This window comes from Bufo bufo, chromosome 7, assembly GCF_905171765.1.
Source record: "Bufo bufo chromosome 7, aBufBuf1.1, whole genome shotgun sequence".
Lineage (NCBI taxonomy): Eukaryota > Metazoa > Chordata > Amphibia > Anura > Bufonidae > Bufo > Bufo bufo.
Genome location: NC_053395.1, coordinates 13,653,870 through 13,715,308, shown reverse-complemented (window position 1 = coordinate 13,715,308; position 61,439 = coordinate 13,653,870). Strand labels below are relative to the sequence as shown.

The 61,439-nt window shown below is 43.2% G+C and overlaps 3 protein-coding genes across 4 annotated transcripts; 1 reads left to right on the top strand and 2 right to left on the bottom strand.

Annotated features, from left to right (window-relative positions):
- Positions 1–1,829: 1,829 nt before the first annotated feature.
- On the top strand, positions 1,830–6,709 carry LOC121008536 (nuclear factor of activated T cells 2 interacting protein). 2 transcript variants are annotated; one of them, XM_040441152.1, is made up of 9 exons: positions 1,830–1,885; positions 2,289–2,402; positions 3,742–3,829; positions 3,951–4,056; positions 4,132–4,215; positions 4,295–4,457; positions 5,091–5,235; positions 5,969–6,084; positions 6,187–6,709. In XM_040441152.1, the coding sequence occupies exons 1-9, from the start codon at positions 1,862–1,864 to the stop codon at positions 6,340–6,342; spliced, it is 996 nt and encodes a 331-aa protein (XP_040297086.1). In that variant the 5' UTR covers positions 1,830–1,861; the 3' UTR covers positions 6,343–6,709. The 2 variants fall into 2 exon arrangements, with proteins under 2 accessions (XP_040297086.1, XP_040297087.1); XM_040441153.1 differs by having other exon boundaries at positions 1,842–1,885; positions 2,292–2,402.
- Positions 6,710–9,967: 3,258 nt separating this feature from the next.
- LOC121008986 (arylamine N-acetyltransferase, pineal gland isozyme NAT-10-like) lies at positions 9,968–10,773 on the bottom strand. The gene has a single exon (XM_040441844.1). The coding sequence runs from the start codon at positions 10,757–10,759 to the stop codon at positions 9,968–9,970; it is 792 nt and encodes a 263-aa protein (XP_040297778.1). The 5' UTR covers positions 10,760–10,773.
- Positions 10,774–33,557: 22,784 nt separating this feature from the next.
- Positions 33,558–34,640, bottom strand: LOC121008095 (arylamine N-acetyltransferase, pineal gland isozyme NAT-10-like). The gene has a single exon (XM_040440438.1). The coding sequence runs from the start codon at positions 34,627–34,629 to the stop codon at positions 33,841–33,843; it is 789 nt and encodes a 262-aa protein (XP_040296372.1). The 5' UTR covers positions 34,630–34,640; the 3' UTR covers positions 33,558–33,840.
- Between the last annotated feature and the right edge of the window lie 26,799 nt (positions 34,641–61,439).

Sequence of the window (61,439 nt, the reverse complement as noted above, 5' to 3'; positions counted from 1 at the left end):
GTACATTACTTATCCTGTACTGATCCTGAGTACATCCTGTATTATACCCCAGAGCTGCACTCACTATTCTGCTGGTGCAGTCACTATGTACATACATTACTTATCCTGTACTGACCCTGAGTTACATCCTGTATTATACCCCAGAGCTGCACTCACTATTCTGCTGGTGCAGTCACTATGTACATACATTACTTATCCTGTACTGATCCCGAGTTACATCCTGTATTATACCCCAGAGCTGCACTCACTATTCTGCTGGTGCAGTCACTATGTACATACATTACTTATCCTGTACTGATCCCGAGTTACATCCTGTATTATACTCCAGAGCTGCACTCACTATTCTGCTGGTGCAGTCACTGTGTACATACATTACTGATCCTGAGTTACATCCTGTATTATACTCCAGAGCTGCGCTCACTATTCTGCTGGTGGAGTCACTGTGTACACACATTACATTACTTATCCTGTACTGATCCTGAGTACATCCTGTATTATACCCCAGAGCTGCACTCGCTATTCTGCTGGTGCAGTCACTGTGTACATACATTACTTATCCTGTACTGACCCTGAGTTACATCCTGTATTATACTCCAGAGCTGCACTCACTATTCTGCTGGTGGAGTCACTGTGTACACACATTACATTACTTATCCTGTACTGATCCTGAGTTACATCCTGTATTATACTCCAGAGCTGCACTCACTATTCTGCTGGTGCAGTCACTGTGTACACACATTACATTACTTATCCTGTACTGATCCTGAGTACATCCTGTATTATACCCCAGAGCTGCACTCGCTATTCTGCTGGTGCAGTCACTGTGTACATACATTACTTATCCTGTACTGATCCTGAGTTACATCCTGTATTATACTCCAGAGCTGCACTCACTATTCTGCTGGTGCAGTCACTGTGTACAGACATTACTTATCCTGTACTGATCCTGAGTTACGTCCTGTATTATGCTCCAGAGCTGCACTCACTATTCTGTTGGTGCAGTCACTGTGTACATACATTACTTATCCTGTACTGATCCTGAGTTACATCCTGTATTATACTCCAGAGCTGCACTCACTATTCTGCTGGTGCAGTCACTGTGTACATACATTACTTATCCTGTACTGATCCTGAGTTACATCCTGTATTATACTCAAGAGCTGCACTCACTATTCTGCTGGTGCAGTCACTGTGTACATGCATTACTTATCCTGTACTGATCCTGAGTTACATCCTGTATTATACTCCAGAGCTGCACTCACTATTCTGCTGGTGCAGTCACTGTGTACATTACATTACTTATCCTGTACTGATCCTGAGTTACATCCTGTATTATACTCCAGAGCTGCACTCACTATTCTGCTGGTGCAGTCACTGTGTACATACATTACTTATCCTGTACTGATCCTGAGTTACATCCTGTATTATACTCCAGAGCTGCACTCACTATTCTGCTGGTGCAGTACAGGACAGGCAGTGAATATAATGGGGAGACCTGTCTGTGGCAGGACAGTATGTGCTGTTCCCGGTGTGTAGATATTGGGGTGTTGTCGGGGGACTTCCTCAGTTGTGCAGACCTCACACCCGTATTCTGTCCACATTCTATGGGATTTCCCGTTTCTATCGCTCGGTAATGGTGTCTGCTCGTCCCCTCATTAACCCTTCTTCTCCGGTCCCGCTGACTACCTGGTTTCACTCCATGCTGCTTCCTGTGCTCCAGGACTACATATCCCGGCATGCTTAGCCGCATATAGGGGCGTGTCTAGCGGCTCGCAGCCAATAGTCTACCGGTAGTAATCGATTCTCCTTGAGTGACAGTCTCTTCATCCAATCAGCAGAGCGCTAGCTGAAGTAAGCAGACATGGCGGATGTTGGTGCGGACGGGGTGAGTATACGAAGCTGGTGTGTGGAGAGAAAGGCGGGTAATGACCCCTCATGGAGAAGGGCGAGCACCACTGTCCCCGAGCAGTGCCTCTGGGCGCTCTGTAATGTGGCCCTAAGCTCCAGGGGCCACTGCTGTGACTACTTCATGTTCTGTCTCTGTGATGGCTTCTGGCCTGTCCTGATAATATAGAAATGCCTTGTGTACACAGAGGAGCGGTGCTCGTTACAGTGCGTCAGTGACGGATTGTCAGCCTCGGTGTGGGTCTCCATTCACCGTACCTCTGCTTGCTGTCAGTGTATTACTGGAATCTAATTCCTAACCCCCACTGTGGAGACGTCCCTGGGAACGGGGCGGCGATGCGGCAGACGTGGCGGTGTCAGAGTAACCGGTCCTCTTCATTCAGCAGAGCGATGGCAGCAGCGACAGCGACGTGGCGGTGGTCGTGCCGCAGAAGGCGAAACGCCGCCGGATTCTCCAGGGCACCGCCCCCATCACCGCCTCGGTCTATTCCAATAAGGTAGGTCCGACCCCCGCAGAACGGCCGGAGCTAATTATCAATTACTATGATGTCACCAGGCGCCGTGCTAACGGACTACTGGCCGGGAGGAGCCAAAAGTGGAGCATGTGACCCCGGCCCCTCCCCCCAGGTAACTGCCCAACAGTGCCGCCAAGTTACGTCCACCCGAGGCAGCTAGGAAAATGTGAGTGGTCGCTGGCTGTCACCGGTGGGTGTGACCCGGCTGCACCGCGAGGACCTACCTGAGGGGCGCAGCCCGGTGCGGACCTGGCGGCTCCAGTCACTTATCTCTGTATTTGAAAAGCCGTAATTCTGAATATTTTTGTCGACGCAGCCGTATCGGGGCTTGTTTCAATGAGTTTTATATTTTTTATTTTTTTATGGCATCATTTTGGGGGACTTCTATATTGTAGAACTTAAAAAAAAAACACATTTTGTGGAGGAGAGGATGTCACCGCTCAATTCTGCCGTTTGTCAGGGTTTCATTTTGCCGTGGCGGTAGATGTCACATGGCAGCGCTATTCTCCGTGTCAGTGTGACTGTGGAGCTGCCACGTGGAGCCACAGTTTTATTAACACCCTTTTGGGATACATTGAACCCTTTTTTTATTTTTGAGGAGGCGACAGACGGTCCTGAGATTGGGGGTTTCTCCGTACGCGTAAAATAATGGGATACTTCAACGGATTGGGTCGTCGGACGCAGTGATTCCTATTGTGTTTTTTATATGTATTTTTTGTAAAGCGGAGAATGGCGTTCTTATATATATTTTTTTTTTTTATATATATTTCTAAACTTGATTCCAATTTTTTTTATTCCCTAAAGGACTTGTGACCTTGGCAGCCTGTACGGTGCGCTGTAATATTCTGGGATCACAATCTAGTATTTTACACGCGGGATGTAATGGTGTCCAGGACATGGTAGGGCTGGGGCCCTTCAGAGGGCCCCTGGTTTCCCCTCACCCTGTGACTGCATTTGTGAGGTGCCGATCGGGGGGCAGAGCTTTTGACTGCAGCATCTGAGGGGTTCTTGGCGGTGAGGGCAGGATGGCTGCGGTATAATACACCCGTCGCCCACAAGTCATGGCGCGTGCCCGGCTTGTGAGTCAATGCCATGACTTATGAGCAGTGAACATTTACCACCCACAGGGTTAAAGGGGCCCTTCATGATCGCAGCTTCCCAACTGTGGCGCCGAACTCGTTGGTCCAGTCGTTCAATGTAAGAATGTGATTGACCCCCCCTTTACGGACAGGCTCCGCCCCTAAAGCGGCGATTTTGCTGCCATTTTTCTGTTTGGATGCGATATACGTGTGGTTCACACTTTGTCCCGTCTGCCGCTCAGGTGAACAGTTCTCTGAAGCTGATGCCACATAATCTCAGTGCCCTGGCCCAGATGGAGAAGGAGCTGCAGAAGAAGCAGGGCTGCGAGGGTGAGTCCGGGGACCCCCCAAGGATAGCGCAGGCAGTAAAGAGACCAGCCTGGGGGGGGACATCTGCTCGTCACTTTGCTGTTCCCGCCTGCTATCTCTCATGATGTCTCTGCCTCCTCAGACCTGGAGAGTGAAGTCCCCGTAGAGCCGCCTCCGCCTGTACCGCAAGCGATCCTGTCTTATGACCTGTCTGACTCTGATGTCGAGAGGACTGTCCCATGTGAAAGGTAAAGCTCTAGCGCCTCAACCTCAATACCCCCCACCTCTGGGCCTGACGCTGAGCGAGATCCGTTTTGTTATAGAATACGCGACTCTTCTCCGTCTCCACCCCCCTCCCCAAAGACTCCAGTGAGGAAAAAGAGGAGAGGCATGAACCGGAAGATAAGGTATGGTCCTCTGTAGGACGGGGGTATGACTGGGCCTCTCTGCGGGACTCTGCCGGTAACCTATAGCTTCTCTTACCAGGGAGATGGAAGCCCGCCTGCAGGATCTGGGCACCGTCCTGTCTCCATTACGTAACTCCGCCAACGATGACAACGACGTGATTGTACTGGGGAGTAGTCCGCCGCCGGAGCTGACCATAAAGGTGCGCCGCAGGGGGAAAATCTTCAGGATTAACATACGACCGGTGAGTAGAGGAGACCGACTTGAGGTCCCTTTTTACAGGGAGCGATTTATCCGGGATACGTGTTTGTAGAAATGCTCCTTCCTGATAATCTGCCTTCATGAAAGATGGCGGCTCATTCATCGGGTGATCGCCGTTCTGCCGGACCGGAAAATCATGGCTCCTGCGCAGGCGATCCTGGTGTATAAAGAACCATCTGCTGCGCTGAGACGATGATTTTCTATGGGGAGAGGTAATCGCTGTATATGTCGCCTGTCCCCGGACCGCGGAGGGGATTGCTCTGTAAACGTAGCTTCATCTCCGCCAATGATCCGACAGTGATCGGAAGCGTCTGATTAGTTCCTGATAAACATATAAAAGGATCCTTAGTGCCTACTGGGGGTAGGGGGTCCCCTTACTAGTAAATGGATGCCTGCCATGAGTAAATGCCAGTTTTGGATTTAGGGTAGTAAATTTCTATGCAACAACCCTCAACATCCACCGTGCCGGTGTCAGTCTTCACTGTGGTAATAGCATTGTGGATGCCAAGCATGCAGACATGGAACTGTATGGGAGGCTGGGTCCCCCATTGGACATTGTATAGAAGGTCCCTTTACCTATATATATATATATATATATAATTATTTTTTGTTTCAGACGGACACCCTGCAGAGATTGGTGGAGTCTGTGGCCTCACGGCTGGAGGTCGCCTCTTCACAGGTCTTGCTGCTCCATGGGGATGAGGAACTGGATATTAAGGAGACGCCGCAATCGCTGAACCTGACTGTGGCTGACATCATAGGTGAGCTCACACCATCGGCTGCAGGACGCTATAAAAGGCTGAGATGGAATTAACCGTGTAACGACTGAGCCGTGTTCACACTTTCCCTGCATGTTGAAATTCAAATATTTTTCCCCCTCTGATGTAGCTGTATGACAAGTTTTTCCTTTAGGGTCCATTCACACGTCCGCAATTTCGTTCCGCATTTTGCGGAACGGAATTGTGGACCCGTTCATTTCTATGGGGCAGCACGATGTGCTGCCCGGACACGGAATTGCGGACCCGCACTTCCGGGTCCGCAATTCCGTTCCCGAAAAAAAATAGAACATGTCCTATTCTTGTCCGCAATTGCGGACAAGAATAGGCATATTCTATTAGTGCCGGCAATGTGCGGTCCGCAAAATGCGGAACGCACATTGCTGCTGTCCATGTTTTGCGGATCTGCAAAACACGTTGCGGACGTGTTAATGGACCCTTACTGGCAGTGTTTTTGGGAACTTGTAATGCATCAGTAACTTTTTATTGTTTTTGGTGGGGGCATGGCAATCACATAGCTGGAGTCACATGGGAATCCTCTAACCCACCTTCCACAGTAGCCAATAACCTTGGCACTTGAGGGGTTAAACAGCTAGGCGCAGAGCTAGCTGTGATCTAGGATGTTGGCTGTATGTTCCACCTGATGTGCAGTCTAACACGCTGACTTCCTGATGCCACCACTAGAGGGAGCTCATTGTCCGACCTTCCCTCCTTCCAGATTGCGTGGTCCACTCCGCCTCCAGGGAGGAGGGATCTGATCAAGCCAATGGGAAGATCTGTCTGAAAGTCCAGGGGAAGGACAAGCAGTCCCACCTCAGCGTCGCCATCGGGATGGTAAGGGAATCTTTGATGGGTTGCAACAAAAAACCCATATGGTGCAGCTATCCAACTGCTGGAGTACAACTCCTATTATCTGCATCCCTTCTTTCTCTTCAGAATGAGCCACTCCAGTCCCTAATGGATCAGTACAAAGATGCCATGGGCCTCTCCAAAAAGGTCTGCTTCATGTTTGAAGGGCAGAAGCTAAAGGGCAGGAGCACCCCTGCGGACCTCGGCCTGGAAAGCGATGACATCATAGAAGCGTGGGCGTGAACAAGCCGGCCATATTTCTGCAATACTTGCACATAAAATGGGAACTGTGGCCATATAGGTGACAAGTCACCAGTATATTCAAGATGGCTGCTGTGGGGCCTGGACAGAGGCATCTTCTAACCTGAGAAGTCGCTGTATGTCGGCGCTGTCACCGGTCTCTGGTTCAGCCGCGGCTGGTAATGTGAACTGTGTCCCAGAGACTCCAGGGACCCCCAATTAATTTAACTTTGTTTTTAGAATCTATTCATTGGGGCTTCGTTTAGAAGGGGAGAGAATTATTTTTGCTACTTCGGCTTGTATGTACTTCAAGGTTTTCATAAAATTTTTGGTAATTAATAAAAGGCCACGTGTGGAGCCTGTCAATGTTGGTGCGGGGCTGCGAGTATCTGTCACGTCCTCATGCACCTGCTACAGACCTCAGGACTTCTAGGAGGAGCGGCTGTGGGTTGTGGCCCTTTAAGTTTCTGCAGCCACTGATTGGGGGGGCCCCTTACCGCACAAAGTAAACTCCCCTATTGGTCGCTGCAGACATTGATTAAAGAGGACCTTTCACCGGACCTGGCGTTGCCATAGACGGACCTGGCGTTGCCATAGACGGACCTGGCGTTGCCATAGACGGACCTGGCGTTGCCATAGACGGACCTGGCGTTGCCATAGACGGACCTGGCGTTGCCATAGACGGACCTGGCGTTGCCATAGACGGACCTGGCGTTGCCATAGACGGACCTGGCGTTGCCATAGACGGACCTGGCGTTGCCATAGACGGACCTGGCGTTGCCATAGACGGACCTGGCGTTGCCATAGACGGACCTGGCGTTGCCATAGACGGACCTGGCGTGATATCACTTATTTATTATTATTTTCCGATGGGCTGCTGCTCCCCCCTGTTTTTGTTTCCCACCCTGTATGTAAATCTCCTCAATATGCCCTACGCTGCCAGGTATTTATATGGTAATGTCAGGACTGGTGAAGGGTCATTTCTAAGGATCTAGATCAGGGATGGCCAACCTGAGGCTCTCCAGCTGTTGCAAAACTACAACTCCCAGACTGCCAGCAGCTATCAGCTTACAGCAGGGCATTGTGGGAGTTGTAGTTTTACAACAGCTGGAGAGCCGCAGGTTGGCCATGCCTGATCTAGTTCATATGGGTCTATCAAATGGAGATAGGAGGGTGCGCACAGTGAGGTGCTGCTTTAGCTGTCCTCATTACATGTATGGGGTAGTGTATATAGGTAGACCATGTGGAAATTAAGTCTCTGGCCCCCAGTCTTCCCTGGATGTCAGAGGGAGGGGGTGGCTAAAGCGTATCTACTATGTGAGGAGTTGGACTATACCAAAGGTTCAGTTTGGGAAGCGTCCTCTATGTAACACTCTTCCAAGACTGAACTCTGCTCCTCTGACCAAAGCTCATGCACATGACCGTATGTATTTTGCGGTGCGCAAAAAAACACGGATGACATCTGTGTGCCTTCTGTATTTTGCAGAACGGAACAGCTGGCCCCTAATAGAACAGGGCTGTCCTTGTCTGTAATGTGGACAATAATAGGGACATGTTCTATTTTTTTGTGGAGTGGACATACTCCATGTGCGTTCCGTTTCTGTAAATTCAGTTTTTTTTTTTTTTTTTTGCGGACCCATTGAAATGAAATGTTCCGCATATGGCCCCCCAAAAAAACAATGAAACTGTTTGTGTGCATGAGCCCTAATGGTGATTTATGATGCTGTGAGTTCCTGCCTCACCATGCGTCTACTGTACACACTGAATTACGTCAGGCACCATCATAAATCACCATGAGGCCTCATGCACTCAGCCGTTGCCCGGCTGTGGTTGTATTGCGGCCCACAATATGCGGGCATTGGCCGTGTGCTCCCTGCATCATGGATGCGGACCTGTTCACTTGAATGGGTCCACAATCCGGAGCTGCGGTGTGGAACGTAGGCATGGAAGCACTATGGAGGGCTTTCGTGGTGTTTCTATCCGTGCCTCCGCACCACAAAAAAAAATAGAACATGGTCTATTTTTGTTTGTTGTGGTGCGGACGGATCACTGACCCATTGAAGTTGAATGGGTCTTGAGCCGGTCGCCACACGGATGTTGCCCGTACATTGGGGACTGCAAATTGCAGTCCCCAATGCACAGAACAGCCGTCTGCATGAGGCCTCAAACTGCGGCCCTCCAGCTGTTGTAAAACTACAACTCCCACAATGCCCTGCTGTAGGCTGTTCAGGCATGCTGGGAGCTGTAGTTTTGCAACAGCTGGAGGGCTGCCGTTTGAGGATCCCTGCCTTATGCTGTGAATTCTGGGCAGAGGAGCAGTGTTCCATCTGGAAAAGGTTGGTGTCTCGTGGAACAACTTTCCCGGCCTGAAGACTTGGGAAATTGGCCAAATGGCTCTTTGCTACTTTGTGTAAACACTTGTGGGGTCATTTATGAAACTGGTGTAAAGTAGAACTGGCTTAGGTGCCCACAGCAACCAATTAGGTTCCACCTTATATTTTCCAAAGGAGCTGTCAAAAATGACAGTGGGAATCCGATTGGTTTCTATGGGCACCTATGCCAGTTCTACTGTACAGCAGTTTGATAAGTGACCCCATTAGTTTTTCCTGGAGAAGACGTGGGCTCTAATTTTAAACAATTAGAGTGCAATACAGTAAAGGTGCATTTTAGCATCTGTGTTATGCGGTTTCATGGACTGCATTTGGGCTACTTCCACATCTGCAGTAAAAGTACCTGGCAGAGAAGCAGCCTTCTGGGCTTTACCATAGCTGGATAGGACCATGCATGGCTGGATCCCATTGACTAGGCTAAGGTTAGGCTGGTTTCCAGCAGGAGTGCATGCACCATTTTTGCTCTGGCTGATACTTCACCCTCGTGCTATAAACCAGCTTAGTCCCAGTATAGTCGATAACCTCTGGCGGTGAACGGCAGTATTTGGCTATACTAGATACAGTGAATTCTGACAGCCTCGTCCTTGGCCGGGTGCCTTTTACACCGCTCTAACTGAGCCCTTAATCAAAGAAATGTGGCATTATTTACGTCAGAAAAGACTGACAGGAGCCATAGTGCTTTCAAATTTTGCTGAGCTGTGAAAAATATACTTTATTCTTATGCACATTTGGAAGGCATTCCTCAGCCTGCTGCAAGATACTTTTACTATTCGTGAATGAGGACCTGTCACCCTAATAGTCCAGGAGTATCGCCTAGTAGGGTTGATTAAAGAAATTACATCATGGCTGCACATTCTGTTTTTTTACTTATGCAAATTAGCATTTTTGGAGCACCTAGGGGCTGGCCAGGCCCTCTGAGCACCAGTCTGTAAACTCCCGTTCCACTGCTGCCACTCTCTTGTGCCCCCCCCCCCTCTCCTCCCAATGTGCAGTGGATGTCCGACCTCTTCACAGATACTGACTGTGCATCAACCACCGACGTGAGAGTTCACCCCAAAGTCCCTACACCAACGTCCTAGGTTAGGATCATTGCCCACAGTAAACCTACTGGACAGTCGTGATGTTGCTTCATAAATGATGGGACGTCCAATAGTTTATAGCAACAAACAGCTGCCAGCTAATATATAAATATAGGGAATCCAGTTTCATAACGATAGATTTAGGTTACTGTTAAATGGTTAGTCATCTTTCGGTATCAGTTTCCCACTCAGGACAATCTCAAATTTATCTCTGAGCACACCTGGAATCTCTTCTTCAGTGAGTTCTTGGGTGGTCTTCACACTTCTGCCTCCTTTGATGTACTTTGTGCTGATCAGCCGGTGTCCCATGTAAGTCAGCCGTCCATGGGGGAGCTGTAGGGTGCACAGGGATTTTCGAACAAAGAAAGCATCAGGTGAGGTCTGCTGATATTCATACATTTCTCGGAAATCCTCAAATGTCCTCTCCACGAGGGTGAACTTGAAGAGACTCCTCCAGCCATCATCTTCCTTTCTCTCCATGTACCACGCCTCTCCCTCCACCCGTAACCGATACACACCGCTGTCCTGCTCCTCTTCCCATCCGACCTCCAGCGGAAATGGCTCAACGATCCCTTCACCATAACCAACATCACAAAGCCATCTCCTTCCTTCTACTTCTACCATCAATATCATATGGTCGAAGGGAAGGCCATAAGTCCCATATGTTTGGTTCCTCACCCTGGCTGACAGCACCTGTGTTTTGTAGCCCAGTTGTTGCAGCACCCATAAGAAAAGTCCATTATTCTCATAACAGAAACCGCCTCGTCTCCTAACAACTATTTTATTATATATCCACGAAATGTCAAAGATAATTCTTTCCCCGCTATGTATGCTGAGACCTTCCACAGGCACAGAGTATACATGGTGGCGGTGTAATTCACGTAATGCAGAGAGGGAAGGAGGTGCAGTATCTGTCAAATTCACCCTCTGGAGATAGGCCTTCATGTCCATTGTCTGCCAGGTAACCTGCAAGACAATATATTCCAAGATTTATTACAATTTCCAGCACAGTAAATGCTACCTTCAGTCAAACATTCCTACATGAAAGAATGGACAAGAATATAACTACTACGGTATAATACTGCTCCTATGTACAAGAATATAACTACTATAATACTGCTCCTATGTACAAGAATATAACTACTATAATCCTGCTCCTATGTACAAGAATATAACTACTATAATACTGCTCCTATGTACAAGAATATAACTGCTATAATACTGCTCCTATGTACAAGAATATAACTACTATAATACTGCCTCCTATGTACAAGAATATAACTACTATAATACTGCCTCCTATGTACAAGAATATAACTACTATAATACTGCCTCCTATGTACAAGAATATAACTACTATAATACTGCTCCTATGTACAAGAGTATAACTACTATAATACTGCCCCCTATGTACAAGAATATATCTACTATAATACTGCTCATATGTACAAGAATATAACTACTATAATACTGCTCCTATGTACAAGAATATAACTACTATAATACTGCTCCTATGTACAAGTGTATAACTACTATAAATACTGCCCCTATGTACAAGAATATAACTACTATAATACTGCCTCCTATGTACAAGAATATAACTACTATAATACTGCTCCTATGTACAAGAATATAACTACTATAATACTGCTCCTATGCACATGAATATACCTACTATAATACTGCCTCCTATGTACAAGAATATATCTACTATAATACTGTTCCTATGTACAAGAATATAAGTACTATAATACTGCCTCCTATGTACAAGAATATATCTACTATAATACTGCTCCTATATACAAGAATATAACTACTATAATACTGTTCCTATGTACAAGAATATAACTACTATAATACTGCTCCTATGTACAAGAATATAACTGCTATAATACTGCTCCTATGTACAAGTGTATAACTACTATAAATACTGCCCCTATGTACAAGAATATAACTACTATAATACTGCCTCCTATGTACAAGAATATAACTACTATAATACTGCTCCTATGTACAAGAATATAACTACTATAATACTGCTCCTATGTACAAGAATATAACTACTATAATACTGCCTCCTATGTACAAGAATATAACTACTATAATACTGCTCCTATGTACAAGAATATAACTACTATAATACTGCCCCCTATGTACAAGAATATATCTACTATAATACTGCCTCCTATGTACAAGAATATAACTACTATAATACTGCTCCTATGTACAAGAATATAACTACTATAATACTGCTCCTATGTACAAGAATATAACTACTATAATACTGCTCCTATGTACAAGAATATAACTACTATAATACTGCCTCCTATGTACAAGAATATAACTACTATAATACTGCCTCCTATGTACAAGAATATAACTACTATAATACTAGGGTCCCATGAAGCTTTGCTTTTTGAAGATAGGAACATTGTCATTCTCCCACAAACTGCAACGGTAAATGGCATTCTATGGAATAAGCGATCATACAATTGCATGTTAAAGTCCCTTTTGGAGGACTAGAAGTAAGTGGAAAAAAAACTTATTTAAAAAAAATAAATATATATATATATATATATATATATATATACTACCCAAAGTAGTATCAATGAAAAAAATACAGCTTCCCTGCAAAAGAGCCCTTTCACATCTTTGTAGATATTAAAACCAAGTAATGGGGCCAGAATATGGTAATGCAAAGAAAAAAAAAATTTTGTATTTTTTATTTATGTAACAAAACACAAGAAAAACTATTAAAACGTAGTATTACTCTGACCCGCGCACTGAAATTAACAAGTCACTTTTACTGCACAAGGAACAACATAAACACGAAACCCACAAAATGTTTTTTTTTTCCAGTTCCTCTCCCACTACATTGTATGCAATATTAACCACTTCAGCTCCCCTAGCTTAAACACCCTGAATGACCAGGCCACTTTTTACACTTCTGACCTACACTACTTTCACCGTTTATTGCTCGGTCATGCAACTTACCACCCAAATGAATTTCACCTCCTTTTCTTCTCACTAATAGAGCTTTCATTTGGTGGTATTTCATTGCTGCTGACATTTTTACTTTTTTTGTTACTAATCGAAATTTAACGAAATTTTTGCAAAAAAATGACATTTTTCACTTTCAGTTGTAAAATTTTGCAAAAAAACGACATCCATATATAAATTTTTCTCTAAATTTATTGTTCTACATGTCTTTGATAAAAAAAAAATGTTTGGGTAAAAAAAAAAAATGGTTTGGGTCAAAGTTATAGCGTTTACAAACTATGGTACAAAAATGTGAATTTCCGCTTTTTGAAGCAGCTCTGACTTTCTGAGCACCTGTCATGTTTCCTGAGGTTCTACAATGGCCAGACAGTACAAACACCCCACAAATGACCCCATTTCGGAAAGTAGACACCCAAAGGTATTCGCTGATGGGCATAGTGAGTTCAAAGTCTCATATTCCACTAACTTGTGACAAAAAATAAAAACTTCCATGAACTCACTATGCCCATCACGAAATACCTTGGGGTGTCTTCTTTCCAAAATGGGGTCGCTTGTGGGGTAGTTATACTGCCCTGGCATTTTAGGGGCCCTAATGCGTGCGAAGTAGTTTGAAATCAAAATCTGTAAAAAATGGCCGGTGAAATCCGAAAGGTGCTCTTTGGAATGTGGGCCCCTTTGCCCACCTAGGCTGCAAAAAAGTGTCACACATGTGGAATTGCCGTACTCAGGAGAAGTTGGGCAATGTGTTTTGGGGTGTCATTTTACATATACCCATGCTGGGTGAGAGATATATCTCGGCAAAAGACAACTTTTCCCATTTTTTTATACAAAGTTGGCATTTGACCGAGATATTTATCTCACCCAGCATGGGTATATGTAAAATGACACCCCAAAACACATTCCCCAACTTCTCCTGAGTACGGCGATACCAGATGTGTGACACTTTTTTGCAGCCTAGATGCGCAAAGGGGCCCACATTCCTTTTATGAGGGCATTTTTAGACATTTGGATCCCAGACTTCTTCTCACGCTTTAGGGCCCCTAAAAGGCCAGGGCAGTATAAATACCCCACATGTGACACCATTTTGGAAAGAAGACACCCCAAGGTATTCAATGAGGGGCATGGTGAGTTCATCGAAAAAAAAAATTTGGCACAAGTCAGTGGAAATTGATTTTTTTTTTTGTTTTTTCTCACAAAGTCTGCCTTTCCGCTAACTTGGGAAAAAAATTTCAATCTTTCATGGACTCAATATGCCCCTCACGGAATACCTGGGGGTGTCTTCTTTCCGAAATGGGTTCACATGTGGGGTATTTATACTGCCCTGGCACTTTAGGGGCCCTAAAGCGTGAGAAGAAGTCTGGAATATAAATGTCTAAAAAAAATTACGCATTTGGATTCCGTGAGGGGTATGGTGAGTTCATGTGAGATTTTATTTTTTGACACAAGTTAGTGGAATATGAGACTTTGTAAGAAAAAAAAACAAAACAATTTCCGCTAACTTGTGCCAAAAAAATGTCTGAATGGAGCCTGACAGGGGGGTGATCAGGGAGTCTATATGGGTTGATCACCCCTGTCATTGATCACCCCCCTGTAAGGCTCCATTCAGACGTCCGTATGTGTTTTGCGGATCCGATCCATGTATCCGTAAAAAACATACGGACGTCTGAATGGAGCCTGACGGGGGTGATCAATGACAGGGGGGTGATCAGGGAGTCTATATGGGGTGATCAGGGGTTAATAAGTGACAGGGGGGGGGTGTAGTGTAGTGGTGTTTTGTGCTACTTATTACTGAGCTGCCTGTGTCCTCTGGTGGTCGATCCAAGCAAAAGGGACCACCAGAGGACCAGGTAGCAGGTATATTAGACGCTGTTATCAAAACAGTGTCTAATATACCTGTTAGGGGTTAAAAAAATTGCATCTCCAGCATGCCAGCGAACGATCGCCGCTGGCAGGTTGGAGATCCACTCGCTTACCTTCCGATCCTGTGAACGTGCGCGTTCACAGGAAGTCTCGCGAGAGGACGCGTATATGCGTCCAGGAGGAATGAATCAACCGCCTCCAGGACGCGTCCCTGCGTTCGGCGGTCCGGAGGCGGATAAAGAGGTTGGCCCACGAAAAATATTCTACATTTTCCAAACCAGCACCTGGATCTGAACACTTTTATAATTGCATGTATTTACAAACTTGGTATAGCCAGAGAGCTATTCAGTAAGGCTACTTTCACACTACCGTTCAGTACGGATCCGTCTGCATTATATTGTAGAAAAAATTCTAAGTGTGAAAGTAGCTTCAGACGGATCCGTCCAGACTTTACATTAAAAGTCAATGGGGGACGGATCCGTTTGAAAATTGAGCCATATTGTGTCAACTTCAAACGGATCCGTCCCCATTGACTTACATTGTAAGTCTGGACGGATCCGTTTGCCTCCGCACGACCAGGCGGACACCCGAACGCTGCAAGCAGCGTTCAGGTGTCCGCTTGCTGAGCGGAGCGGAGGCTGAACGCTGCCAGACTGATGCATTCTGAGCGGATCCGCGTCCACTCAGAATGCATTAGGTAGCTGGACGGATGCGTTCGGGGCCGCTTGTGAGACCCTTCAAACGGAGCTCACAAGCGAACACCCGAACGCTAGTGTGAAAGTAGCCTAAAATGGATCTGTACAGGGCCACCTACTGTTTTTTCTTCTTTTTCTGAAATTTAAAAAACATGGCCACATTCATGGCAGCTTTTTTAGAGGATTGCCACTTTAATGTAAAATCAACATGGGCGCACCCTCCACCCCTAACTGGGGCTGAAGCCTTCAGCTCCAACAAAAAGCGGCAGCACCAGAGATCCCTATGGCACTTCCAGGAGTGCAGCAGCAATGAGGCCAGGTGAGGCAATCGCCTCAGGTAGCGGCAAGAGGGGGGCAGCCGAAGGGCCATGGGCTGAAGGGAAGGGGGGGGGGGGGGGGGGGGGTGCAGTTTCTGTTTTCACCTCAGGCAGCAAAAAGGCTCGATGCACCCCTGGGCACTTCCAGCCCAGATCACCGGAGCAATCACCACCACTGTATCAGAAGCGCCAGTAAAGAAATCTATCGCCCCAAGAGCGCCCCCTGCTGCATTGGTTTTATCTCTAGGTATCGACTTCGGATGAAACATCCGTAGTCGATTTGCATAAAACTTCGCTCTAATACTGTACGGAGCAGGAGCTCCATACAGTATTAGAATGTATTGGCTCCGATGAGTGGTACCTTTGTACCAAACCTAAGTTCGGGAAATGTTTTTTTACAGTAAAAATTAATTTATGAAGTTATTGCGCGAAGTCTTGCGGAGCAATAACTTCGGCTCATCGGAGCCAATACATTCTAATACTGTACAGAGCTCCTTCTCCGTACAGTATTAGGGTCCATTCACACGGCCGTAGAATGTGTCCGGACCCATTAATTCTCTATGGGGCAGGAATGGATGCGGACAGCAGACAGTGTGCTGTCCGCATCTGCATTTCCGGAGCGCGGTCCCAAACTTACGGGACAAGAATAGGCAGTTCTATAGGGGTGCCGGCCGGGTGTGTTGCGGATCCGCAATACACTACGGACGTGTGAATGGACCCTAAAAGTGAAGTTTTACGCGTATCGACTTCGGATGTTTCATCCGAAGTCGATTCGCTCATCCCTACTTTCAACCCTCTACAAGCAGCAAATCAAAGCAGCAGTGAACATTACACAACCAGGCACGCAGCTCTGAAGATAAGAAAACTTACCTCCATAGACAGTCTCCATTCGTCGACTGAGGGTGATGGTAGTGGAAACCTTTTATAGTCTTGTGATCATTGTGTACACCTGGGGCAATAGGTGGAGCGTTGGGAGCGAGCCAGAAACTAGATAGGGGCAGACCAGTGTAAAAACTGTCACTGTGCGGTTTACTGTGACAGTTGTGGCCGTGTAGGCTGGCTGCCTGCCCTCTCGCGTACTGGCTGCCTGGGAGTGCATGCTGGCTGCGGTGTAGTGTGTGAACTGTGGCCTGTGTTTGTGGATTCCTGTGTCTGCATCTCTGTGGCTCATGTCTCTGGTGCCGTGCAGGCTGGCTGCATGCGCTTTGTGTACTGGCTGTGGGTGTTCCTATGTATGCTGGTTCTGCGATGCGTGCTGGCTGCGGCCTTGTGTGTGAACATGGCCTTAGTATGGATGCATTTCTGTTGTGTCACGGGTTGTTTGTGCTCTGGCTGCAGTGGACTTCGTGTATGCTGGTTGCCAGGGGCAACGTCCAGTACTGCAGCCTGTGTGTTCACTTCCCTGTTCATGCAGGCTCCCCTCCCTGTTTGGTTCTGATGGGGTTAACGTCCCCTGGTCTGTTCCTGGGTGTGGCTTATCAGGTGCCCTCATTATGCAGCTTTATCTGTGAGCTGTGGGGCTTGGGGTCAGTCTCTTGAGCCTTGCTGGGTATAGCCCCTTGCTGCTGACCCAAGGGTTTTGCGATCTACCCTTGTTTGTGGTGTCACCTGGTAATGCATTGTTGTTGTTACCTGTTCTGTGATGTTGTTATGTCCTAGCCTGTTCTGTATGATTTTTATGTTATCCTTGTCTGTCCCATGTCTAGCCTAGCAGTGCTCTAACTGCGTCTGATAGCCTGGCAGTGCTTAACTGCTTCCGATCCTTCCTGTCCTATGTCCTGCCTGGCAGTGCCTACTGCTGTAGTTCCTTTCTGCTTCTGTTCCTATCCCGTGTTTGTCCTGCCTTTGTGAGAGGGGGTCCCTGGGTTCTGCGGAGGGAGGATCTCTAGTCTGTGTGCAGCTTTGCCTGAGACCGCCATGCTTCCCTTCAGCTTGGGGTCCAGGCATCTGCTTCTGTGCTGGTTCCCGTTTGTCTTGTCGTCTGTTCCATGTCCTGTGGTTGCTTGGGTTCCAGTTCTGTTGTCTGTTCCGCTGGTGCTTGCACCTGGGTGGTTCTCTGCAGGTCCCCAAGTGTACTGGCACCTTCCTGGAGGTGCGACCAGTGAGCTCTCGGCCCAGTGCATCCCCACCACCAGGGGCTCTATGAATAATGGGGCTCACTGGCTTTAGTGTACATTTTGATCAAAAGGCATAAGCCCACTCACCTCGTCAAGGTTGCCTCTTTAAGTGGGACCTACTCTAAACTTGGCACGGCCCACTGCACGGCGCCACAGCACCGCACCAACAGGCGGCGTGACCCAGCAGCCAAGCAGCACCCCTGCTGCCTGGCAATGCCATCCCGGCACTGGGCCCCACCAGCACAGCACCACAGCAACAATGGCCGCCACGCAGCATGTGAACAGGTGTAAAAGCCCACCTGAAACACAGGCCACCACGCTATAGTGCGCCATCTGAACAGAGCTTTCAGGAACTCCAACTGAGAGCTAGCAGGTCCATTACAACTTGCTTCTCAGCGCAATATTCAGTGTACTGCCCCCTGTACTGCATGCTAATACAAGAGTCATTAGTGTACATTTTGATCAAAAGGCATAAATTTTAAGGTCGCCCAGCAGTGCTGCACCAAGTTTAGAGTAGGTCCCACTCAAAGAGATAACCTTGACGCGGTGAGTGGGCTTATGCCTTTTGATCAAAATGTACACTAATGCCTCTTGTATTAGCAGGCAGTATAGGGGGCGGTACACTGAATATTGCGCTGAGAAGCGAGGTTCAAAGCACAGCGTGTGGATGTGCGATCCAGTTCTGTTTCTCCCCATTTGACACAGTGCTATTGCCTAACATGCTTACGGTCATGTGGTGTTTTGCCTGTGTCCTGTTTGCATCACATCCCAGAGGTCTGCCTTGGGCCTCCGGCATGTGACAAAAACATTGCAATAAGATGATACACATAACCAAACAATCTATAGGTTTTTCAATAATGATCATGAGGCTACATGAAAGCTATATTTATAGGTCTTGCCCTTGGCACACTTTGCCCTATATTCAGATGGCTGGTTCACATTAAACAGGGATTCCAGGCCACAGATATTGATGGTCTAGCCTCAGGATACTGTAGGTCAACTTTAGGGATAAGCGAACTTGTGTTTCAAATTCGGCGTACAAGGTTCGGGTTATCTGAGAACTCCGTTATGGATTCCGCTAAAACTGAACATAAGTTATGGTCCATGGTAGGTAGCGGAATCCATAACGGAATTCTTAAATACCCCCAACATTGTACGCTGAACTTGAAACACAAGTTCGCTCATCCCTAGTCATCAGTATAAGATCAGCGGAGGTCCAACTCCCGGCGTCCCCGAAGATCAGCTCTCTGAAGAGACCATGGCTCTGCGGTAAGAACCACGGCCTCTTCCTAGGTCATGGGACATCATCTTCATGGTCCCATGGCCTAAGTGCAGTTCATTCCTATTCAAGTGAATGGGCCTGGGCTGCAACACCGAGCAAAGCAAATGGACTGCGATGTGCTGATCGGAGGGGTGCTTGGAGTCGGACCCCCGCTGATCTGATATTGATGACCATTCCTGGGAAAACCCCTTCAAACTTATTCTTTTACTTTTTGTCCCACATGAAGCAGTAGTCATTTGATCATTTACGTACCAATCCGTTAGTGCCTGCGATTGGAACACCATGGCCCATGGTAAGGTAACAAGCACCCCACAATATCATCATGGGGCACCAATGAACAATCTTTAGAAGACAGAGATATGGGGTTAAGGCTAAAGCCATGTGACCGCATTATGGGCATGCCCCCATGATGGGCCCGAACCCCCTGACTATTGCAGGCCTAACAATCTAAACCAGGAGCACCGTAGATCCGCATGACACTCCCAGGCCACCAGACCACGTAACCCACCTTAAGAGGTGGCAATGAAGGGGAAAGTAGGCCTATAAGTTTTATTAAAATGTGCAATAAGAACCTCATGTTCACTTTTATAAAAAAATTACGTTGAGCAGCAGTGGACGTCTCCTAAGCGATCTATTGCTGCTTAGCGTAACTGGAGGAATTTGTAAAGCTGATGGCGCCAGTTTTGTGGCCTAATAAAGTTGCAGATTTTGCCGTACTCCACGATTGCGTTAAAACTTGCAGCTTTTGAGCTACTGTATTTGTCACTTTTCAAAATCGACAAGTGGAAAAATCTTTTAGTAAAGATGGGCAAGTTTTGTCACCATTTAGATCAGGAGTACAATACTTTTTGTAAAGGTCCACGTAGCTAGGTCTAATGTAGGATGAAGGACCGAAGGTCTAAAAAATGTAAAGATGGACGACACCGGTGGCGCTTAGCATGGCAGCAATGTTTTTTTAACCTTATGCCACACCTCTAATTCCCTTTTTGCCAAACACACAGTAATAGTGTCTCCTTAGTGCTAGTAAGAATGTTTTCTTAGGACTCCCACCCACAGAGTATGGTTCCCCCTCACAGCAGGGTGATTCCTTGGTGCCCTCACACAGTGTGAGGCTCCTTTAAAGCCCCTGACACAGTGTGATGCCTCCTTAGTTCCCCCTCGCAGTATGATGCCACTAAGTGCCCCCTCACAGTAGGATGGTCCCTTAAATGCTCCTTCACAGAGTGATGCCCCCTTAAGTGTCCCCACACAGTATGAAGTTTCCTTAAGTGGCCTGCCACACAGAGTAATGCCCTACATGCCATACAGTATCATGCCTCCTCACATGGCTCTTTGCTACGACTAAGGGTGTGCTTTCAACCGAAACACATCAGATGGTGCATCATATGTGTGATGTTATACATAAAATGATGCCCCCCTAAAGTGTTCCCCTGAGTGATGTCCCTCTCATAGAGTAATGTCCTCTTAGGTGGCCAACCACACACACACACACACACACACACACACACACACAGACAGTGATTCCCCCCTTAGGGTTATGCTCCTTTAGATGGCCCAAGACATGCAGTGATTATCCCCTCATAGTTATGCCACCTTAGATAGCTCCCCACACAGTGATGCCACCCGACAAGGTTATGCACCCTAAGATGGACCTCCACATAGTTATGGACCATAGATATCCTCCCCCTCACAGAGTTATTCCCTTGTAAGTGCCTCCAGTTTGAATACTTACCTACCTCACGTTCCCCTGATGAACAAAGCAGAGCATGTCTGTGGTGCTGAATGATGTCCCTACTATGGACAGCAGGGGAGCGGATGACTCCCTGCTTCACCATTGTATTGTCCTGAAGACACAGACAGTTGAAAGAAGAACATGTAGGAGTCCTGACGGCTGACAACAGCGATCCACCAGTTGAGTTGACCTGATTTAGATGGTGAAATTTCATCGGATTGTTCAGGCGCCTTTTCTAATGAAGATTTGTCATTTCGTAGTGTTAGATGATCTGGAGATCTTAACACGAAGAAGAGCAACAACTTAGGAAAGGTAGACGTGAAGCTACACAAGAGAAGAATAGAACTTCCATAATAATTCTGGATTAATGGGCAACGTTTCGCTCTGTCCTGAACCTTCCTCAGGCCAAGTCTACAACTGAATGAAAATAACAAGGTTAAGGAGATAGAGAAATGGACATGGTAATAGAAACTGAGCATAAGATCCAGCGTGTAAAATGAGTGCAGTACATAAATAGACACGGGAGCACCAACCAAGCATGTGATCCAAATTACACCGCATCCATATGTAAGATGATTACAATAGGCAAATAGACATAGAAACCAATGGAACATGTAATCTCGAATACATCAGTAATAATAATGATTACAGATGGCAAATAGACATATGAAGACCAACCAAACATGTTCCAGGAGTTCACCTCTCCTCACTATGCAGGTCTGTTTCTATAATGGGGTCATTTATGGTGTTTTTTTTTATCATGTAATCCCCTCAGAACTGAATTTGTAAAAAAAAAAAAAAACTGTATTGAAAATTTTCTTGAAGATTTCAATTTTTCCCCCCAAAATTCTAAGCCTTCTAACATCCCAAAAAAAATTAAAAGGACATTTACAAAATGATGCCGACATATGGGGAATGTTAATTAATAACTATTTTGTGAGGACTCCCTATTGGTCTTAAAAGCAGAGAAATTCAAATTGACAGAATTGCAAATTTTTCCACATTTTCTGTAAATTCCTGATTTTCTTTTTATATATAACAGTAAAACATATCAACTCAAATTCACCACTAACATGAAGTACGATGTGTCACGAGAAAACAATCTTAGAATCGCTGACCATGAGCCGGTCGGTCCCGTGTTGCGGACCGCAAATTGCAGTTCACAATGCACGGGCACGGACCGTAGGGCTGGCGCACGCAGACGGATTCACTTGAATGTGGTCCGCAATCCGCATCCCACGGTCCGTTCTGCAAAAAAGCAGTGCATGCACTGCTTTTTTGTGGCGCAGAGGCACGGACAGAAACTGCAGAGTGTGTTTCCGTACCTCCGTTCCGCACCGGACCTTCCGGATTGCAGACCCATTGAAGTGAATAGATCCGCATCCATTATGCGGTACAAAAAACAGCCGTTACTGTTCATGTGCATGAGACCTTAATCATTACAAGATACAGTGACATTAAAAATTTGGTCCAAACTGGCTTTTGCTGGAAAGGGTTAAATTCAAATTACCCCCTTTCTCAATTTTACATATAAAAATTAACAAGCAAAAAAAAACTTAATTGGTATTACTGCATCTGAAAATGTCCAAAGTGTTAAAATATAAAAATGTTATCTGTGCGGTGAATGATTTGCCATTTGTTGGTCAACTTGTTCCCCCCCAAAAAATATTATGGTGTTACCTGACGAAGGGGTAAGTACAACCCTGAAACGTGTTGTTTTTACACTAAATAAAGTATTCTGCATCCCATCCTGGAACTCCTCATCCTTGCAGCGCAGCATACAGCCGTGTCTTCATCTCCTACATCGAGGTTTCCCCACTGACAGCTCCAGCGCGCACCTCGGCCAGAGTGGCAGCGCGCAGCAGCAGGATCTACATTAAGTTTTCAAAGCTGAATTGGCCGTTGTGCGCCCAGCATAGCGGCAGGAGGTGAGCAGCGCCTTGTCTTTAGGGCACCACCTCCACTGTGCGGTCCTACCCATGTGCTTGTGCCCTCCGTACAGATCTTCAGCTCGCGCCACAAACAGCAAGCCCTCACACAGCTCTGCAGATGAAAACATGAAAAAATTATGGGCGTCAAAAGACATTTTTTGTTTTTTCAAAGATTTTTATTTTAAAAAGTAGTAAAACAAAATTAAAACTATAAATTTGGTATTGCGGTAATTGAACTGACCTCCAGAATAAGGACGTCATGTTACTTTTAGCGCATAGCAGGAAAGGAGGACCGGCACTCGCTGTTGGTCTATAGAATTGCTCTGTTTATTGCCACAAATCAGTGACTCGTTTCGGCACACGATGTGCCTGTCTCCAACTGTGAACATACACAAACTTTATCCCATTTAACCACCTCAGCCCCCATGGCTTAAACACCCTGAAAGACCAGGCCACTTTTTACACTTCTGACCTACACTACTTTCACCGTTTATTGCTCGGTCATGCAACTTACCACCCAAATGAATTTTACCTCCTTTTCTTCTCACTAATAGAGCTTTCATTTGGTGGTATTTCATTGCTGCTGACATTTTTACTTTTTTTGTTATTAATCGAAATTTAACGTTTTTTTTGCAAAAAAATGACATTTTTCACTTTCAGTTGTAAAATTTTGCAAAAAAAAACGAGATCCATATATAAATTTTGCTCTAAACTTATTGTTCTACATGTCTTTGATAAAAAAAAAAATGTTTGGGTAAAAAAAAAAATGGTTTGGGTAAAAGTTATAGCGTTTACAAACTATGGTACAAAAATGTGAATTTCCGCTTTTTGAAGCAGCTCTGACTTTCTGAGCACCTGTCATGTTTCCTGAGGTTCTACAATGCCCAGACAGTACAAACACCCCACAAATGACCCCATTTCGGAAAGTAGACACCCTAAGATATTCGCTGATGGGCATAGTGAGTTCATAGAACTTTTTATTTTTTGTCACAAGTTAGCGGAAAATGATGATTTTTTTTTTTTTTCCTTACAAAGTCTCATATTCCACTAACTTGTGACAAAAAATAAAAACTTCCATGAACTCACTATGCCCATCACGAAATACCTTGGAATGTCTTCTTTCCAAAATGGGGTCACTTGTGGGGTAGTTATACTGCCCTGGCATTCTAGGTGCCCAAATGTGTGGTAAGGAGTTTGAAATCAAATTCTGTAAAAACCCGAAAGGTGCTCTTTGGAATGTGGGCCCCTTTGCCCACCTAGGCTGCAAAAAAGTGTCACACATCTGGTATCTCCGTATTCAGGAGAAGTTGGGGAATGTGTTTTGGGGTGTCATTTTACATATACCCATGCTGGGTGAGAGAAATATCTTGGCAAAAGACAACTTTGTATAAAAAAATGGTAAAAGTTGTCTTTTGCCAAGATATTTCTCTCACCCAGCATGGGTATATGTAAAATGACACCCTAAAACACATTCCCCAACTTCTCCTGAATACGGAGATACCAGATGTGTGACACTTTTTTGCAGCCTAGGTGGGCAAAGGGGCCCATATTCCAAAGAGCACCTTTCGGATTTCACTGGTCATTTTTTACAGAATTTGATTTCAAACTCCTTACCACACATTTGGGCCCCTAGAATGCCAGGGCAGTATAACTACCCCACAAGTGACCCCATTTTGGAAAGAAGACACCCCAAGGTATTCGCTGATGGGCATAGTGAGTTCATGGAAGTTTTTATTTTTTGTCACAAGTTAGTGGAATATGAGACTTTGTAAGAAAAAAAAAAAAAAAAATCATCATTTTCCACTAACTTGTGACAAAAAATAAAAAATTCTAGGAACTCGCCATGACCCTCACGGAATACCTTGGGGTGTCTTCTTTCCAAAATGGGGTCACATGTGGGGTAGTTATACTGCCCTGGCATTCTAGGGGCCCTGAAGCGTGAGAAGAAGTCTGGAATATAAATGTCTAAAAAAATTTACGCATTTGGATTCCGTGAGGGGTATAGTGAGTTCATGTGAGATTTTATTTTTTGACACAAGTTAGTGGAATATGAGACTTTGTAAGAAAAAAAAATAAAAAATCTGCTAACTTGGGCCAAAAAAATGTCTGAATGGAGCCTTACAGGGGGTGATCAATGACAGGGGGGTGATCAGGGAGTCTATATGGGGTGATCACCCCCCCCTGTCATTGATCACCCCCCTGTCATTGATCACCCCCCTATAAGGCTCCATTCAGATGTCCGTATGTGTTTTGCGGATCCGATCCATGTATCAGTGGATCCGTAAAAATCATACGGACATCTGAATGCAGCCTTACAGGGGGGTGATCAATGACAGGGGGGTGATCAGGGAGTCTATATGGGGTGATCACCTCCGTCATTGATCACTCCTCTGTAAGGCTCCATTCAGACGTCCGTATGTGTTTTGCGGATCCGATCCATCTATCAGTGGATCCGTAAAATTCATACGGACCTCTGAATGGAGCCTTACAGGGGGTGATCAATGACAGGGGGGTGATCAATGACAGGGGGGTGATCAGGGAGTCTATATGGGGTGATCTGGGGTGATCAGGGGTGAATAAGGGGTTAATAAGTGACGGGGGGGGGTGTAGTGTAGTGTAGTGGTGCTTGGTGCAACATATTACTGAGCTACCTGTGTCCTCTGGTGGTCGATCCAAACAAAGGGGACCACCAGAGGACCAGGTAGCAGGTATATTAGACGCTGTTATCATAGCAGATTCTAATATACCTGTTAGGGGTTAAAAAAAACACATCTCCAGCCTGCCAGTGAACGATCGCCGCTGGCAGGCTGGAGATCCACTCTCTTACCTTCCGTTCCTGTGAGCGCGCGCGCGCCTGTGTGCGCGCGTTCACAGGAAATCTCGCATCTCGCGAGATGACGCACGGATGCGTCCAGGAGGAATGAATCAACCACCTTCCGGACGCATCTGTGCGTTAGGCGGTCGGGAGGTGGTTAAATAGCCCGCCAAATGGACCCGGTGATGACGTCATGTTACCATGACAACAAAATAAACAAAGAAAAAAGAGCACACATGATCACTCAAGTGTCTGTCACATGATTATAAAGTCTATTGAAAATAATCCAACTCTATGATTCAGTTTTTAATTCCGCTGTAGAAAAATATAAATTATTATAATAACATGATTATAAACAATTAAAAAAAAAAATTTTTTAATGCATAATCACGATTAAGTCCTCTGGGCTCCAGTGTCTGGAGTCGATGAATCCAATAAGCCTCCCTCTTGAGCAAAAGCTGATTTCTATCTCCACCTCGGCGTGGCTGTGAATCACTATCTCTGATCTGGAAGCGTAATCGCGCAATTGTAGGTTTCTGCAGATGAAAGTGATATGGAACGGGCAACATCAAATTTCCTTTTCTTATGGCGGACTTGTATTTGGAGAACCTGTCCTTCATTCTAGTGGATGTCTCCCCCACACGGAAGTATATGATGAATTGACCTATTGCATGTAAATGTACCGCGTATAGGTATCCTTTCTCCCTGTATGTGGGTGAGTGAGATGTGTCCCTCTTATAGCACTGGAGCAGTGTATGCAACTTAGACAAGGAAAAGTTCCTCGTCTTGGAGCCGAAAGCGTGCTTTGTCTGGAGAGCCCACTATTACTCCCAATATCATCTCTAATGATCTTATCCCTAATATTATTTGCTCTTTTGTAACAGATCATGGGTGCTTTTTGAAATTCCTCCACTTGTAGATAAGAGCGGGCTGCAACGTTCCAATGCTTCTAAATGACAGCCCTGATCTTGTTTATTCAAGGATGGTATTTCACAATAAAGGCAATACCTGTTTTTTAGGGGTCTTCTCCACCTGTTTCTCATCGATCTTCTTTTTCTGTTCTTCCAATAAATGTTTTGGATAACCTCTAGCCAAAAATGTTTTAGTCATTTCTCCTAATCTGACCTCACAGCTCTCTTTATCACTGACTATTCGCTTTACCCTCTGATATTGGGAGTAAGGGAGGGATTTATTTTCTGAAATAGGATGGTTGCTCGCAAATGTGAGTAGACTGTTCCTGTCTGTATCCTTCACATATAGATCCGTCTGGACATGATGACCATCTGTCCCTTTTATTACCCATGTGTCCAAAAAGGAAATACTTTGTAAGTCATAGAGAACAGTGAACTGGAGTTCTGACCAGATGGAATTAATGTAAGAGGTAAATTCCAGAAGGGTTCGGACGTACGCTAAAGATATCATCTATAAAACGTTGCAAAAAAATGCAATGTCGTTGATACAATTCATTAGAGTATATGAATTCACACTCGAAGTGGGCCATATAGCAATTTGCGTACGGTGGTGCGACGTGCGAACCCATCGCGGTTCCACATCGCTGTTGGTAAAATGTATAGGAGTGAAAGAAAAAGATCTCTTTCCATGTTGTTATATGTACTCTGTGCTAATAGCTGTTCGACTGCATAGATCCCTTTGTCATGCGTGATAGATATATAAAGGCTGCAAACAAGTGACAAGAATGCAGTCTGCATCAATATGTAATGATTTAATCTCGCCAAGAAAATGGGGAGGTATCTTACAAATAGGAAGGTGCAGTGAGCGGTGTCAGTACCTTCTCAAGGAGAATCGCTGGTGGAGAGAGAATGGAATTAGTCGATGCCACAAACGGATGATCCACGCCGAGGTGGAGATAGAAAGATGAAAATTACTCTTACCAGTAATTCGATTTTCCCTTAGCCTCCACAACAGCACTTCCTGAAGGCTACAAACCTCTTCAGGGACAGGAAAACAACGGAGACCAGCGTATAAAAGCCCCCTCCCGTTTACCTTCGCCAGTAAGGTAAACGGGAGCAACAGCTTCAAATGTGTCACTGGGCATGCGCCGAGCCCAGTGACAAATTTAAAGCTATTGCCCTCAGGAGCTTTTACATCGCGCAGGCAGTCCGTGGTACTGCGCCTGCATAAGATTTCACATAGCGGAGGGGGGCAGCGCCAAAGATTTTGGGTGTGGGCAGTTACTTATGCTGGAAGAGGCGTGCTTGGGCTTTAAAAGAAGGCGGGCTGGGCACTGTACGGGGGAGTTCCTGGGCTCCAGAGAAGGATAATAACGCCCCTCTGGGCACCTTGGACACTCATTTGCATAACATAAAAAGTGGATTTTATCGCTAATAAAACCATGAAACAAAAAAATGAAGACTACAGCAAGAAATAAGGTATTTTATTGTACATGGCAGTAGTAACACCTTAATATGCTCAAACCAGGTGACAGATTCCCTTTAACGCTGACACTTGTATCTTTAAGGTGTTTATTCTAAGACCTCGGTCAAGTCTTGATTGGAGAAAATCTAGAACTAGTCCCAGGTCTGGGGGCCTGAACGGATCCCAGGAAGTCTTAGAGAAGGCCAGGAAGGCTTTCCAGGATCTTAGATATATTTTTGAAGTAACTGGTTTCCTGCTGTGCATTAAGTATTTATTACCTTTTCGGAGAATCCCTTCTTTCTCAAGATGTTACGCTCAGTTTCCAGGTTGTCAGGTGGAGCTGAGGGATGCTGGGATGGGTGACCGGACCCTGGAGTAGCAGATTCGGAAGAAGGGGAAGGATCCAATAATTCTCCCCTGCCAGGGACTTGAGAACCAGGAACCACACCCTTCTGGCCCAATACGGAGCTATTAGTATAGTATTATCTAGGACTTATCTAGGGTGGGAAGGCGTACAGGAGACCCTTCGGCCACCTGTGTGCTAAAGCATCCACTTGCAGAGGTCTGTCTTTGTAAGAGAGGGAATAAAACCTGATGACTTTCTTGTTTTTTCGTGAAGTAAACAAGTCGATTTCCAGCATCCCCCATCTTGCCGAAATCTAGTCGAATACTGTCTGGTTCAAGCTCCATTCTCCTGGAGCTTTCTCTGATCAGGAAGTCCGCTAGATGATTTTCTTTCCCCTTTATATGGACCGCCTTCAGAGATCTTAGGTTTGCTTCGGCCCAAACAAATATCTTTTCTGCCACTGCCGAGAGGAGACGACTTCTTGTTCCCCCCTGTTTGTTCATGTAAGCAACCGTGGTCAAGTTGTCGGAAAGTATTTTCACATGACTCTGGACCAGGAATGGAGTGAAAAATGTTAGTGCTTGCCAGACTGCCTGAAGCTCTCGCATGTTGGAAGAGGGCCGGATAGGGCTTTTCTGCCATAGACCTTGACCTGTCTTGCCGTTCAGGGGAGTTCCCCAGCCCTGGCCGCTTGCATCTGTTGTGACCACTAGTTGTTCCGACTGCCGCCATTCCACGCCTCTGGAAAGGTTCTCTTTTTTGAGCCACCAGAAAAGAGAGTGCTTTACATGGAAAAGATTCTCCAATTTCTTGTTTAAAGGATATTTGTTTTCGGTCCCAGGACTGTAGCATTCTTGTGGGAGCCTGGTCCCATTTCACTGATGATATTGTGGAAGTCATGATACCCAGAATCATCATGATCTCTCTTATAGAGGTCTTGCATAAACGTTGAAACCTTGCTACTCTTTGGATTAGGATTTCCTGTTTTCTTTCCGGAAGAAAGGAGGACATTAGATGAGAATCTAGAAGTACACCTAGGAATATTTTCCGATAATCGGGAATCAGGTCTGACTTTTTCATATTGATGATCCATCCTAAATTTGACAATGTCTGGACTACAGTCTGTATCTGCAAGAGAACAGATTCTGCCGTCAGGGCTGCGACCAACAAGTCGTCCAGGTATTTAATCAGGACTATCTCTGACAGATGGAAGAAGCTTGAAATTTCTGCCATAACCTTTGTAAATACCCTTGGAGCAGAGGATAGGCCGAAGGGAAGTACCTGGAATTGGAAATGACTGATCCTCCCCCAAAATCCAGACTGCCATTCTTAAATATTTCTGGTAATGTCGATGGATTGGAACATGGTAATAAGCATCAGAGAGATCTATTGTTGCCATTACCCAATCTTTGGATATTAGGTTGATTGTGGACCTGACTGTTTCCATCTTGAACTTCTTGTATCTTACGATTTTTTTTACATTTTTTAGATTTATTATCAATCGGAATGGCTCGTCTGGTTTCTTTACTAAAAAGATTGGAGAATAAGAGCCCCTTTTTTCTTCCTCTGCAGGAACTTGGACTATTGCCTTTTTCTGAAGTAGAAGTGCTATCTGTGATTCTAGAGCTTCTTGTTTCTCCTTTTTTAATCTTGAATTTTCCAGGTACCTGTCTGGAGGAACTTTGATAGCTCCAGCCTGTATACTGATGTTATTACAGACAGCACCCAAGGTGATGCATGAATTTGTACCCAGGCCTGGTTGAATTTTTTTAATCTTCCCTCGACTGGACTTCTGGCGTCATTGTGTGGTATTTGGACGGGAGGACTTAACCGAGAAGAGGAATCCGCTATTCTTGTTTCTCGATGATTGCCATGAGGATCCCTGATTCTTCTTTTTCTGATCAAATGCAGGACATCTTTGGGGGCGAAAATTACGTCTCTGATGGAAGAATCTCGATTTGGTAGGGAAGCCCTTTTTCCTATCGGAGGCTTTTTCTAGGATATCGTCCAGGGTCTTCCCAAATAAACAATCCCCTTCACAAGGAATGGCACAAAGTCTATTTTTTGATGCCGCATCTGCATTCCATGATCTTGACCAAATTGCCCTATGGGAGGCATTTGATAAAACTGCGGTCTTTGCAGATAATTTCACGACATCTGCTGAAGCATCCGCCAGGAAGCTGGAAGCTTGTTTTGGGACCAGGATGGAAGCTAGAATGTCCTCTCTTGGAGTGTCCGACTGAATGTGCTCTTCTAATTGAGTCAGCCATAATGATAGAGTTCTTGCAGTATAAGTAGCTGAGATTCCAAGACGTAATGTAGCCATAGAAGATTCCCAAGACTTCTTAAGCAGGGATTCGCACTTTTTATCCATCGGATCCTTAAGGATTCCCAAATCTTCAAAATGTAATGCAGACTTTTTAGAAATTTTAGCAACTGGCGCATCTACTCTTGGACCTTTATCCCAAGAGCTGGAATCCTCCTCAGCAAAGGGATACTTCGTTTTGAACATTCTAGATGCTGCCTGTCTTTTTTCTGGATCCTTCCATTCATTCAAGATTAAATTTTGAATGTTGGAGTGAACCAGGAAGACCAGTTTCTTTTTCTCCCCTAGTGCTAGGCACATCTGATCCTGGACGGTCAAAGGTTCTTTTGATTCTTCCAAATTTATTGTTGCCCTGATGTTCTTAAGTAAGCTCTGATTCTCTTCAATGAAACACACAGGGTGACCTGAGGAGCCCTTATATACACTAGAATCCGTATCTGAGGAAGCCTCTTGTTCATCCAGATCGGATCCCTGTTCTTCAGTCACAGAAGGAACCATTCTGGAGGTGGATGGCTTAGGAGAGACTACCGCTAGTCTTGCGTCGATAGCTGCTCCAATCTCTTGCTTAATTAATGATCTCAGACTATCCACAATAGACGGAGATTCCTCGGATACCACTCTATTTATAAATTTTGGGCAAAGATTTTTTTGTGGCAGATTTTTCTTCTGTGACGGTTCTCCAGATGATCTTAGGCTCTCCCTCCCCTAAAAAAACATGAGGGTGGAGAGTCAGAATTTTGGATATCCAAGGAAAAAAACTTTTTATAGGAGAGCCGATACCCGACACATGGCCCTCTACTATAGCGGGGAGCCTGTGGCAGCGAGCACACACCAGACTAACGCCATAGGGGAAGGAGGAGCAACATAACAATGCTCCGGGATCCTTCCCCCTGCAGGAGCCCTCCGGAAAAACCGGGATAACTTACCAAAGGCTCTACGCACCATCGATCCCCACCTGCCTTTTGACGGACAGGAAAACAACTGGCGAAGGTAAAGGGGAGGGGGCTTTTATACGTTGGTCTCCGTTGTTTTCCTACGTGGGTACCCTCCAGGAAGTGCCGTTGTGGAGGCGTGGGGAAAATAAACTTTTGCTCAAGAGGGAGGCTTATTGGATTCATCGACTCCAGACACTGGAGCCCAGAGGACTTAATCGTGATTATGCATTAAACAATTTTTTATAATTGTTCATAATCATGTCATTATAATAATATTTTTTATTTTTCTACAGCGGAATTGAAACTGAATCATAGAGTTGGATTATTTTCAATGGACTTTATATCATGTGACAGACACTTGAGTGATCATGTGTGCTCTTTTTTCCTTGTTTTTTTGTTGTCATGGTAACATGGCTTCATCACCAGCTCATTTGGCGGGCTATTTAAATGGGATAAAGATTGTGTATGTTCACAGTTTGAGAAAGGCACATCGTGTGCCGAAACGTGTCACTGATTTGCGGCAATAAACAGAGCAATTCTATATACTAACAGCGAGTGCCGGTCCTCCTTTCCTGCTATCTACACGGGATGCCTGCCCTAGAACACGTGCACCGCCATACTACTCTTAGCGTAGTGCCGATCGGCATATGGCATACTTTTAGTGCATAGTGAACGCCGGAATAGCAAAAAAAAATAAAAAATGTTTTCTATTTCACCAATTTTCCAATACAAGATATGGTAAATGAAATGGTGCCATTAAAAATACAACTTGTCCCTCAAAAAAAATAAGCCCTCTTATGGCGATGTGTTCAAAAAATTTAAAAAGTTGTGGCTTTTGGAAGGTAGGGAGGAAAAAAATGTAATCGTAAAACAAAAACTAAACAAATTTGGAAACACCGTAATTGTACTAATCAGCAGAATAAGGCCGTCATGTCTAACGCATAGTGAACACGAGAATAGCAAAACCCCAAAAACCTTGGTGAAATTGTTTTCTGAACTGCACTCGGCAAATAATTCATTTTCCCTGTTTTCCAGTACAAGCTATTACAAGTTAAACGGTGCCATTAAAAAATGCAACTGGCCCTGCAAAACATAAGACCTCATATGGAAAAAGTTGTGGAACTGTGAGGAGGCAAAACTAAAATGTGAAAACAAAAACAGTCCTGGTCCTTAAAGGGGTTTTCCAGTAATAATTAGATTATTTGTAATGCCCCCAGCCTAAAGATTCATACTTATGAGCTCCATGCTGCTCCTGTCCTCCGCTGACTCTATCTTCCGATCCCCGTGTTGTATACATCCGGTGGTGCATGGTCACATACACCACCCCAGCCAATGACTGCCTTCAATGGCGATGTGGCCACAAGCAACATGTCATCGCTGGAGCGGTGCTTTTGACCATGCCAAGCCGGGTGTAAACAGTGCAGGGACAGGAATATGGAGACAGCAAAGGACAGGAGCAGCATGGAGCAGGTAAGTATGAATCTTCTTTTCCGGAGACAGGCTGTGGGCTTTACATAAAATATAATTATTACTGGAAAACCCTTTTAAGATATTAATGAGCTGCATTTAAAAGAAATCTGTTACCAGTGACCTCCCCATCCAACTATTTTCAAAGACGCTTAGCTGTGGTTCACCGGATACACTGCTTTTCTTTTGTGGATTGGAGGCTCCGTTCCTGAGTTAGCTTTTGGTGCAACAAGGGCGTCACCATTGCTCTTGTTGCACCCAAGCTCCGCTCCTTTCTGTGGCCAGCCCCTCCCTTTCTACATTGATAGGGAGGTTTCCGGTGACAGATTCACTTTAACGCATCATATATCTCTAAGATTCTGTATGTTCAGGTGATGAAACCTGCAGCCAGCCTTGGAATCACGGCTGTAATACGGAGGATAAAAGTCACCCACATTAGCCCTGTCTGAACTGTAATAGGCATTAACTATTTCTGGAAAGATTGACAGGAGTCATAGCACTTACAAACTGTATGTCAATCCATTTTATTTTCGTACATAAATATTGGTGAAGTTTAACATTTTCCTACGTGGCAGTAAGAGTTTCTTTGTTTAAAAAAGATGAATCAAACAGCTCTGTCTCCCCTCTCGCAGCAGAAAATGTCAGCACAATCTGAAACTGCAGGTTTCTAAATCCTTGGGTATTCAGGTTGTTGAAGTTGACCTAGTTGAAGATAGTCCTACTGGACAGAGGTTTGTGATGACAGGGACAGGTGTGGTTTTAGTTGATAAATGATGGGGCTGCCAGCTTTCTGATCTGAAATTGCATTCCCGATATGCATAAAATGATGGTGGTTAGTCATCTTTTGGTATAAGTTTCCTACTAAGGACAATCCCAAATTTATCTCTGAGTACAGCTGGAATCTCCTCTTCATTGAGTTCTTGGGTGGTCTTCACACTTCCCCCTCCCTTGGTGTATTCCGTGCTAATCAGCCGATGCCCCATGTACGTCAGTCTTGCACGAGGAAGCAGTAGGGTGCACAGGGATTTTCGGACAAATAAAGCCCTTTGTGACGTCTGGTGATATTCACACATATCCCGAAAATCCTCTAATGTCCTCTCCTCGAGGGTAAACTTGAAGAGACTTCTCCAGCCACCATCCTTCTTCTCCATATACCACTCATCTCCTTCTACCCGTAACCGATACACACCGCTGTCCTGCTCCTCTTCCCATCCATCCTCCAGTGGAAATGGCTCAACAATACCTTCACCATAACCAACATCACAAAGCCATCTCCTTCCTTGTACTTCTACCATCAATATCATATGGTCAAAGGGTGGACCAAAAGTGCCAAATATTGGGCTCCTCGCTCTGGATGACAGCACCTGTGTTTTGTAGCCCAGTTGTTGCAGAACCCATAAAAAAAGACCATTGTTCTCATAACAGAAACCACCTCGTCTCCTAACAACTATTTTATTATATATCCATGGAATATCCAAGATAATTTTTTCCCCGCTATGTATGCTGAGACCTTCCACAGGCACAGAGTGTACATGGTGACGGTGTAATTCACATAATGCAGAGAGGGAAGGAGGTGCAGTATCTGTCAAATTCACCCTCTGGAGGTAGGCCTTCACGTCCATTGTCTGCCAGGTAACCTGCAAGACAATATATTCCAAGATTTATTACAATTTCCAGCACAGTAAATGCTACCTTCAGTCAAACATTCCTACATGAAAGAATGGATAAGAATATAACTACTATAATACTGCTCCTCTGTACAAGAATATAACTACTATAATACTGCTCCTATGTACAAGACTATAACTAATATAATACTGCCTACTATGTACAAGAATATAACTACTATAATACTGCCTCCTATGTACAAGAATATAACTACTATAATACTGCTCCTATGTACAGGAATATAACTACTATAATACTGCTCCTATGTACAAGAATATAACTACTATAATACTGCTCCTATGTACAAGACTATAACTAGTATAATACTGCTCCTATGTACAAGAATATATCTACTATAATACTGCTCCTATGTACAAGAATATAACTGCTATAATACCGTCTCCTATGTACAAGAATATAACTACTATAATACTGCTCCTATGTACAAGAATATAACTACTATAATACTGCTCCTATGTACAAGAATATATCTACTATAATACTGCTCCTATGTACAAGAATATAACTACTATAATACTGCCTCCTATGTACAAGAATATAACTACTATAATACTGCTCCTATGTACAAGAATATAACTACTATAATACTGCTCCTATGTACAAGAATATAACTACTATAATACTGCTCCTATGTACAAGAATATAACTACTATAATACTGCTCCTATGTACAAGAATATAACTACTATAATACTGTCTCCTATGTACAAGAATATAATTACTATAATACTGCCTCCTATGTACAAGAATATAACTACTATAATACTGCCTCCTATGTACAAGAATATAACTACTATAATACTGCTCCTATGTACAAGAATATAACTACTATAATACTGCTCCTATGTACAAGAATATAACTACTATAATACTGCTCCTATGTACAAGAATATAACTACTATAATACTGCCTCCTGTGTACAGGAATATAACTACTATAATACTGCTACTATGTACAAGAATATAACTACTATAATACTGCCTCCTATGTACAAGAATATAACTACTATAATACTGCTCCTATGTACAGGAATATAACTACTATAATACTGCTCCTATGTACACGAATATAACTACTATAATACTGCTCCTATGTACAAGAATATAACTACTATAATACTGCTCCTATGTACAAGAATATAACTACTATAATACTGCCTCCTGTGTACAGGAATATAGCTACTATAATACTGCTACTATGTACAAGAATATAACTACTATAATACTGCCTCCTATGTACAAGAATATAACTACTATAATACTGCTCCTATGTACAAGAATATAACTACTATAATACTGCTCCTATGTACAAGAATATAACTACTATAATACTTCTCCTATGTACAATAATATAACTACTATAATACTGCCTCCTATGTACAAGAATATAACTACTATAATACTTCTATGTACAAGAATATAACTACTATAATACTGCTCCTACAGTTGTGTTCAAAATTATTCAACCCCCACTGAAATTGAGTGTTTTGTCCAGTTTGACATTGATTTTGATCATTTCAGTCGTCTTGTTTACAATTAAATCAAAGAGGCACTTGTAAGTCAGACAAATATAACATAACATTTATAATGAAATAACCACAAATGTCTTTTCTGTGCTCACATCATTATCAGTTTTATTCAACCCCCAAGTGACATTCAATCTTAGTACTTAGTACAACATCCTTTTCCAGTTATAACAGCTTTTAAACGTGAAGCATAGCTTGACACAAGTGTCTTGCAGTGATCTACGGGTATCTTCGCCCATTCTTCATGGGCAAAAGCCTCCAGTTCAGTCACATTCTTAGGCTTGCGCGCTGCAACTGCTTTCTTTAAGTCCCACCAGAGGTTCTCAATCGGATTTAAGTCTGGTGACTGCGATGGCCACTTCACAATGTTCCAGCCTTTAATCTGCAGCCATGCTCTAGTGGACTTGGAGGTATGCTTGGGATCATTGTCCTGTTGAAAGGTCCAACGTCTCCCAAGCCTCAGGTTTGTGACGGACTGCATCACATTTTCATCCAATATCTCCTGGTACTGAAGAGAATTCATGGTACCTTGCACACGCTGAAGCTTCCCTGTACCTGTAGAAGCAAAACAGCCCCAAAGCATGATTGACCCCCCACCATGCTTCACAGTTGGCAAGGTGTTCTTTTCTTCATAGGCCTTGTTCTTCCTCCTCCAAACATAGCGTTGATCCATGGGCCCAAACAGTTCTAATTTTGTTTCATCAGTCCACAGAACACTTTTGTGGTTTGTCCACATGACTTTTGGCATACTGCAGTCGACTCTTCTTATTCTTTGGAGACAGCAAGGGGGTGCGCCTGGGAGTTCTGGCATGGAGGCCTTCATTACGCAGTGTGCGCCTTACTGTCTGAGCTGAAACTTCAGTACCCACATCTGACAGATCTTTTTTCAGTTCCTCAGCAGTCACACGGGGACTTTTCTCCACTTTGCGCTTCAGGTAGCGCACAGCAGTCGAAGTAAGCATCTTCTTTCTGCCACGACCAGGTAGCGTTTCAACAGTGCCCTTTGCCTTGAATTTGCGAATGATGCTTCCTATGGTGTCTCTTGGTATGTTTAACATCTTTGCAATCTTCTTATAGCCATTGCCCTTCCTGTGAAGAGAAATCACCTCTTCTCTTGTCTTCCTGGACCATTCCCTTGACTTCACCATGTTTGTAAACACACCAGTAAATGTCTAGAAGGAGCTGATTATCACAGTCCTTTTACATCTGCCTAATTGGTGCTTATTATGCTTGATTGCTGCTCCTTGACATCCACAGGTGTTTTCAATACCTGATCGAAAACACTTGAATGAACCTCTGTTCTTAAGAGTGGTAGTCTTTAAGGGGTTGAATAATTGTGTCAATGAAGAAATAACAAAAAACCCATTTAATACTGTATTACAAAAACAATTGATGTCATTTTAGTTGCATTTGGTTCTTTAAAAAGTCCTTGTAAGATTTCATTCTGAACACAATTACAAATGTACACTAAATTCCCTAAAACCCTTTACAGCATTGGGGGTTGAATAATTTTGAACACAACTGTATGTACAAGATTATAACTACTATAATACTGCTCCTATGTACAAGAATATAACTACTATAATACTGCTACTATGTACAAGAATATAACTACTATAATACTGCTCCTATGTACAAGAATATAACTACTATAATACCGCCTCCTATGTACAAGAATATAACTACTATAATACTGCCTCCTATGTACAAGAATATAACTACTATAATACTGCTCCTATGTACAAGAATATAACTACTATAATACTGCTCCTATGTACAAGAATATAACTACTATAATACTGCCTCCTATGTACAGGAATATAACTACTATAATACTGCTCCTATGTACAAGAATATAACTACTATAATACTGCTCCTGTGTACAAGACTATAACTACTATAATACTGCCTCCTATGTACAAGAATATAACTGCTATAATACTGCCTCCTATGTACAAGACTATAACTACTATAATACTGCCTCCTATGTACAAGAATATAACTACTATAATACTGCCTCCTATGTACAAGAATATAACTACTATAATACTGCCTCCTATGTACAAGAATATAACTGCTATAATACTGCTCCTATGTACAAGAATATAACTACTATAATACTGCTCCTATGTACAAGAATATAACTACTATAATACTGCTCCTGTGTACAAGACTATAACTACTATAATACTGCCTCCTATGTACAAGAATATAACTACTATAATACTGCTCCTATGTACAAGAATATAACTACTATAATACTGCCTCCTATGTACAGGAATATAACTACTATAATACTGCTCCTATGTACAAGAATATAACTACTATAATACTGCTCCTGTATACAAGACTATAACTACTATAATACTGCCTCCTATGTACAAGAATATAACTACTATAATACTGCTCCTATGTACAAGAATATAACTACTATAATACAGCCTCCTATGTACAAGAATATAACTACTATAATACTGCCCCCTATGTACAAGAATATAACTACTATAATACTGCCTCCTATGTACAAGAATATAATTACTATAATACTGCTCCTATGTACAAGAATATAACTACTATAATACTGCTCCTATGTACAAGAATATAACTACTATAATACTGCTCCTATGTACAAGAATATAACTACTATAATACTGCCTCCTATGTACAAGAATATAACTACTATAATACTGCCTCCTATGTACAAGAATATAACTACTATAATACTACATCCTATGTACAAGAATATAACTACTATAATACTGCTCCTATGTACAAGAATATATCTACTATAATACTGCCTTCTATGTACAAGAATATAACTACTATAATACTGCTCCTATGTACAGGAATATAACTACTATAATACTGCTCCTATGTACAAGAATATAACTACTATAATACTGCTCCTATGTACAAGAATATAACTACTATAATACTGCCTCCTATGTACAAGAATATAACTACTATAATACTGCTCCTATGTACAAGAATATAACTGCTATAATACTGCTCCTATGTACAAGAATATAACTGCTATAATACTGCTCCTATGTACAAGAATATAACTACTATAATACTGCTCCTATGTACAAGAATATAACTACTATAATACTGCTCCTATGTACAAGAATATAACTACTATAATACTGCCTCCTATGTACAAGAATATAACTACTATAATACTGCCTTCTATGTACAAGAATATAACTACTATAATACTGCTCCTATGTACAAGAATATAACTACTATAATACTGCCTCCTATGTACAAGAATATAACTACTATAATACTGCTCCTATGTACAAGAATATAACTGCTATAATACTGCTCCTATGTACAAGAATATAACTGCTATAATACTGCTCCTATGTACAAGAATATAACTACTATAATACTGCTCCTATGTACAAGAATATAACTACTATAATACTGCTCCTATGTACAAGAATATAACTACTATAATACTGCCTCCTATGTACAAGAATATAACTACTATAATACTGCCTTCTATGTACAAGAATATAACTACTATAATACTGCTCCTATGTACAAGAATATAACTACTATAATACTGCCTCCTATGTACAAGAATATAACTACTATAATACTGCTCCTATGTACAAGAATATAACTGCTATAATACTGCTCCTATGTACAAGAATATAACTACTATAATACTGCTCCTATGTACAAGAATATAACTACTATAATACTGCTCCTATGTACAAGAATATAACTACTATAATACTGCCTCCTATGTACAAGAATATAACTACTATAATACTGCCTTCTATGTACAAGAATATAACTACTATAATACTGCTCCTATGTACAAGAATATAACTACTATAATACTGCCTTCTATGTACAAGAATATAACTACTATAATACTACATCCTATGTACAAGAATATAACTACTATAATACTGCTCCTATGTACAAGAATATATCTACTATAATACTGCCTTCTATGTACAAGAATATAACTACTATAATACTGCTCCTATGTACAGGAATATAACTACTATAATACTGCTCCTATGTACAAGAATATAACTACTATAATACTGCTCCTATGTACAAGAATATAACTACTATAATACTGCCTCCTATGTACAAGAATATAACTACTATAATACTGCTCCTATGTACAAGAATATAACTGCTATAATACTGCTCCTATGTACAAGAATATAACTGCTATAATACTGCTCCTATGTACAAGAATATAACTACTATAATACTGCTCCTATGTACAAGAATATAACTACTATAATACTGCTCCTATGTACAAGAATATAACTACTATAATACTGCCTCCTATGTACAAGAATATAACTACTATAATACTGCCTTCTATGTACAAGAATATAACTACTATAATACTGCTCCTATGTACAAGAATATAACTACTATAATACTGCCTCCTATGTACAAGAATATAACTACTATAATACTGCTCCTATGTACAAGAATATAACTGCTATAATACTGCTCCTATGTACAAGAATATAACTACTATATTCAGCAAAGTTGATACTTCGTGCCCGATTTAAGGCCTATGCTCATGGGGATAGAGGAAACAGACTGATGTCGGCAATTGCCAAGAAGCAGTTTTCTGACTCCTTTGTTTCCTCTATTAAAGACTCCAAGGGCAAAATACATAGGTCAACCCCAGATGTCGCTAAAGCATTTTGCGCCTTCTATGAAGCTTTATATAATTTACCACCTCCTAATGGGACTACCCCGGGAGATCTAAGCGAAGCTACTGATAAATTCTTGCAGTCTCTAGACCTTCCCTCTGTATCCCCATCAAAAATCTCCCTTCTGACTAAGCCTATTTCTGATTCAGAGGTTCGCAAGGTCCTTATGTCTATTCCATCAGGTAAAAGCCCCGGCCCTGATGGGTTTTCCATTGCATATTATAAATCCTTTCAGGATGTGTTAATCCCACGTTTCAGGAACTTGTGCAACTACCTTCTGACAGGGGGGTCTCTTGCTCCTCATTCCTTAATGGCGCACATCACTGTCCTCCATAAGGAAAACAAGGATCCAACATGCTGCAGTAACTATAGGCCAATATCTTTACTTAATAATGATGTGAAGTGGTGGGCGAAAATTCTGGCTACCAGGCTTCAGGATGTTCTCCCTGACATTGTGCATGAAGAACAAGTAGGTTTTGTCCATGGCAGACAGGGGTCGGAGAACACGGTGCGACTTCTACATCTTGTGAATTGGGCCAAGAGATCCTCTAAGCCTTTAGTCCTGGTGAGCACGGACGCGGAAAAAGCCTTCGACAGGGTCAGCTGGCTCTTTATGTCGCGGACCCTGTCGAAGTTTGGCCTCCCGGACCAGTTTATCAGTGCTATCAACACCCTTTACTCGGCCCCCTCTGCCATGGTCAAGGTCAATGGAGCTTTGTCCCCACCATTTCGCATCACCAATGGAACAAGACAGGGGTGTCCCCTCTCCCCGGCTTTATTTGTGCTGGTCATGGAAACCCTTTTGTGTAAGATTAGATTAGACCCTATTATTAGAGGCCTCCAGATTGGCCAACAAACACATGTTACTGCAGCATTCGCGGATGACCTTTTAGTTATGACCTCCAACCCTGCAGAGGCATTGCCCAAGTTGTTGAATACTTTTGAGGACTTTGGATTTGTATCCAATTTCAAAATAAATTATGGGAAATCTATGGCACTTAACATATCTTGCCCTCAAACTATAATTAATAATCTAAAACGCTCCACCCCATTTACCTGGGCCTCCAGAGACATTACGTTCTTGGGAACACATGTTTCAGCCAATATTCAGGATCTAGCCTCCCTTAACTTCGCTCCACTCCTGCAAGAGGTTCGCACTCACTTACAGAATTTGAGACTCCCTTTTGTTTCTTGGATAGGGAGGAAAAACTATCTGAAAACTTTTATTCTCCCCAAATTTCTTTACTTGCTACAAGCCATCCCCATATGGCTGCCAAACTCTTACTTTTCAGAGGTCCGCCGAGTGTTCACACGCTTCCTCTGGAATGGCAAGTCACCACGCATTGCATATTCTATTCTCACAAGAGATAGGAAATTTGGAGGCTTTGGGATGCCTGATGTAAAGTTATATTATACTGCTATCCAGTTATGTAGGTGTATAGCTGTCATGACCCGTAAATCTAATTCCCTTTGCACACGGCTTGAATCTATACTACTCACCAACCAGGATCTGCTCACTCTATGGGGTGTTAGACCCTTTTCAGCCAACCATTACGCCTCATCCCCTGTTTGGAAAGGAATGCTAGTAGAATGGTCTAAGACGGTGAAGTCCCAACAGTTTAGCTTTCCTAATCCTTGTATGCCTCTTAAATTGTTGCAGAGCTATATTCATCCTTCTGTGTCAAACCCCTCTGGAATTTGGTCTAGGCTCGCTGGCTTGTCTATGCGGGATGTCCTTCTTCCAGATGGTAGTTTGCATTGGGATTTAATTATGGACCGCCCTGAAATTAAGACTGCTCCATTCTTCCACTTGGCAGATTTTAGGAGAGATACTAAGTTATGCGTGGGAACCTTTGCTAGTAATAACTCCCCCTCCTGGCTTGAGAAGAAAATCCTGACTCCTAGGCCCCCTCTTAGGCCATTATCCCAGATGTATAAGGAAATGCTTTCCTCCTTGCCACCAGAGCTGGGATACTTGACTTCCTGGGAGCGAGAGCTTTCTATGACCCTGACGGAACCAGAGAGAGCCTTTGTGTTGGCTCATTCTCACGGCTTTAGTCGTTGCGTAAGAATTCAGGAGAATTCTTTTAAGCTACTAAGCAGATGGTATAAAACTCCTGAATTCTTGCACAAACTCAATCCTGAGGTACCTGAGGTGTGCTGGAGATGTGGCATAGAAACTGGCTCATTATCACACATCTGGTGGCTTTGTCACAAGATCCAACCGTTCTGGAGATCGATAGAATCAATGATCAACAGTATCTGCAAAACTAAAGTCGTTTTGGATGCTAAACTTATCTTACTATGGTGCCCTAATGACACGCTAACTCCCGCCAAAAACAACCTCCCTACAATGCTGATCACAGCAGCTAGATTACTGGTTCCCCTTCTGTGGAAAACAGATTCCCCCCCAAATCCTAGTATGTGGGCGGATAAAGTAGACCAAATTTACCGCTTTGAGGAACTGGCGCACTGGGAGACAAACTCCCGCCACTGTTTTCTGAAGTTATGGTCCCTGTGGAAATCACATAGAAATTTCACATGATAGAGCAGAACCCTCCCCTTCTTGTCCCCCCTTTTCCTCCCTTTTTCTCTCCTTTTCTTTTCTTTTTTGTCTCTTGTGATGTATATTTCTGATGATGATGATGACAGCTGGTACTGTTTACACATGACATGTATGCCAAATAACTATGGTGACTTTTAATGTTATTGTACTGATGTCCTGTGTGGGCGTGTGGCCTTATCTTCTTACCTCAATAAAAAGAAATATGGTTAAGAATATAACTACTATAATACTGCTCCTATGTACAAGAATATAACTACTATAATACTGCTCCTATGTACAAGAATATAACTACTATAATACTGCTCCTATGTACAAGAATATAACTACTATTATACTGCCTCCTATGTACAAGAATATAACTACTATAATACTGCCCCCTATGTACAAGAATATAACTACTATAATACTGCCTCCTATGTACAAGAATATAACTACTATAATACTGCTCCTATGTACAGGAATATAACTACTATAATACTGCCTCCTATGTACAAGAATATAACTACTATAATACTGCTCCTATGTACAAGAATATAACTACTATAATACTGCCTCCTATGTACAAGAATATAACTACTATAATACTGCCTCCTATGTACAAGAATATAACTACTATAATACTGCCTCCTATGTACAAGAATATAACTGCTATAATACTGCCTCCTATGTACAAGAATATAACTACTATAATACTGCTCCTATGTACAAGAATATAACTACTATAATACTGCCTCCTATGTACAAGAATATAACTACTATAATACTGCTCCTATGTACAGGAATATAACTACTATAATACTGCCTCCTATGTACAAGAATATAACTGCTATAATACTGCCTCCTATGTACAAGAATATAACTACTATAATACTGCTCCTATGTACAAGAATATAACTACTATAATACTGCTCCTATGTACAAGAATATAACTACTATAATTCTACTCCTATGTACAAGAATATAACTACTATAATACTGCCTCCTATGTACAAGAATATAACTGCTATAATACTGCTCCTATGTACAAGAATATAACTGCTATAATACTGCTCCTATGTACAAGAATATAACTACTATAATACTGCCTCCTATGTACAAGAATATAACTACTATAATACTGCCTCCTATGTACAGGGATATAACTACTATAATACTGCTCCCTATGTACAAGAATATAACTACTATAATACTGCCTCCTATGTACAGGGATATAACTACTATAATACTGCTCCTATGTACAGGAATATAACTACTATATAACTGCTCCTATGTACAAGAATATAACTGCTATAATACTGCTCCTATGTACAAGATTTTAACTACTATAATACTGCTCCTATGTACAAGAATATAACTACTATAATACTGCTTCTATGTACAAGAATATAACTACTATAATACTGCCTCCTATGTACAAGAATATAACTACTATAATACTGCTCCTATGTACAAGAATATAACTACTATAATACTGCTCCTATATACAAGAATATAACTACTATAATACTGCCTCCTATGTATAAGAATATAACTACTATAATACTGCCTCCTATGTACAAGAATATACCTACTATAATACTGCTCCTATGTACAAGAATATAACTACTATAATACTGCCCCTATGTACAAGAATATAACTACTATAATACTGCTCCTATGTACAAGAATATAAATACTATAATACTGCCTCCTATGTACAAGAATATAACTACTATAATACTGCTTCCTATGTACAAGAATATAACTACTATAATACTGCCTCCTATGTACAAGAATATAACTACTATAATACTGCTCCTATGTACAAGAATATAACTACTATAATACTGCTCCTATGTACAAGAATATAACTACTATAATACTGCCTCCTATGTACAAGAATATAACTACTATAATACTGCCTCCTATGTACAAGAATATACCTACTATAATACTGCTCCTATGTACAAGAATATAACTACTATAATACTGCCCCTATGTACAAGAATATAACTACTATAATACTGCTCCTATGTACAAGAATATAACTACTATAATACTGCCTCCTATGTACAAGAATATAAATACTATAATACTGCCTCCTATGTACAAGAATATAACTACTATAATACTGCTTCCTATGTACAAGAATATAACTACTATAATACTGCCTCCTATGTACAAGAATATAACTACTATAATACTGCTCCTATGTACAAGAATATAACTACTATAATACTGCTCCTATGTACAAGAATATAACTACTATAATACTGCTCCTATGTACAAGAATATAACTACTATAATACTGCTCCTATGTACAAGAATATATAACTACTATAATACTGCTCCTATGTACAAGAATATAACTACTATAATACTGCCTCCTATGTACAAGAATATAACTACTATAATACTGCTCCTATGTACAAGAATATAACTACTATTATAATACTGCCTCCTATGTACAAGAATATAACTACTATAATACTGCTCCTATGTACAAGAATATAACTACTATAATACTGCTCCTATGTACAAGAATATAACTACTATAATACTGCCTCCTATGTACAAGAATATAACTACTATAATACTGCTCCTATGTACAAGAATATAACTACTATAATACTGCCTCCTATGTACAACAATATAACTACTATAATACTGCTCCTATGTACAAGAATATAACTACTATAATACTACTCCTATGTACAACAATATAACTACTATAATACTGCCTCCTATGTACAAGAATATAACTACTATAATACTGCCTCCTATGTACAAGAATATAACTACTATAATACTCCTCCTATGTACAAGAATATAACTACTATAATACTGCTCCTATATACAAGAATATAACTACTATAATACTGCCTCCTATGTACAAGAATATAACTACTATAATACTGCCCCTATGTACAAGAATATAACTACTATAATACTGCTCCTATGTACAAGAATATAACTACTATAATACTGCCTCCTATGTACAAGAATATAAATACTATAATACTGCCTCCTATGTACAAGAATATAACTACTATAATACTGCTTCCTATGTACAAGAATATAACTACTATAATACTGCCTCCTATGTACAAGAATATAACTACTATAATACTGCTCCTATGTACAAGAATATAACTACTATAATACTGCTCCTATGTACAAGAATATAACTACTATAATACTGCTCCTATGTACAAGAATATAACTACTATAATACTGCTCCTATGTACAAGAATATAACTACTATAATACTGCCTCCTATGTACAAGAATATAACCACTATAATACTGCTCCTATGTACAAGAATATAACCACTATAATACTGCTCCTATGTACAAGAATATAACTACTATACTACTGCTCCTATGTACAGGAATATAACTACTATAATACTGATCCCTATGTACAAGAATATATAACTACTATAATACTGCTCCTATGTACAAGAATATAACTACTATAATACTGCCTCCTATGTACAAGAATATAACTACTATAATACTGCCTCCTATGTACAAGAATATAACTACTATAATACTGCTCCTATGTACAAGAATATAACTACTATTATAATACTGCCTCCTATGTACAAGAATATAACTACTATAATACTGCTCCTATGTACAAGAATATAACTACTATAATACTGCTCCTATGTACAAGAATATAACTACTATAATACTGCTCCTATGTACAAGAATATAACTACTATAATACTGCCTCCTATGTACAAGAATATAACTACTATAATACTGCTCCTATGTAGAAGAATATAACTACTATAATACTGCCTCCTATGTACAACAATATAACTACTATAATACTGCTCCTATGTACAAGAATATAACTACTATAATACTACTCCTATGTACAACAATATAACTACTATAATACTGCCTCCTATGTACAACAATATAACTACTATAATACTGCCTCCTATGTACAAGAATATAACTACTATAATACTGCTCCTATATACAAGAATATAACTACTATAATACTGCCTCCTATGTATAAGAATATAACTACTATAATACTGCCTCCTATGTACAAGAATATACCTACTATAATACTGCTCCTATGTACAAGAATATAACTACTATAATACTGCCCCTATGTACAAGAATATAACTACTATAATACTGCTCCTATGTACAAGAATATAACTACTATAATACTGCTCCTATGTACAAGAATATAAATACTATAATACTGCCTCCTATGTACAAGAATATAACTACTATAATACTGCTTCCTATGTACAAGAATATAACTACTATAATACTGCCTCCTATGTACAAGAATATAACTACTATAATACTGCTCCTATGTACAAGAATATAACTACTATAATACTGCTCCTATGTACAAGAATATAACTACTATAATACTGCCTCCTATGTACAAGAATATAACTACTATAATACTGCCTCCTATGTACAAGAATATACCTACTATAATACTGCTCCTATGTACAAGAATATAACTACTATAATACTGCCCCTATGTACAAGAATATAACTACTATAATACTGCTCCTATGTACAAGAATATAACTACTATAATACTGCCTCCTATGTACAAGAATATAACTACTATAATACTGCTCCTATGTACAAGAATATAACTACTATTATAATACTGCCTCCTATGTACAAGAATATAACTACTATAATACTGCTCCTATGTACAAGAATATAACTACTATAATACTGCCTCCTATGTACAAGAATATAACTACTATAATACTGCCTCCTATGTACAAGAATATACCTACTATAATACTGCTCCTATGTACAAGAATATAACTACTATAATACTGCTCCTATGTACAAGAATATAACTACTATAATACTGCCTCCTATGTACAAGAATATAACTACTATAATACTGCTCCTATGTACAAGAATATAACTACTATAATACTGCCTCCTATGTACAAGAATATAACTACTATAATACTGCCTCCTATGTACAAGAATATACCTACTATAATACTGCTCCTATGTACAAGAATATAACTACTATAATACTGCTCCTATGTACAAGAATATAACTACTATAATACTGCCTCCTATGTACAAGAATATAACTACTATAATACTGCCTCCTATGTACAAGAATATACCTGCTATAATACTGCTCCCTATGTACAAGAATATAACTACTATAATACTGCCTCCTATGTACAAGAATATAACTACTATAATACTGCTCCTATGTACAAGAATATACCTGCTATTATACTGCTCCCTATGTACAAGAACATAACTACTATAATACTGCTCCTATGTACAAGAATATAACTACTATAATACTGCTGCTATGTACAAGAATATAACTACTATAATACTGCCTTCTATGTACAAGAATATAACTACTATAATACTGCTCCTATGTACAAGAATATAACTACTATAATACTGCTCCTATGTACAAGAATATAACTACTATAATACTGCTCCTATGTACAAGAATATAACTACTATAATACTGCTCCTATGTACAGGAATATAACTACTATAATACTGCCTCCTATGTACAAGAAAATAACTACTATAATACTGCTCCTATGTACAAGAATATAACTACTATAATACTGCTCCTATGTACAAGAATATAACTACTATAATACTGCTCCTATGTACAAGAAAATAAGCATAAAAACTTAAAAAAAATAATTAAAAAAATCGGTATTTCCATATTTAATATGCCTGAACTTTTAAGGGTGCATTGAGACGACCGTATTTCTGGACCTGTATCTATTCCCCAAATTTGCGGAACGTGTGCAGATCCATTCATTTCAATGGGTTCGCAAAAGATGTGGACAGCACACTGTGTGCTGTCCGCATCCGTAGTTCTGTTCTACGGCCCCTTAAAAAAAAAAAAAAAAAAAAGATGTGTGTGTGTGTTCTGCAAAATACGAAACGCACACGGACAGTATCCGTGTTTTGCGGATCCGCAATTTGTGTACTGCAAAACACTTAGGCCCCTTGCAGACGAGCTTGTCCAGATTAGGTCCTAATGCGTTGCGGATGCGTTCAGTGAAAAGTTTTGTTAGCGATCGCGTTCAGTTGTTTAGTTTTTATCTCGCGGGCGCAATGCGATTTAATGCGTTTTGCCCGCGCGTGATAAAAAACGGAATGTTTACAAACAACATCTCTTATTGACCATCAGTGAAAAACGCATCGCATCCGCACTTGCTTGCTGATGCAATTTTCATGCAGCCCCATTCACTTCTATGAGGCCTGCGTTGCGTGAAAAATCGCAGAATATAGAACATGCTGCGATTTTCACGCAACGCACAAGTGATGCGTGAAAACCAACGCTCATGTACACAGACCCATTGAAATGAATGGGTCCGGATTTTGTGCGGGCGCAATGCGTTCGCATCACGCATTGCACCCGCGCGGAATACTCGCTCGTGTGAAAGGGGCCTTACAGTCATCTGAATGTAGCATGAATCATATAAGTACTTATCCCATAACTAGACGGCGTAATGAAAACATTTTTGCAATAAAATAGCCCTGATAACGCTTTATAGACGTAAAAGTTACTGGGGGAGGTTTATCAAAACTGGTGTAAAGTAGAACTGGCTTAGTTGTCCCTAGCAACCAATCAGATTCCACCTTTCATTTTCCATAGGAGCTTTGAGAAATGAAAGGTGGAATCTGATTGGTTGCTATGGGCAACTTAAACGCCACAAAAAACAAAACCTGTAAAACTGTGGCAGAATTGTTTTTTTTTTGCAATTTCACTCCATTTAGAAGTTTGGTTTTTTGTTTTTGTTTTTTACACCTGCCCACTACATTGTGTGTAATAAGAACCCCCCATACGGCGGTGTAAGCAGCACACACATCCACAAACTACAGTGATGGATTTCTGCCAAGTGAAAATAAAGAAAAAAAAATATTAGGGCAACCTCTTTAAAGGGGTTTTCTTCATGTAATCTCTACGCGAGTGCCGTAGGGGTGTTCCCCCCGCAGGGGCGTTCCCCCAGCTCCATCCTCAGCCAAATAACCCAAAGCAACAGCTCCAGCCCAGGCCATCGGACTAGTCGTCAGTAGTGTTGAGCAAACTTGTGTTTTTAAGTTTGTCGTGCAGATTCCGGTTGTCTAAGAATCCCGTTATGAATTCGGCTACCACGGACCATAACGGCATGCACCACGGAAGCCTATAAGAGGAATTCCGTACTGCATCCCATCATAATAGAAGTCTATGCTGGCCATAGTATTCCGCTATGGTCCGTGGTAGTGCAATCCATAACGGGAGTCTTAGACGACCCGAACGCCGAACTTGAAAACACAAGTTCGCTCAACACTAGTCGTCGGCAGACGCTGTTGTGAGGCGACTTTCACACTTGCGCCGCTGTTAATTCTGGTATAGAGAACCAGCAGAGGATCTCAATATCGGAATTAAACGGATCTGTTTTGATTACACATCAGGATGCATCCGTTCCGTTAGGGTGCGTTTGTGTGACGTCAAAACGGATTCGTCACTAAATACATTGAAAGTCAATTGGTGACAGATCTGGTTTTTTAGGCTCCTACAAAAACGGATCCATCGCCATTGTCTTACATTGTTTTCAGTGCTGAATCCCTTTTATCCCCTGTTTTTATGCAGCTTGCAGCAGTTTTGCGTTCAGTCGCAAAACAGAATGCTGACGGAACGGAAAAACATCCTGATCAAAAATGACCCCATGCTAAATAATTTAAAAGCTTGGTGCGTGACCGCCAGCTCCAGCAGGCTGACGAATCTATCTCTGCACAAGCGTTGCCTCCACCGCCGCCATGGTTTTAGCTCCGGGTACAAGTCTCTACAAGGAGCAACGCAACTCAGAGAAAACTCACCTCCATGGACTCAGCACAGACTGGGAGCGATGGGAGCGAAAACCTCTGAGCTGTGTCCTGATAATTATATACACCTGGGGCACCTGAAACGGGACAGACCGGTATGAAGCGCATAATAAGAAGCAGACAAGAGAGTCATCTCCTGCTGCTAATCAAGGGTTTCCAGTAATGAACATGAGGCCACTTCACAGCAACCTCTTTAGGCCTCATGGACACGACAGTTTTTTTTAAGGTCCGCAAAAACGGGGTTCCGTAGGTCCGTGATCCGTGACCGTTTTTTCGTCCGTGGGTATTCCTTGATTTTTGGAGGATCCACGGACATGAAAAAAAAGTTGTTTTGGTGTCCGCCTGGCCGTGCGGAGCCAAAGGATCCGTCCTGACTTACAATGCAAGTCAATGTTGACACAATATGGTGCAATTGCAAACGGATCCGTCCCCCATTGACTTTCAATGTAAAGTCAGGAGTTAATATACCATAGGATCGGAGTTTTCTCCAATCCGATGGTATATTTTAACTTGAAGCGTCCCCATCACCATGGGAACGCCTCTATGTTAGATTATACCGTCGGATATGAGTTAGATCGTGAAACTCAGATCCGACAGTATATTCTAACACAGAGGCGTTCCCATAGTGATGGGGACGCTTCAAGTTAGAATATCCTACGAACAGTGTACATGACTGCCCCCTGATGCCTGGCAGCACCCGATCTCTTACAGAGGGCTGTGATCCGCACAATTAACCCCTCAGGTGCCGCACCTAAAGGGTTAATTGTGCGTATCATAGCCCCCTGTAAGAGATCAGGTGCTGCCAGGCAGGAGGGGGCAGACCCCCTCCCTCCCCAATATTATATTCATTGTTTGCCAGTGCGGCCTCCCCTCTCCCCCCCCCTTCCCCAGTTAAAATCACATTCCGAATCCCCCATCATTGGTGGCCAGTGCAGCCTCACATCTCCCCCCCCCTTGTTAAAATCACGCTCCAAATCCCCCATCATTGGTAGCCAGTGCGGCCTCGCATCTCCCCTCCCCCCCCCCAGTTAAAATCACGTTCCCCCATCATTGGTGGCAGTGGAGAGTTCTGATCGGAGTCCCATTTTAATCGCTGGGGCTCCGATCGGTAACCATGGCAACCAGGACGCTACTGCAGTCCTGGTTGCCATGGTTACTTAGCAATTTTTAGAAGCATTATACTTACCTGCGAGCTGCGATGTCGGTGACCGGCCGGGCGCTCCTCCTACTGGTAAGTGAAAGGTCTGTGCGGCGCATTGCCTATAGCACAGACCTGTCACTTACCAGTAGGAGGAGCGCCCGGCCGGTCACAGACATCGCAGCTCGCAGGTAAGTATAATGCTTCTAAAAATTGCTAAGTAACCATGGCAACCAGGACTGCAGTAGCGTCCTGGTTGCCATGGTTACCGATCAGAGCCCCAGCGATTAAACTGGGACTCCGATCGGAACTCTCCACTGCCACCAATGATGGGGGAACGTGATTTTAACTAGGAAGGGGGGGGAGAGGTGAGGCCGCACTGGCCACCAATGATGGGGGATTCGGAACGTGATTTTAACTAGGGGGGGGGGGAGATGTGAGGCTGCACTGGCCACCAATGATGGGGGATTCGGAACGTGATTTTAACAAGGGGGGGGGGAGATGTGAGGCCGCACTGGCCACCAATGATGGGGGATTCGGAACGTGATTTTAACTGGGGGGGGGGAGATGTGAGGCCGCACTGGCCACCAATGATGGGGGATTTGGAACGTGATTTTAACTGGGGGGGGGGAGAGGGGAGGCCGCACTGGCCACCAATGAATATAATATTGGGGAGGGAGGGGGTCTGCCCCCTCCTGCCTGGCAGCACCTGATCTCTTACAGGGGGCTATAATACGCACAATTAACCCTTTAGGTGCGGCACCTGAGGGGTTAATTGTGCGGCTCACAGCCCCCTGTAAAAGATCGGGTGCTGCCAGGCAGCAGGGGGCAGTCATGTACACAGTTCTCAGTATATTCTAACTTGAAGCGTCCCCATCACTATGGGAACGCTTCTGTGTTAGAATATACTGTCGGATATGAGTTTTCACAAAGTGAAAACTCATATCTGAAAAAGCTTTTATGCAGACGGATCTGCGATCCGTCTGTGTGAAAGTTGCCAACGGCCACGGATCACGGACGCGGATGCCAATCTTGTGTGCATCTGTGTTTTTTCACGGACTCATTGACTTGAATGGGTCCGTGAACCGTTGTCCGTCAAAAAAATAGGACAGGTCATATTTTTTTGATGGACAGGAAACACGGATCACGGCCGCGGATGAACAACGGTGCATTTTCCGAGTTTTCAACGGACCCATTGAAAGTCAATGGGTCCGCAGAAAATCACGGAAAACGGAACAACGGCCACGGATGCACACAACGGTCGTGTGCAGGAGGCCTTACTCTGGGTCTCTCCCGTATGGACACGTTCACACGGTCAGGTTTTCTGATGCAGTTTAGGAAGCCAAAACCAGGAGTGAATTCAAAAAAGAGGAGAAGTCGTATCTGTTCTTTATAATTTCTCTCCTTTTATGATCCAGTCCTGATTTTGGCTTCCGAAAACTGAATCAGAGAACCTGACCTGACCATGCCCGCGGTCTGCTTTCACACAGTCCGAGGGGCACATTTATCGCGCTCGCCTGTTTCTGGCCGTAAAATTAGACCGGCTTATTTCCTTCGGCTGTCATTCTTTTGCCAAGTATTTATTAAAAGTCGCACATGTCCTATTCCTGTTCACATTACGGAAAAGGATCGGACTGTTCTATTAGGGGCAGCCCTTTCCGTTTCGCAAAATACGGAATGCACACGGGCGGTATTCATTTCTTGCAGATACGCCATTTTCAGACCGCAAAAAAGCCAACGGGCATGTGCATGAGCCCTAAGGCTAGGTCTACACAATGACATTTGTCGCACCAATGTCACGCGAAAATTTTTATAATGGTAGTCTATGGTGTCGCACTGTAACATGCGACATATTGCGATGCAACAGTCGCAAATAATCCATCCGAGATGGATTTTTCTGCGACTGTCGCAGCATGCTGCATGTTGCAGTGCGACACCATAGACTACCATTATAAAAATTGTTGCGCGACATTGGTGCGGCAAATGTTGCAGTGTAGTTGTGCCCTATCTGTTGCGTGACAAATGTCGTCGTGTAGACCTAGCCTTAAACAGGTTCGTATTCACTCAGACTGGTCTAATTTACTGTATTTGCACATGAAAAAAGTCACATCTGTGCGGAGAAAAGTCGCACTTCACCACTGAAAACAGACAAAGAAAAGTACTAGTGTACTTTTTACTAAAAACAGGCGCAAACACTTAGTAAATGCGTCCCAGTGTTTGGTCAGTGTTTGGTAGTCAGAACCAGAAATGGAGCTATAATGGAGAGATCGGCACCTGGTTTTGGTTCTGAATCACTGGAGATTTATCAAACCTGGTGTAAAGTAGAACTGTCTTAGTCGCCCATAGCAACCAATCAGAGTCCACCTTTCATTTCTCTCAGCTCCTTTGGAAAATGAAAGGTGGAATCTGATTGGTTGCTATGGGTAACTGAGCCAGTACACCCGTTTGATGAATCTCCCCCAGGTTTTGAGGTGGATTTTCCTTTATATTTCCAATTCCTTCCAAATTCACCCATGGATATGGCTGAACAATCTGCCTCAAAGCCTCCCCCCAAAAAAATAATTTGGGCACATTTACTAAGACCAGCTGTCTAAGCTCTAAGCCAGTCTTAGGTTCCCCCTCTGCGCTGCCGCTAGATACTTCTAATGAGGAGTCGTGGGCCTCGCCATAAATTAGGCACATCTTTGGCAGTCCGTGCATCTGGAGTAAAAACTACTACAACCCCCAGCTGGCGTAGTTTTTATCTAACATTTGCACCTGTTTCCAAGCGCAAATGTAAGTAAATTTGCAGGGGTTGGAGTTAGGCCTCTTTCACACGACCGTTGTGTGCACCCGTGGCCGTTGTGCCGTTTTCCGTTTTTTTTCGCGGACCCCATGACTTTCAATGGGTCCGTGGAAAAAACGGAAAATGCACCGTTTTGCAGCCGCATCCGAGATCCGTGTTTCCTGGCCGTGAAAAAAATATGACCTGTCCTATTTTTTTCACGGCCAACGGTTCACGGACCCATTCAAGTCAATGGGTCCGTGAAAGAACACGGATGCACACAAGATTGCATCCGTGTCCGTGATCCGTGGCCGTAGGTTACTTTTTATACAGACGGATCCGAAGATCCGTCTGCATAAAAGCTTTTTCATAGCTGAGTTTTCACTTCGTGAAAACTCAGAACCGACAGTATATTCTAACACAGAAGCGTTCCCATGGTGATGGGGACGCTTCTAGTTAGAATACACTACAAACTGTGTACAAGACTGCCCCCTGCTGCCTGGCAGCACCCGATCTCTTACAGGGGGCCGTGATCAGCACAATTAACCCCTTCAGGTGCGGCACCTGAATGGGTTAATTGTACTATCATATCCCCCTGTAAGAGATCAGGGCTGCCAGGCAGCAGGGGGCAGACCCCCCCCCCTCCCCAGTTTGAATATCATTGGTGGCCAGTGCGGCCCCCCCCCCCTCTATTGTAATAATAGGTTGGTGGCCAGTGCGGCCCCCCCCCTCCCTCTATTGTAATTATTCGTTGGTGGCACAGTGTGCGCCCCCCATCGGCCCCCCCTCCCTCTATAGCATTAACAACATTGGTGGCCAGTGTGCGGCCTCCCATCTCCCCCCCCCCCCCCTTCCCCCATCATTGGTGGCAGCGGAGTTCCGATCGGAGTCCCAGTTTAATCGCTGGGGCTCCGATCGGTAACCATGGCAACCAGGACGCTACTACAGTCCTTGTTGCCATGGTTACTTAGCAATAGTACAATAGTAGAAGATTCATACTTACCTGCTGCTGGCTGCTGCTGCGATGTTCGTGTCCGGCCGGGAGCTCCACCTACTGGTAAGTGACAGGGTCTGTGCGGCGCATTGCTAAATGAACTGTCACTTACTAGTAGGAGGAGCTCCCGGCCGGACACGAACATCGCAGCTCCCAGGTAAGTATGAATCTTTTACTATTGTACTATTGCTAGTAACCCGCTGCCACCAATGATCGGGGGGGGGGAGATGGGAGGCCGCACACTGGCCACCAATGTTGTTAATGCTATAGAGGGAGGGGGGGCCGATGGGGGGCGCACACTGTGCCACCAACGATTTATTACAATAGAGGGAGGAAGGGGGGGGGGCGCACACTGTGCCACCAACGATTTATTACAATAGAGGGAGGAAGGGGAGGGGGGGGGCCGCACTGGCCACCAATGATATTCAAACTGGGGAGGGGATGGTCTGCCCCCTGCTGCCTGGCAGCCCTGATCTCTTACAGGGGGATATGATAGTACAATTAACCCCTTCAGGTGCGGCACCTGAGGGGTTAATTGTGCTGATCACGGCCCCCTGTAAGAGATCGGATGCTGCTAGGCAGCAGGGGGCAGTCATGTACACAGTTTGTAGTATATTCTAACTAGAAGAGTCCCCATCACCATGGGAACGCCTCTGTGTTAGAATATACTGTCGGAAATGAGGTTTCACGATCTAACTCATATCCGACAGTATATTCTAACATAGAGGCGTTCCCATGGTGATGGGGACGCTTCAAGTTAAAATATACCATCGGATTGGAGAAAACTCCGATCCGATGGTATAAAAGGGACTCCAGACTTTACATTGAAAGTCAATGGGGACGGATCCGTTTGAAATGGCACCATATTGTGTCAACGTCAAACGGATCCGTCCCCATTGACTTGCATTGTAGTTCAGGACGGATCCGTTTGGCTCCGCACGGCCAGGCGGACACCAAAACGACTTTTTTTTCATGTCCGAGGATCCTCCAAAAATCAAGGAAGACCCACGGACGAAAAAACGGTCACGGATCACGGAAAAACGGGACCCCGTTTTGCGGACCGTGAAAATATACTGTCGTGTGCAATAAGCCTTAGGGTGTTTTTTTTTGCTGGTGATGGGGCACGGCTTAATGGAACGGGGCGTGGCTTAATGGAACGGGCATGGCTTAATGGAACGGGCATGGCTTAATGGAACGGGCATGGCTTAATGGAACGGGGCGTGGCTTAATAAAGGATGGGCGTGATTTTGAAATTTGGGGTGTGGCCAGTTAGGTTCGGCTTTCTGGGGTGAAGCCAGCGGCCACCCTAGTTGGAGTCCCAGCCCCAGCATGTGTCGCACGGACGGACAGACTTGCGACACTTTTTGCATCTTTACCATTAGTAAGTGTGCCCCAACGTGACTTATTCTTAGGCCTCCTGCACACGACCGTAGGTGTCCCGTTGCCGTATTGCGGACCGCATAGGCGGATCCGCAATACACGGCACCGTTCCGTGTGCATTCCGCATCACGGATGCGGACCCATTGACTTGAATGGGTCCGCAAATCCGGAGATGCGGAACGGAAGCACGGAACGGAACACTACATAAGCACTACGGAGTGCTTCCGTGGGGTTCCATTCCGTACTTCCGTTCCGCAAAAAGATAGAACTTGCTCTATCTTTTTGCGGAACAGACGGATGCCGACCCATTCAAGTTGAATGGGTCTGGGTCTGTCCCGGCACCCGCACAGAGGTTGCCCGTGCATCGGGGACCGCAAATTACGCTACCCAATGCACGGAACGGAACGAATACGTTCTTGTGCAGGAGGCCTTAGACTGCTGCCACTTTCTCAGGTTTTTTCAGGCAGTTTTTGAATCCAAAACCAGATGTGGATGATAAAAGGACAGAAAGTGTACGGGGCATTCACACGACCGTATCCCCTCTGCGGTGGACAGATTGCAGATCCGCAAAACATGTATATCGGCCGTGTGCCTTCTGCATTTTGCGGATCAGCATGTCCTGCCCTCTGCTAGAATTGCTTAGTCTTATCTGCAAAATAGACAGTAGGACATGTTCTAGCTTTTTTTCGTGGTCGCGGGACAGACATACGGATGTGGATAGCGCACGGTGTGCTGTCAGCATCTTTTGAGGTCCCATTGAAATGAATGGGTCCGCATCTAGTCCGCAAAACACAGATCTGATCCGGACTGAAAATCCAGTGTGAATGCCCCCTAAAAACTGAGACTATCTTACCCGTTTATTTGAATCCACTCCAAAAACCTCAACATGGGGCAGCACCCGAAGGCTGGGTTCAAATCACGCCATCTGTGTAACGTATAGATCATTTGTGAGATGTGTAGTACTGGCTGGTACCTGTAGTTCCTGTCTCTCCAGCACCTGTAGGCACCCCCCTGCACCCACCCAGTTTGACTGACGGAGCAGGCAGTGTAGATGTAATCACACCTTCCAGGCACATGGAATCTGTGCTCCATATCTACCCGGTGATCTCCAGCCTTGTACTGCACAACCGCAAGATTTTAGGGCCAGTCGTGATTACCTTGTGTACCCCGCCTGAAGTATCTGAGCCAGCGCAATTTTCGGAGCTCCCATAGCGGTGAATGGAAGGTGGGCGACTTTACTTTGGGGGCTCCGTTCTAGAGACTGGAGATCTGACATTGATGCTTTCCCTAGTGCAGGGATGCTCAACCTGCGGCCCTCCAGCTGTTGTAAAACTACAACTCCCACCATGCCCTTCTGTAGGCTGATAGCTGTAGGCCGTCCGGGAATTATGGAAGTTGTAGTTTTGCAACAGCTGGAGGGCAGCAGGTTGAGCATGCCTGCCCTAGTGATATGTCACCAATGTCTGAGGTGGGAATAACCCTTTAATGGCCTGGAGGCTCCGCTGGAAAATCTTACAAATGAAGGTCTCCCAGAAGAAGTGGTAAGTACACGTACTGCAGCCAGAAGACCCAGAGTTTGGAGGATACTTGTCTCTTGGTTCAAAGCAGAACAGGCACCTCCTGACTCCCTGGTCTCCGGGCTTCATTTTCTACAAAGCGGGTAAGATAAATTCTTGAGGCCCATCATCACCGGTCATACTTTGGTGCACTGTGTTTTTCTAACAGTTGAAAATGGGGCCCACCTTACATGGCGCCATTCCTTCGAACCATCCTGTGATGGTCCATCTGAGCAAACTTCAATCAACATTCACAGAAGTAAACACCTTCAACGCAAGAAGTGACTTTATATTGAAATGAATCCTACAAGAACTGCATCTATCAAGAGAATTCAATTCACACAATCATACCACATATGACATATTCCGTCCTACCTGCCGTGAGGATACAGCCAGTTTGTGATTCCTTTCAATATAAAGCCACTTCTTGTCTCGATGGTTTAATGCCAGCTGATCATGCAGTGACCAGGAACGGGTTCGCTGACGCCACTTTTAGTGCAGTGGCAGGGTCAGGTGGTTAATATGTCCTGTATTTGTCGTGACGCCAATTGCAGCGCGCGCAGGGTTCTGTCCCAGGGCCCTTCCAAGGTGTTATAACGCACTTCCCAGGTTAGGAATGCCAGAGTGGTGTAATGGCCTATAATGTCTCTGTAGTTTTGTAATAGTTGTGTCAACTGTGTCTCCTACCTGGGTACGGCCGGACTCCTGGCTCACTTGCAATAAATTTGAGTGTAGTGATAGTGATTCTGAATTTTGCAGAAGAAATGATGTCCAGACCTTAAGATGAAGTTCAAACGTTTCTTTACTTGAGGTAACTTTCATCCAAGCGGTATACAGCTTTGGTCTCTTGGTCCCAGCAGGTTTTGGCAATCATTGGCAGGAATGACTACTTCTCCTTCAAATGTGGAGCTTGCAGGATAAAACGTCTGCTTGGTAGCTCGGTAATTGTGGCAGGGTTAGCTTCTGAACTTATCTGTAACTTCTGCTGTATGGGGACAGACTAGATGAGTAGGTAATAGCTTCTCCTAGGTCTCTGGACTTATCTCACAGATGGATTCTCAGTTGATGCTTTCTTCCTGGAACTCTGGAGGTTGTCTGTAGTTTCTGCTTTCCTCATCCAGCAGAGCTGAAGGTGCTCTAGCTATGAATATGGCCAAGTCTCAGCCGAGACTAGGTCCTTGCTGTCTTCCCTATGCAGGGGTACACTAAATCTTGTTCTAACTGGTTTTCCCTCCCTTGCTGCAGGAAGAGGGACTAGCCCACTCTCTACAGAGGGGGGCTAAGCTGGAATAATCCATTCCAGCTCAGATACACTAAACTGTAACTTGTACCTGCCAATGTGTTGCTGCCACCTACTGGTAACCAGGTAAATTACATGAACAATTGCATTTAACATAGGTTTATATGCACATTTGTGGAAGACATAATGCAAATTAATATCAGATGACAGTTTTAAAGGCTCTTAGGAGATAGTAGCGGGGTAGAGACATGTAGTAACACAACTCTGGGGTGTTACATTCATGTCCAGTCATCTTAAGACTAATATCGGGATTCCTTCCTTCCAAATCAGGAACTTTCTATGTCTTGTGTCTTTTCTCCAGGGACTGAAGAACCAGAGAAGTTTTACCTTCTAGATCTAAGTACAATGCTGCTGCTTTATTTTAAAAAAAAACTTAACTGTTTGAAAAGGTGGAAAATCAGTTTTTTCTCAAACAAATAAAAGGCAACTAAAGTCTCCCTTTTAAGATGGATCCAGGATGTTGTTGCAAGAGCTACGATCTTGATGGTCATGCACCTCTTATATTCTTTAGGGCAGTCTCAACATGGTCAATATGAGCGTCTTGAGATGAGTTAGCTTATATTCCTTTAGAACAAACCTGAGAAGCCGCCATATCGTCCTTCGTGTCCATGTTCATCAAGCATTTCATGCTGGACATCAACTCTTCAGGAATCAGCCTTTGGCAAAAGAGTTCTGGACCATTCTCGATAATTGCTTGCTTGTTTAGCTGCAGTTATATGTAGCTGTCATTGCTTCTGTATGCTGATTGTTACAACCAACTGGCATTTCCCTGTTACTTCATGTTTACCTCATTACTAAGTTTGTTTAGGCACTTGCTATGCAGCAAGTCAAGATTTGTTTTTTGGCTAGCTTGGCCTAGTTAATTAGGGTGGAGTTGTTGACTGCTGAGCCTTCATGTGTCCAGGATTTATTTTAGTTGATTGGATTAGCATTTGTTATGTGCATTTAATTCCAGATATTTTGTA

Coding starts and splice junctions, on each gene's coding strand:
- LOC121008536 (XM_040441152.1), top strand. CDS start 1,862: ATGGCGGATGTTGGTGCGGACGGG. Junction 2,403..3,741: donor CCTCGGTCTATTCCAATAAG/GTAGGTCCGACC, acceptor TCTGCCGCTCAG/GTGAACAGTTCTCTGAAGCT. Junction 4,057..4,131: donor AGGACTGTCCCATGTGAAAG/GTAAAGCTCTAG, acceptor GTTTTGTTATAG/AATACGCGACTCTTCTCCGT.
- LOC121008986 (XM_040441844.1), bottom strand. CDS start 10,759: ATGGACATGAAGGCCTATCTCCAGAGGGTGAATTTGACAGATACTGCA.
- LOC121008095 (XM_040440438.1), bottom strand. CDS start 34,629: ATGGACGTGAAGGCCTACCTCCAGAGGGTGAATTTGACAGATACTGCA.